The sequence below is a fragment of the Peromyscus californicus genome, unplaced genomic scaffold (genome assembly GCF_007827085.1).
Source record: "Peromyscus californicus insignis strain IS unplaced genomic scaffold, ASM782708v3 Scaffold_9__1_contigs__length_137607984, whole genome shotgun sequence".
Taxonomy (NCBI): domain Eukaryota; kingdom Metazoa; phylum Chordata; class Mammalia; order Rodentia; family Cricetidae; genus Peromyscus; species Peromyscus californicus.
The window spans coordinates 123,503,079-123,559,846 of NW_026294617.1; the positions used below are offsets into that span (position 1 = coordinate 123,503,079).

Sequence of the window (56,768 nt, forward strand, 5' to 3'; positions counted from 1 at the left end):
TGTCCTACACCGCTATCCCACTCCTTGTCAGGGAATTATCCGAATAAAGACTCCGTAATAAAGAAACCGGTCCTCATGAACTTGTCGATTCCTAGGCCAAGGGACTGCAATGCATTTATCCCTAGCACACAGTACGGGCATTTAACATGCCAGAATAGAAGTGGCCAAAGAAATGGGACAAGCCAGGCCTTGGTGGCACCTGTTTGGAATCCCAGCACCCAGGAGGCCCAGGCAGAAGGATGGCTCTGGGTTCGAGGCGAGTCCGGGCCACATAGCAAGCTCAAGAGAAATGCAACGAACGTCTGCAGGGGTCAAACACTACGCTTGGAGAGGTCTGGGCATGGATGGGGGCAGGAAGGGCGGCGGAGGGCAGGGCAGGCGGGCGGGCGGCGCGACCGGGGGCGGGGTGGACAACGGGCGGCCTCGTGGCAGGCTCCCCGGGAGACTTCCCTTTATAAGGGCGTCTGCTCCGCCTGCCTCCTGCAGACACCCGCAGGCGGAGCGGGGTGTCGGGACCGTGGGGATCTGGGGGATCGAGGCAGTGCGGGAGTCTCGTACGTCGGTGGCGATCGTGCCATGCCCGGAGGCGAGGAGGCGCTGGACCTGCCTGCGTGGAACCGCGCCCCAGACCGGGCTTGGGACCCCCACCACAGGTCTGTACTCCCCTGGGGCGCCACGTCTTGTGATCTCCTGGATTCGAGCGTCACATCCTTCCGGGACTGCTCCAGCCGCGGTGTCCCTGCGCGCACACCTGGCCCCGTTCCGCCTCCTGCCTCGGGCTCTCCTCGGCCACGTAAAGTCCTTCGCGACACCGGCGGAGCAGCGCCCTGGGTTGCCCAGCTCTAGAGGAAGGCAGCGGCCACGGGTGGGGAAGCAGGGGTGTGACGGGAGAACAGGGCCACGCGTAGCGACCGGGGCTCACACAGCCGCCTTCCTGCGGGACCCCGGGGCTGCAATCAGAGCGCTGGATGGAAGGGTAAGAGGCTTTGGATCCCCCCAGGCTTCCATTTGGGGGCTGCTGTCCGGCGGGGCGGGAAATGAACACGCAGTGGATCAGTTTTCCAACTCCCACTAGTCCCCCTGAGCCCTGGAAAGTTCCGAAGTGGGAGGGAGAGCTGGCCCTGCAACCTGACGGTTTTCCCAGGTAAAGGACTCGGAGAGAGGCCAGATGTTTTCTGGTTAAAGTCCTGGTGAGGCTTTTTTTGGAGACAGGACTCTGAAAGATCCTGGTTGGCTCTACCGGAGCGCTCTTGCTACCTTGGGCAGGCCCACGCTAACTGCTTGCACTTAGTTAAATAAGGCCGGGTTTTACCTTCCGGAACAAACAGGCCTTTTCTTAGGTGGGAGGGTTACGATGTGGTCAACCCGGGTTTCCCTAGCTCTATGAAAAAGCGTTCAGTCAAGCCCGATGGCTCTGCCAAGCGGCCCCTCCTAGGTGCTTAAACTTCTGCAGCAGCGCAGTTGAGCTGAGACATGAGGACAAAGTGGCCTTTGGCTCCTGGTTTCTACTCTTAAAACAAATAGTGGTGGGCTGTTAAAGTTTTCTAAGGCAGCCAGGAGCCGCTCCTCCTTCCCAGCAGGGTGCTCTCCAGGCCAGCAAGGAAAACTGAATCAGAAGGGAATTTGCTTGGTCTATGATGACTACCCAGTGGGTAATTTTCTGCAAGGGTAGCATAGATTTCCCAGATCTTTGAAAGACCAAGTTTGAATTATACAACATTGGTGGCGCTGGAGAGGCGATTCCCTGCAAGTTCAGGGACGGGGTTGGCACCTCAACAACCTGGTAAAAATGCCTGGCGCCTGTAATCCTAACGCAGGAAGGGCAGGAGACAGGAGGGCCCTCAGCGTGCTCTGGCCAGCCAGTCTCCCCTAATTTCGGAGCTCCATACCAATGGGAGACCCTGTCTCAAAAGAAGTCTGTGTTGTTCCTGAGGATTCCTCACAAGGTTGTCCCCACATGCACAACACGTGCACACTTACATGAATATACACGCATCCATGAAAAAATGGTGCAACTTTGACAACTGTAACGAGTTGTGAATGTCACATCAAAATGACTAATGCCACGCAATCTGCAAACTACCTCTCTGAAAGTAGAGGAGTTCATTTTATTTTTTTTTATTTTTATTTATTTATTTATTTTTTTGAGATAGGGTTTCTCTGTGTAGCTTTGCCCCTTTCCTGGAACTCACTCTGTAGACCAGGCTGGCCTCAAATTCACAGAGATCCACCTGGGTCTGCCTCCCAGAGTGCTGGGATTAAAGGCATGCGCCACCCTTGCCTGGCCTGAGTTTCTTTTTAATAGGCCACATGGGTGGAAGTTGTGGACCTACTTCTCTGTGTTATTCCTAAATGCACTGTCCTAAAAACTATGGAGCAAATGCCTCTGGATTTATGAGCTCACTGTCCTCCGTTTGGCCTGGAAAATGGCCATGCTCATATTGGGTGCGATGCATAACCTTCGGTTTTATTTTTATTTGACGTTGTTTTTCCTAGCACATTTCGTTCAGGGCTTAAATGGTTTTTGACATGTTCCATGTCTTCAGAAACTGTGTGCATTGCTAAAGGACACAGACTTGGAAGTTCATGGAAACTGCGTTTGAAGGCTTGTAGATGTGAAATATACCATGGGAAGGTGCCTGGCTGTCCAATACTGGTGGAAGATCAGACAGTGTTGCTGTAAACTGAGAACAGAAGGGAGGTGATGCAAGAGGTGGAAAATTGCCTGTGGATATCAGGATGCAAATTCTGTTACTTTGTGTATAAGGGGCGAAGAACACAGCTCTGTCTGGAAGTGGGCTGTGGACTCTGCACTGTTAGGTGCTGCTCCCAGTATCCACGCCATTCTAAGTCAACAGCACACAGCTGGGTCAATGTGATAGGCTTTCCTTGTAGAGTCTGACTTCTGCTAAGATTTTCGCTCATCTGCCTCTTTAAATCCCAAGAGATGTAAACACCTGTCCACCTGGACTTTCCCCCGGGGCACGCCCTTTCCACTCAACCTTCCTCAAGGCTCTACAGCCAGGATCTGTTTAAAAAGCACCTTTAATGTAACCTCCCATAGTGAGGCTTTCACATTCTCCTCTGTCAAGGAGGATGGTTTTTATAAAAAATGTAACAACATCGAAGTCCGCCAACAAAGGGAGAAGACTTGGAACACATTTGGAGCTGAGCACCGGGGGATGCAGAACTGAAAGTCAGGGACACACACATTTAGAAGCAAATCTCTTTGCCCAGTGGCTCTCTGTGGGTGGCATGAAACCTAAATTAAGACTGGTTTTGAAACTTGGTGGGAAAAACAAGCCGGCAGCCAGGTGTCTTCTTGTAGTTAAGGTTTGTGGGTAAAAACAGCTGCTGAAGAAAACCAAAACTAAAGTGAGCCATCTTCAGTGGCGCCTTGGAGTTAAGTTCCGAATATCACTTCTGAGGAGTGAAACCATGCTTTAGAGCATCCCCTTTGTCTCATATGGAGAAAAGTAACTTCATTCCCAGGAGTAGTTTCTTTTCTTAAATATATATTTTTTGTTTGTGTGTCTGTGTGTATGCTGTGTGTGTAAGTTTCCATGGGAGCCAGAAAGGGCTTCTTGTCCCTTGGAGCTGGAGTAACAGGTGATTGTGAGCTGTCTGAAGGGAACGCCAGGATCCATGCTCAGATCCTCTGGAACAGCAGCAGCAAGCGCTTTTAACCTTGGAGCCGCTGCTCCAGCTCCAGACACTTCAAAGAGCAGAATATAGCATTCTGTTCAGTGTGGATGGTGTCGATCTGTGGTCGCTTGCTTCTGCAGCCACTTCCCCTCCAAAGTCTTTTCTGACCTGTATGCACAGAACCCCTGTTCTGTTTTGAGCCTGGTCCCCGGCTCCCTGGTCCCCGGCTCCCTGGTTCCAGGCTCTTTCTCCCTGATGAGGGCAGACTTCTTTGTAGGCACAGGTGTCCAATTTCTCTCTTAAATGGCTAACTTCATTTCTTCTCTTTCAAAAGTTATCTTTATTTTTTTCTTTCTTTGAAGTATGCCTTCATGATTTCAGCTAAAAATTTCGGCTGGGTAGTAATTAGTAACTCAAGAGGCCAAAGATTCTGCTGGTGCCTGTAGCTTGTTCCATCCCTCTGATCTTTCAGCTTTCACCCCAATATTTGGCTCCGCTTACCAATTAGTGTTACAGTCGATGTTCTAATTCTTGAAGACGCATGGTTCAAATGATGGACTTTAAGAAGAAAATCCTGTTACCCATTCCACACTTCCAGGAGATGTGGCCCACCAAGAAACTCACAGGCTTGGCAAGCAGGACGTTGGTATCAGACACTTGTTGAAGACTTGAGGAGATGAAGGGTTAGTTGGGGCACGCCATCACTGCAGCCGTGGTCCTCAGCTGTCAGAGCCTGTACTCCTGAGAAGAGGCCACTCCCTCTTCTTCGGGCCCCAGGGGCCGATTCTTCACTGTTTTCAGAAGGAGTGTGACTTGCTGAGAACCAGCACTTTGAACATGCGTGACTCTACTTCTGCATTCCTGGTAGTCTGAGGCGATGAAGAGGAAGGCACGGATGGTTTCACAGGAACTCAGTGGCACAGCGTTCTTCAGGGAAATCCTGAACATTCTGCGTGTTCGTCTTCGGTTAAGAGCAATAGTGGGCGATGGAAAGCCCCTTCAGGCTTCCTTCAGGGCCCATCCCGGGACCCGAGTGACCACGTGGTTTATCTTTCCAGAGATACACTGAGAAGGGAACCAGAGTCTACTTTTTTTTTTTTTTTTAAATAACCTTGACTTTGGCAACAGTTACCTTCTCTTAGAAGACTAGGAATTCACAAGGAAACTAGTTCATAATAGGAAATGGAGTGAAAAGAATCAGGTGGGAGTTGTCAGGGGTGGGTCAAAGTCTTCATCTGCTGGACTGACCATCTGACACTTGTCCTGGGGCCCTGGGCCACCACTGTGGGACCCCACAGTTACCCTTTCAGACTTTAACCTTCCTCTACCCTCTCCTCCCACTCACCACACATGAAATAAGGGAAGGGAATGCCTGGTCTCCTGATGCACACTGCACGCCTTACTTTGACCGTAATTGAAGTCACTTTAACTTGTGGTAGTAACTAGATAATTCTCATGTTAATCACCAACACTGGAGAAAATAGAGAAAACATGAGGGAAATTAAGATCTTCTGTGAAACACTTCCCAGAGGCCTTGTGGGTGGGCAATGCTTATTCATTTTTTGTTTGCTAGCTCTAGATTTTTTTTTTAGCTCTATATTTTAAAAAGTTGAAATATGGAAACAAACACTGATATTTTCAGAAATAATGAGATTATACTATATTTATATTATGATTAAAATGTAACAATGTAACAGGCATTTACTGACTCATACACAGTCTCCAGGCTGGTTGCAGTGATTATTTTTATAATCATCTTAATAAATAGCAATTACAAAATTTGCAGAAAAATACATAAAACATTGGTTCCTTGATCATACAAACACTCATAGATAATTAACAGAGTGACTTTTTAGTACTTACATTTCTCCCAATACAGTTTCCCCTGGATTTGATACAGAAGAGTTAAGCTGGATTTGTGCCAACCTGATTGCTATTTGATTTTAGGGAGTAAATGCCCACCTGATTTCCGGATCCTTTGCCTGTAGCTGTACTGGGCTGTCTTTTTCTTATTAATAGTTTGGGCTGTTAGTAACCCAGTACCTGTTAGTAACAGTGCTAAGCTTTTGGCTACTTCAGTATCTTGCAGGCCTTCTTTAAGTCTGCCTTCTGACTCTGCTTGTGTGTGTGTCTGTTCCTGTGTGTGTGTGTGTGTGTGTGTGTGTGTGTGTGTGTGTTTGCATGTATGTGGATGCACAGGGGTGTGTAGGCCTGAAGATGACATCCGTGCCTTCCTCAGTCACTCTGTGCTTTTCGTTTTGAGAGGCAAAGCCTCTCACTGAAGCTGGAGCAGTCCTGTTAGTCAATTTATCTAATGGACTAATTTATCCCAGGGGCCCCTGCTGGGATTACAGATGGACTCACACCTGCCTGACTTGTGCACGCTTCTGGGGTCTGAACCCTGACTCTCCCACTTGCTCAGGGAACACTTTATTCCACCCCCCAGCCATCCTCCAGCCCACTGTCTTTTGACTCTTTGAAGTGTTAAACTTGGAGGCCGCGTTGTTCTGCCAGGCTTTTCCACGCCTTCTGAGCTTGGCTGTTCTTAGAAAGACACACTAAATTATTTTTCTAAATTCTGTATCTGATTTATCCACTGATTTTATTTTTTAATGCAGACATTTCTTTGTTCTTTTTGTTGTTGTTTTCCTTTTTTGTGTTCTGTTTCTGGAAGGACTCTTTGGCCCAAAGAGCAGATCACCATGGCAGTAATTTATCTAGCTGATTCTTAAAAAAAAAAAGAAAGAAGAAAGAACACCCCCCCCAAAATACCCCAAAACAGGATTAGTGAGTGAAATAAAGCAGCATTTCTATCAGCAGATTGGGCACCTAACCACCTAGAGCCTTCTACTCATCTTGGCTAAGCATGGCTTTGTTATTTCAGTCAGTGGTTCTTTCTAACATTCCCCTTTCTGTTGTTGCCTAGTTAATGTAACTGTTGCTGTGCTTTGATTTTAAAGGACACTGCTGAAACATTTATGTAGCCAGAGTAGTCGCCTCATTCATTGATTTATTTCATTTCTTCCAAGCGATACTCACTGAATACCTGCTGTGTGTTAGGTAGTCTGCGGTACGCTGCCAGGTACAGTGGAGCAGGGCTTAGGGAAGCTCTTATAGGAAAGCCAGTTGTGATACTGAACCAGAGGAAAAGAAAGGTTACAACAAGAAATAGAGAGGCCGCACGCAGTAATGTGGGCATGAGCAGCTGAGCCTCTCTAACTGGGCTGAGACAGGAGGATCTCTAGTTCAAGACATGCCTAGGTAACAGGGTGAGTTTAAGGCTCCTGTGGACAACTTAGTGAGACCCTGTATCAAATAGAAAGTAAGAAAGGGTTGGGAGTCTAGCCTGTGGCTGAGCACTTGCTTACCGTGTTTAAGGTGGAGGGTCCAGTGCCCAGTCCTGCAAGGAAAACCCCCAATGGCCTCTGTTAAAAGGTCACATCTGAGCTGAGAAACTCCCAAGGACAGGAAGGATCCAGACATGCACAGAGCCGGGAAACAGCAAGTGCAGACCCCCAAGTGGGGGGATGTTCCAGAGCCAGGAGTGGCTCTAGGGGCAGTGAGGAGGCAGAATGGAGTGTGGGAAGACGTGGGATGGGATCTCACAAGCAATGCCAGAAAGAGGTAGGAGGCTCAGTGCTTATTCTGAGAGGAGCAGAAAGTTCCAGGGGTGTTGTTGTCAGCTGGAAAATGATGCCTGACTTAGGAAATGAGCTGAAATCAATTTAAAGGTAACTAAGTCGCTCTTAAGCATCCCCTCTAGCTGTGATGTGGGGCACTGGGAAGCCATGCCTGTGATCAAATGAGGGAGAAGATGCTTAGAGCAGTGAGGGGCTATGGGAGGAGCAGAGCTGAGAGCACTAGGGATGCAGATTTGATGTGAGGGTGGATGCTTCTCAGTGGTATAACTTGGGAATCTAACTGAGATCCCGATTCCCACTTCAGACCTCATGGCAACTTTGGCCCAAATGTCTAGGAGCTAGGGCCCAGTTGGCTCTACTGTGTGGCTGGCAAGGAACCATAGAAGCGTCTAGATGAAAGTCCACGGGTGGCTGCACTGAGTAGGCAGGGAGAGGATAGGTTTGGGGATTCTAGACATGTGGGTGGAGTTTCCAGAAAGGCGTGGGTAAGAAACAAGAGGGTGGGGGGCAGAGGAATGGAAAGCCCTCAAGTGAACAGTGTTTGAAGGCCCAGGATTGGATGAGCTCTTCTAGAATACAGGGCAGATGATAGAAGAGCTGCTGGACCATGCCCTGGCATTTAAAGGTCAGACAGAAGAGAAGCCAGTGAGGGAGAACGAGGGGGCTGGGTGAGGTGGGAAGGAAGCCGAAGACGTGAAATGTTCCAGAAGTTGAGAGAAAGGCTGTGCCAGAAAGAGGGCATTTAGCTGTTGAATGCTGCTTAGCCACCACACCCAGAAATGTTGGGGGATCTGTGGGCTGTTTACTCTGAAAAGTTTTATGGAGCAAGAGAAAAGGGAACCAGCTGATGGGTTCTGTTCACCTGACTGTGACAGAACACCCAACAGAAGCGGCTTCAGGGAAGGAGGGCTGGCTTCTGCTCACAGTTGTAGGTTACAGTCCATCACGGCGGGGAAGTCAAGGCCGCAGGAGCATGAGGCAGATGGTCACATGCATCAGTCAGGAAGCAGAGAGAGATGAACGCTGGTGCTCAGCTCACTTTCTCCTTTTTATTCAGCTGGGACCTCAGCCCAGGGAACAGTGACAGCCACATTCAGGGTGGGTCTTTCCCACCTCAATGAATTCCTCACAGACATGCTCAGAGGTTCCTCTCCTGGGTGACTCTAGATCCTGAGGCCTGTGGTTTCCTTCCTTCTTATTCTGATCACACGAAAACATAGAAGTCTCCTGAATTTATGCATTAGGTGCTTTGCCAAGATGCCATGTATTTTCCAATGAAGTCATATTAGACCTTCCTTAGCATGTGTTCTCCATTCCTGATCATTCTACAGGCCATTCATTAGTCCTTAAGAAATACTAACTCGGGTGTCAAGAAGGAATAACAGGCAGAGGTCTCAGTAGAAAGCAGGGTTTTTTTTTTTTTAATTGGGGCCAGTCTTGAGCTCAGGGTACTTAACTTGCTTCCTTGGTAGCATGAGGAGGTAGCAACAGGCCACTCCACAAGGAGGCCAGCCATTAGAATCATCTGTCATTTTGTCAGGCAGAGTAAGGGTCACCTAAGGGGAAGTTCAAAACCATAGCAGCCTGGAGTGGTCACAAATTTGCCAGCAGGATGCCATCATCGTACCTGGTGTGCACATTTTTCAGAAGCAAAGGTCAAGGGCCTTCGTCTTAGTCCCACAGTGAAATTTGGGGTTATGATCCCAATACAGTATAGCATTATTGGTAATTGCTTTTTAAAATGTCAGGCTTCCACATATTGGTTCAATAAAGCTCGAGTTGCCCTTAGTCATGTGGTAACCCTAAGCCTGGCCACCATGCGGTCCTGATTACTTAGGAGGGTAGGCTTTCTTATGAGCCAGCACAGAGGTGGCCTGCTTCCCTTTTCTTCCCACCACCTGACCAGCCTCAGGCTTCATCTTATATCCACATTCTCTAGCATTTGTTCAACTCATGGTCTGACCAAGTATCTGCTCTATTCCATATTTTAGTTTAACGCTTATGGATACTGTGTTTTCCCCAAACTTGGGTAATTTGGTCTTCGACAGTGTTATTTAGTAAGTTTATAAAACTTCCGGGGCTAGGAATATGGTTCAGTCAGGAAAGGGCTCGCTATACAAGCGTAGGACCTGAGCTCAAGCCTTAGAATCTACAAAAGCCAGGTATGGGGGCTCCAGCCTATGATCCTAGTGTTGGCGGGACAGACACAGGAAGATCCTTAGGACTCTCTGGCCAGCTTGTCTAGTCTACTCTATGAGTTCCAGCTTCAGGGAGAGGCGATTTCTTCTTCTTCTTCTTCTTCTTCTTCTTCTTCTTCTTCTTCTTCTTCTTCTTCTTCTTCTTCTTCATCACCATTGTCATCATCACCATCATCATCATCATCATCACTATCACCATCACTTTCGTCATCATAGTGAGGGAGATACCTGATGTCAACCTCTGGCTTCCACATGTGCATGCCTATGTGCGCACACACATAAATGTATACACATATGTGTACACACAGTCTGGATCATGCATTTCCTTTGACTTAGTTAAACTAATCATTTATAAGTGCTGTAATTGTTGTGATCGGTTTCTTGCCGTTTCAGTGTGTGGCTACTGTAGTTAATAGGCTGGCATCATTAGATCTGCACAAGTTCCTATTCCTTAGGCAGCGTCAGAGCCGTTCTTACCTCCCCTCAAGGTTTTTGTCCTTTTTCTGAACTTGTTGCTGTTTGTTAGCCTTGCTGCTGAGACTGGCAGCATTTCTGCTGCCTTCTGACCTGGTTCGTGCTTCTGACGTAATGAATGCAGTTTTCAAGCCCCTCGTACTCATCTCCCAGCTGGTATTCCCCACCAGAGGGTGCTGGGAACGTGCCTGTCAAATGAATGGATGATTTTGTCCTGACACATTGCCCACTTTTCTTTTACTTTTGAGTTTTTCTGTCTCTTTGCTTCACACCCCTCTACTGTGGTTACAGCAACGCCCGTGCCTTCACAATACCCTCACCTGCCAGGCAGCCGGGCAAAACTATGAACTGGGAAGAGGGGACCAAGAAAGACTATCCGGGAAAGTCGTATTAACTCACATTTAAACTTTTTTTCCTTTGAGATACTAGAATTTTTTAACCCAAATATCATTTACTTTTCTCCAAAATTTAGATGCTTTAAAATCTAAGTCAAATTCATCTTGAATATTCATTATGTCAACTAACTTTTTTTTTCTGTATTTCTGTCATTCTACCAACTGGTCCCACCCCACTGATTCTTCACTGTGTTTTGTAGATTGACTGGCTCTGGGGATGGGGGTGCCTTTGAACATGTTTAATCCTCCCCAGTACTAGAAACATGGTAACACCTAGTGAGTTAAGGAACAGGTCTGGAAGGACACAGTAGTTTAGATAAGTTACGCTGAGTTTCACTTTCATATTTTGCTACCTCTTGTTACGTTGGTACTTCAAAACTTTGTTGCTTTTGCTATCTGTTTCTGGTTTGCCTGAGGCTTCTGATTGTGTGTGTGTGTGTGTGTGTGTGTGTGTGTGTGTGTGTGTGTGTGTGTGTACTATGTCTTGGGCATGCCTCTGGTCTCTGCTCCCCTGGAAATGAGAGTAAAGCATCACCATGACTGGCACTTTTCCTGTCGGCTCTAGGACGTCAGACTCATTTCCTGCTCACAAGGCAAGCACAGCACTTTAGCAGCTGTACCATCTCCGCAGCTCTGAAGCCTTCTTACTGGAGGATCTTTGGGTAACTGGGCTCTAAAGCACCTTTATGAGGACGTTGTTCTCAGGCTCAGAGAAGATGATACTGGGTCCCTCCACCTTCCCAGTCAAGTGCTTTTGTAGTTTTGACACCTGTGTGCTATCAGCATGATAGGGTTCTCCTTGCTTTCTGAACCCTTAACCTCACAGTCAGAACTTGTCTGGAATCGTGGGGACACTGTGGTTCAATCCTTGCTCATCCACTTGAAAATAATGTGCTCCCAAGTCTCTCCTGCTGGAGCTTGAGCACATGACCTTCAAAGAACCTACTCATCCCCATGTCCTGTCCCAAGCACCCAGTCCACAGAGGAAGTCACTATTCAGTCAGTCAGGCTGACTAAGGAGCTGCCTATAGCATGCTCAAGGCAAACACATTCGTAAAGTTTTTCTTGAGATAGCCTCTAGCTCAGGCTGGCCTACAAGTCCTTAAAATCTTCTTGTCTCAGCTTGTGGAGTGCTGAGCTTATGGACATGACCACCACGTCCAGCTTCATCATTTGAAATGAGACTCAAGTAGTAGCTGATTTCTCACTATTTAAAAAAACAAAAGGTATTTTGTTTATTAAAGTTTATCTTTTAGATATTTTACCCATGCTGTATGGCATTCAAGGCTGATTTCTTTTCCTTTTAACTTTATTTTTATGTGTATGGGTGTTTTACTTGCATATAGCTCTGTGCACTGTATGTGTGCAGTACCTGCAGAGGCTAGGGGAGGGCATTGGATCCCCTAAGGCTGAAGACAGACAGTAGTTAGCCACCATGTGGGTGCTGGGAATTGAACCCGGGCCCTCTGGAAGAGCAGTCAGTGCTGTTAACCACTGAGCCATCTCTCCAGCCTCAGCAAGGCTCTTTTCTAAGGTGTGTCCAGTCCTCACACACACGCAGTGGTGCATGCTCAGTTTCTGCTGCGTTCTAAGCCATTTTGTTACTTGATTGTCATTGGTCTGGTTCTGTTTAATTAGGTGCTGGGTATACCCTACAAATTACATGTTAGATTCTTGCGTCCCTGAGGCTCATCCAGTGCAAATCCCAGGACACAGCTTGGAATCCCCAGACTCAAGAAACCCAACACTTTGAAGTACCCTAGTCACCTAGGTTTGAGTCCTACTGGCCTGGTTTATGGCTAGCATGTCTGGGGATGAGGTTGCTTTTTCAGTTCTTCTTTCTTTAGAAATATGGTATGGAGTCAGTCTGGTCTTCAGGGTAGCCTTAGGAGTGGTTTCTCAGTCTACTTCCTCAGAGGGAAGTGCTTTGAGGCACGCATCTGCACGAGAGGAGAATCTGCTGCCAGCTCAAGGTGGGATCTGGCCTGAGCTCTGGTTTCTTGGTCCCCTTTCTGGAAACCACACACTCACAAAGTCCCAGAGTGTCTGAGTAGCAGCTGGCAACAACTGTAGACACATGGTGAGATTGCCCCAGGAGCTGTCTACTGTTAGACCCTCGAGTCTGTGCAGTTCTTCCCCATCCACCTTCAAACGCATGGACCTTCTGTAGGGACTTTTTCTCCATCTCTTTCTCTGCACTGGCTGGCTTTGTGTCAACTGGACACAAACTAGGGTCATTAGAGAGGAAGAAGCCTCTGTGACATGAATCTTAAAAGGTCTTTTAATAAAAATCCAGAGCCAGATATTGGGGTGAAGCTGAAAGATCAGAGAAGCAGAGCGAGTCACAGCCAACCTCACCTCGCCAACTCCTCAGCCGATCCTGTTTCCTCAGACTTGTAGCTTCTGAGTCCTCACCTGAAAAGTTCTCAGCTGAGCTGCTTTAGTTCCTGTTTCCTTGCACTTTATATACCTTTCTCCGCCCAGCCTTTTCACTTCCTGGGATTAAAGACTTGTGTACTTCCTGATACTGGGATTAAAGGTGTGTGCCACCACTGCCTGGCTCTGTTTCCAGTGTGGCCTTGAACTCACAGAGATCCAGGTGGCTCTCTGCCTCCTGAGTGGTAAGATTAAGGGTGTGTGCCATCACTGTCTGGCCTCTATGTCTAATCTAGTGGCTGGCTCTGTCCTCCGATCCTCGGGCAAGCTTTATTGGGGTACACAATATATCACAACAAGCCTCAGTTGAGGAAATGCCTTCATGAGATCCAGCTGTAGGGCATTTTCTCAATTAGTGATCAATGGGGGAGGGCCCAGGCCATGGTGGGTGCTGCCATCCCTGGGCTGATGGTCCTAGGTTCTATAAGAAAGCAGGCTGAGGAAGCCAGGAAAAGCAAGCCAGTAAGCAGCTTTACTCCATGGCCTCTGCATCAGCTCCTGCCTCCATGTTCCTGACGTGTTTGAATTCTTGTCTGGACTTCCTTCAGTGGAACAGCAATGTGGAAGTATAAGCTGAATAAACCCTTTCCTCCCCAGTTTGCTTTATGGTCGTGGTGTTTCCTCACAGCAACAGAAACCCTAACTAAGACACACTCCCTCTCATCTTCTTTCTTCACTTTTCTTTTTCCCTCCCTCCCTCCCTCCCTCCCTCCCTCCCTCCTTCCCTCCCTCCCTCCTTCCTTCCCTCTTTCTTTCTCCTTCCTTCATTTCTTACCTCCTTTTTTATTATTATTTCTGGCAGGATGGTTCTTGCTAACCTAGTGTACCAATCTTAGATATGAGATTTTAAAAAAGAAAGAGAAAAAAAATATCAATTTAGAAACAGAAAACCAGGGCCAGTAAGATGGCTGAGTGGGCAAAGGCACTTGCTGTGGAAGACTGGTGACCTTAGTTCAATCCCACAATAAGGCAGAAGGAGAGAACTGCTCCATTGGGTTGTCCTCTGACATCCCAAGCACACCATGCCCTGCCCTACTATGCTTTTCAGCTTCTTTTAAAGTTGTTAGTCGAAGCAGATGACCCAGATTATAGATGTATTGGATGTTGTTTAAGTAGTCTCTATAAGAAGATCTCCAGGAATAACCCTCAGTTCCAAAAGCTTACCAAGAAATCTGTAATTTGAGCAATCTTGACCCCACAGCTCTTACTCATGAAGACACTCCCTGCTCAAATGACCCAAGCCTCCAGGACTTAAGCTTGATCTGAAAGTCTTAAGATAGATAGCTTCAGAAACAGTTGGATTCGGGAACTCTGGTATTGTGAGATACTTGTTTACACTGTGTGAAGATGTATCACTGTGATTGGTTTAATAAAGAGCTGAGTCGTCAATAGCCAAGCAGGAGAGAAGAGGTGGAGCTTCAGGGGAAAGAGAGGAACTCGGGATGAATCTAGGCATGTGTGAGAGACACCAGCAAGACATGGAGCAAGTCAGACATACAAAATGGAGACGAGGTAAAAAGCCAAGTGGCAGAATGTAGATGAATAGAAACAGGTTAATTTTGGTTGTAAGAGCTAGTTGGGAACAAGCCTAAGCTAAAGGCTAAGCTTTCAGAATTCATAGTAAGTCTCCATGTCATTATTTGGGGATGGTGGCCAAAAAGAAAGTCCTTCTACACTCTGGCATCATTATTAAACTTGGTGTCTGTCTCCTCTGACTTCCTGGGAGAGCTCCAGCCTCCAGAAGCACTTCCCTAAGGTGGTAAGCTTCTGCTCACACACTTTCTTCTAGCTCTTCAGGAGAAACTGTGTACTAAGATCTAGGGAGTGACAGGTAAAGCTTTAAATCCTGAAAATGGGCATTTGGAGTGAGATGGGTGGTTATGTGCAAAGGCAGGTGACAAATGCTGTGGGATGTTCTGTATGGCAAATGTGTTGCTGATTGGTCAATAAATAAAACACTGATTGGCCATTGGCTAGGCAGGAAGTGTAGGCGGGACAAGGAGGAGAATAAAGCTGGGAAGTGGAAGGCTGAGTCAGAGAGAGACACTGCCAGCCGCCATGATGACAAACAGCATGTGAAGATGCCGGTAAGCCACGAGCCATGTGGCAAGGTATAGATTAATGGAAATGGATTAATTTAAGCTGTAAGAACAGTTAGCAAGAAGCCTGCCACGGCCACACAGTTTGTAACCAATATAAGTCTCTGTGTTTATTTGGTCAGGTCTGAGAGACTGTGGGACTGGCAGGTGAGAGAGATTTGCCTAGACTGTGGGCCAGGCAGGAAAACTCAAGCTACAAATGGCGCCCAACGTGGGGCAAGAGTTTCCACCTAAAAACTGAGAAAAAAGATTCTAAAACGGACCTAAAAACAGCTTCCTAATTGTCTCTCTCAAATGAGTGGCAGCTGCCGGTTTGAGCTACTGGTGGGTTCTAGTGTGCGCGCTTGACCTGCAGTATGGCAGAATGAGGCCTCTGCAAATGGCACATTAAGCTGCATGGTGGATTTAGACTTTGCTAGTACAAAATAAAAAAAAGGTTTCTGGGCTTCACGCTGCTTGGCTAAAAGCATAGAGACCCACGATAGCTCCCAGACCTGGTGGAAAAACGTGCCACCCGCCATGTTGGGAAGCTGAGGTGGGCGGAGCCAGCAGCCACAGCTGCTGCAGTTTAAGGCAATAGATTCACAATAAGAGATTCAGATGTAATAGTTTACAATGTGTGTAAAATATACATAGGCTTGAAAGAGACAAAGAAGGTGATATATACAGTTATATAAACAAATACATAGTTTAAAAAATAAAGCCTTTAAAGAGACAGTAAAATTAATATAAAAAATAAGCCACGTGAAGATGAGTATCACACAGAGAATCTGGATTGTGTTGTGTTTGGGATTTTTAACTGCAGAAAAACATTTGATCGTAAAAGATGTTGAGTTAAACCAGTATGTATATTTTAAAGATACCTTGACTTCAAAATTTGGATATAAGGATATGTTGCTTTGGAAAGGAGACTCTGCTTTTGTTCCCACAGAAAGCCAGAGGCTATGGATTTGTTCCAGATTAAGATACATCAGGTTTGACCATCCAAGACCCCCTGAAAGGTCTCTGATGACACTATGACCCAGATGATCCAACATCCAGAATGGTTTCAAGGCAACTGGCTCAGACGATACAGCCTCACGGACTATTCCATAATCCTAAAATTTTCTTTGTGTTCCCATAAGATACAGCGCCCCCCTCCAGCAGGAAGTAGTAAGAGATGCTACGCCCAAATTCCCAAATTATATGCAATTTTACTTTGTTAAGGTTAAAACCTTGCTTTTTGAAAAAAAAAAGGGGGGGGGGAAGTGCTGTGGGATGTTCTGTATGGCAAATGTGTTGCTGATTAGTCAATAAATAAAACACTGATTGGCCATTGGCCAGGCAGGAGGTATAGGCGGGACAAGGAGGAGAATAAAGCTGGGAAGTAGAAGGCTGAGTCAGAGAGAGACACTGCCAGCCGCCATCAGGACAAGGAAGATGTAAAGTACCGGTAAGCCACGAGCCATGTGGCAAGGTATAGATTAATGGAAATGGATTAATTTAAGCTGTAAGAACAGTTAACAAGAAGCCTGCCACGGCCATACAGTTTGTAACCAATATAAGTCTCTGTGTTTACTTGGTCAGGTCTGAGAGGCTGTGGGACTGGCAGGTGAGAGAGATTTGCCCAGACTGTGGGCCAGGCAGGAAAACTCAAGCTACAGACAAAAGAGTGGAACCCTCTTTCGGATTTCTAGGGACAAGAGGTTCTCTGGTCTGAGAGTTCTGTGTCTGTGGAACCAGGTGAAGTATGTGAACAGGAGGTGTAGGCCAGGAGTACTGTGAGAAACAGGCTGTTCCGGGGTATTTAAAAACTGTCTTCTGTGGCAGAAGTGCGATGGCATCGCTTGAGTCTGAGGTGAAGGAAGAATGTCTGAGGGAAGACCTGCAGTTCTACTTCATGAGCCCCTGTGAGAAATACCGAGCCAGACGCCAGATCCCATGGAAGCTGGGCTTGCAGATTCTGAAGATAGTCATGGTAACAACACAGGTAACCCACACAATTACTCCTTCCTTCCCCCGAGATCAAATCGTTTCCAAGTGTCCTGTACTTGATGGTTGGTCTGCAAGACTCACACTGAAGTTCATGAAACTAAAATTAAGTCGCCTCCGGAGGGCAGAGGGCGGGCTGAAGTTTCAGTTCAGGTGATCTGGTTTCAGTAGGAGTTCATGAGGCCATCTCTCCACAGGAGCTGTAAAAAAACAGATAAAAGGATCCATGTAGAAAGGAGTTTCTTAATCTTCTCCCCCCTAATGCATGTGAGGTGCACAGGCTGTAAGGGAGTTCTCAGGAATCCTTCTTACTTTATTTAATATGTTTATGAAATTCTTCAGACATAGGAAATGCTCATTTTTTCTTTAACCAGTAGCATTGTGCCCCATGTACAAGCTAACTAGCAGGCACAATCAGAATGTCTGAGCACCACATTTGGACCTTGACTTAAGGTCGTATTGCAGGTAAGTTTATCACCAGAACTGAAATGGCTGTCAGAGTTATCTTCTAGCTCTGTGAAGCTGTGGCATTGACCTCATCTGTGGTGACTTCTCTGTAGTCGACTACATTTGAACACACATGTCTGGAAAAAACAAAGAAAAGAGTGCTGATTGGAGTCTTTAGCTCTACTGTACATAATCTGCTGGTACCATCAATCCAAGTGTATAAGGATGATTTTTCTTAAATATAATATGAAGAGTACAAGGAATGCCTCCCTTTGGAAATGAGAGGGCCTCCGCTGTAAGTATGGTTGCCACTTTACTGAGTTTGTAAAGGGGCCCTCAAGTTGTGTGATGGGCTGTCCCAGCTCATTCAGAAAAGCAAGTCACGGGGCTGGAGAAATGGCTCTGAGGTTAAGAGCACTGGCTTCCAGAGACCTGAGTTCAATTCCCAGCACACACATGGTGACTCCTAACCATCTGTAACTCCAGACCTAGAGGATCTGATATCATCTTCTGGATTCCATAGACACCAGTCATCATGTGGTGTACAGACTTACATTCAGGTGAAACATTCATATACATTAATATAACAAAAGTAATTAAAAAGGAAAGACAAGCAGTCGCTTCAGAAGATGTCGCGTCTGCCTCGACCAGCAAGGAAGACACGACGCCAGGCTCTTCTCCAAGCAGTTTATTCAGGAACCTTGAGACAATCTTCTGACCCCAGGGAAAGCCATCTTCTCACTCTCACTCTCACTCTCACTCTCACTCTCACTCTCACTCTCACTCTCACTCTCACTCTCACTCTCACTCTCACTCTCACTCTGATCTCCTATCTCCTCCAATCTCCCTCGGGAAAGCCAGCCCACGCCCTTTATAGCCACTGGGCAATCAACCCCGTAGTGCCACGTGGCCACGTGGACAATGCCGCTAGGGTCAGACATACGCAAGCAAGCCAGATTAGGTCCAGGTGTGCGGAAGCAAGCCAGATCCTAGCCTTAGCCAAATAAGGAGCACCTGCCATCGGGAAGGCAGAAGCCGGACGCCGCGCCATCTTTGAGGCACGGCCGTGCACGGCTCTCTACAAGAAGAAGCAAGACTAGTCTGCAGGGATGCAGTCAAAAGGACAACACATCTCTTGCTCTTTTCCACCCTTAGTTTTCAGGTTTTAGTTTGGTGACCTATAAATTAGGATCTTATTGTTCCTTAAAAGGCAAAGAATGATTTAGTTAACTATTTGCCAGTTTTCTATCTTGCTTCAACTTTGATGTTTTAATCTAGTACTGTCACTAAAATTGTCACTTCCATAGGCCTGAAAAATCATTGCCATCTTTAACCTAATGTCCTGATACTATTGAATCCATTGACTTTCCTCTTCAAAATGTTACCCACTCAGGCTTTTCCCAGTCTCACTGTTTTCTTTCTGGCTTATCTCTTATCTATGATTTAGATTTGTTTTAATTTTTATCTACGTATTTGTGAGCATACACGCATGAGTGCAGTACCTGCAGAGACCAGAGAGGGCATCAGATCTCCTGGAGCAGGAGTTAAACCCGGTTGTGAGTTGCCCAGTGTGGGCGCTGTGAACCAAATTCTGGCCCTCTGCAAACGCAGGCAGTGCTCCCAGCCATTGAGCCACCTTGCCATCCACGCTTGTCTCCAATTTCAAACAAAAGAAACACCTCATTTGCAGGGCTCTGGGTTGAGACACACTGTAGGCAGCTACCCTGCTGCTGTTAGCTCACAGGCTAACGTTTGCCACTGCCAGACATGAGGAGGCTCTCACAGGTGCTAGCTGGGTTCATCCTTTCTGCACCCCTGTGAAGTGGGCTCAGTTAGAACCCCCCTTTCATGGATGAGGAAACTGGAACAAAAGGGTTAACTGATTTGCTCACAGCCCTTGCATGGGTGCCATGCAGAGCTGGGACTTGAGCCCAGTCACTCTCTGGAGGCTGCGCTCCTGTTCTGATCTGCCATCTTCTTCTGGATGCAGGCTTTTTTATTCTAGGTTTGCAGGTGGGGAGACAGGACCATTCTGCTTCAAAGTCCATCTTGAACAAGTACCTGTCTCTTCAATGCTGTTGTCATATTATTTTTATTTCATCATTTTGCATGTATGAGTGTTTCATTTGTGTGCCACATGCGTGCAGGGTCTAGAAGAAGGCGTCGGATGCGCTGGGGCTGGAGTTGCAGAAGTTGGAAGCTGCCATGTGGTACATATGGGATGGAGCCCTGGTCCTCTGGTAGGGCAGCCAGGGCTCTTAGCCACTGAACTGCAACTCCAGCCCAGTCGTACTGCTTTTTCTTAGAGAAGCTTCCACTTCACTCTTCTCCTGCTCAGGAATTCTGCTGTGTGTGAGTGTACATGGATGTCAGAGGGCAGTCTTGAATGTCATTCCTCAGGGGTCTGAGACAGGGTCTCTTATAGGCCTGGGGCTTTAGCAAGCTTGCTAGGGTAGCTGGCCATTAAGCCAGGGGAATTTCCCTGTTTCTTCCATCTTGCTATCACAGGGATTCCATACACATCCTGCTATGCCCAGCATTTTACATAGGTTCTGGGGACTGAACCAAGACCACCATACTTGAAAGGCAAACATTTTACAGGCCACTGCTCAGGAACTTCTGAAAAACACTTCTTTTCCCAGAAGACACCTGTGAATTTACAGCCCAGAATTCACAGATTCCCAAAGCCTTCTTCACCCTCTGTCCAGTGAGGTTTCATCTTCTGCTTCCGGTCCAGCCAGACCAATCTGATGTTTCTTGCGTATGTGAGTACTTCCCTGCCCACAGTGGTTCTGTCCCTCTTCACTTCTCGGGTGTGACTTGAAGACCCATTTCCCCCTGTCTAATGCCAGCCTCTGTAACATCCCTCCCCCCTGTCTAATGTCAGCCTCTGTAACGTCCCTCCCCCCTGTCTAATGCCAGCCTCTGTAACATCCCTCACTACGCTCTGTTGTCTGCATCACTTACTTTTCTTTTAATAATAAACTAATTCTGGGAACTAATAACTTACTTTTTGTGTGGATTTCTGTTTCTCCACTAATATAATCTTACAAATTACAATCTGTTCTGTCACAGTCTTATTCCTGTGTGGCCTCATTCTATCTAGTTGTAGATGGCCTGGTCACTTACATCAAATCCCACCTTTCCTTCCTCCTCACCCCCTATCTCTTCCCAATCCACTGAGTCTGAAGAGACAAGAGGCATGTAGTTGGGGTTTCAGAATAGGAAACTTTTTAGAAAGAAGGAAAGAGAGATGAAGCTAACTCTGTGTTCTGTAACGATTTATGACCTCAGGGAAGGTGTCTGCATTCTTTCCTGAGTTCTGATCTTTCCATCCCACGTCCCTTATACCAATCAGAGTGTCATCTTGCTTTCACTGGGTACAGTATGTTTTCTCCACAGATTTCATAATGAAGCCTTTGATCCCCAAGCTTTGCCAGACTACATTCAATGAGTATTTGTGTGTGTGTGTGTGTGTGTGTGTGTGTGTGTGTGTGTGTGTGTGTGTGGTATGTGGTGTGTGTGTATGTGTGGTGTGTGTGTGGTATGTGGTGTGTGTGTATGTGTGGTGTGTGTGTGGTATGTGGTGTGTGTGTATGTGTGGTGTGTGTGTGGGGGGAGGTGTGTGTGATGTGTGTGCGTGGTGTGTGTGTTTGTGTGTGGTGTATGTGGTGTGTATGTGTGTGGTGTGTGATGTGTGTGTGTGTGTGGTGTATGTGTGTGTGGTTTGTGTGTGTGTGTGGTGTGTGGTGTGTGTGATGTGTGTGCGTGTGTTTGTGTGTGGTGTATGTGTGTGGTTTGTGCGGTGTGTGGTGTGCGGTGTGTGGTGTGTGTGGTATGTGTGTGGTGTGTGTGTGATGTGTATGTGTGGTATGTGTGTGTGTGTGTGTGTGTGTGTGTGTGTGTGTTTTGTGTGTCTTATCCACAGCAAACCTTGACATCTAGTTTGTAGATGTAATTCTGAACGGTCTTATTAAATAAGAAACACAGAGCCAAATGCAGAGTTAAAAGCCCAAGAGGTCAGAGCAGTAGTGAAGAGCTGAGACTAAAACCACCGTTCTACCTCTGGCTGCCACTGCTGTCCTTCCCCTGAGAAAGAGACCCACTTCCTGTGTGTCTTTTTATTGACTTTCTGTTCTGCCTTCTCGTTGGTTGTAAACCCAACCACATGACCTCCTCGTCACTGCCTGTCTATACAGACCTCCAGGTCTCTATGGTTGGTATTGAGATTAAAGGAGTGTGTCTCCATGCTGGTGGTGTGTAGCAGAAATCTTAGAAGGTCTTATTAATAAAATCAAACCTGTGCCAGGTATTGGGGTGAACTGGAAGATCAGAGAACCAGAACAAGCCACAGCTAACCTCACCTGGCCAACTTCTCAGCTGATCTTGTTTCCTCAGACTGGAAACCTCTGTGTCCTCATTCCAATGGCTCTCAGCTGAACTGCTGCTCGAAATCCTGAACGCTTAACCAGGAAAATGCTTAACCAGCCAAAATGCTTCTAGTTTCTGGTCTTCATGCCTTATATATCTTTCTGTTTTTGCCATCACTTCCTGGGATTAAAGGCTCACTTCTTGGGATTAAAGGCGTGTGTCACCATGCCTGGCTGTTTCCAATGTGGCCTTGAACTCACAGAGATCCAGAGGGATTTCTACCTCTGAAATGCTAGGAATAAAGGTGTGAGTGCCACCATTTTCTAGCCTTTGTATCTAGTGGCTGTTCTGTCTCGGACCCCAGATAAGTTTATTAGGGTGTACAATATTTTGGGGAATACAATACCACCACAGTGGTGTCCTTGAACACACAGAGATCTGCCTGTCATGTGATTGGGATTAAGGGCATGTACTACCACTGCCAGACTTCTGCTAAATGGCTTATTATTAGCTCTGACCTCCAGGCACTTTTATTTATTAACATACAAATAAAATCACATTTCAGCACAAATAAAATATCACCATACTAGTTAGTGGGATGGGATGCAGTTTCTTGCTACTACTTACTTTTTGAAAATAGAGTCATTTAGTCGACACCATTCTCTCTTGCTCCTGCTGCACAGACAGGGTTGGTTCTGTCAAGGCCAGAGACTATGCCATTTCCCTCTCCTGATCATCTTTCCTAAGAGTTTTGGCGATTTTAGCCCTTGCCTGATGACGCTGGACTGCGCATAGAGATGTTGGTTTGTTCTAGGAACAAGAGAATTGGGAAATGTCCCTGTCCTTCATCCCATGCAGAGGAGGTTCCAGGCAGAGATCACAGTGCCACTGTCTCTTCATCTCAGAATCGTGTGGATGGCTCTAAGTTTAACTAAGGCAGTGGCTTTAAATATCAGCACATTGTATCCCTCATTCTTGCCAGCTTGTCAGTTCCTGCTCAAACACTCTGTGTTCCTTCAACTTCACTTTGAGGGGGGCCTAACACCCCTGTGTTAGGGTCAGGTGGCAATGTTTGCCCTAAGAGTGTGACAGCGTGGTTGAGAGGACAAACAGGCCTTAGTGTTGGGCAGAACAGTGTTCAGACCCTTGGACACTTTCCAGATGTTCTTGCCTGAGTATGTGGCTGACTTCAGGTTGTACACATGTACAATACGTGCTACCTTCATCGCTGGACTCCACTGATGTGACAGCTGGGTACCATTCCCTTTCTGATTCAGTGGTGCTATGAAAACAAGCAAACAATCAAACAGAGCCTCTTCTGTAGCTAGAGTTTTCCTGCCTGGCCCACAGTCAGGACAAATCTGTCACCTGCCAGTCCCACAGCCGCTCAGACCCAACCAAGTAAACACAGAGACTTATATTGGTTACAAACTGTATGGCCGTGGCAGGCTTCTTGCTAACTGTTCTTATATCTTAAATTAATCCATTTCTATAAATCTATACCTTGCCACATGGCTCGTGGCTTACTGGCATCTTCACATGCTGCTTGTCATGGCGGAGGCTGGCAGCCTCTCCCTCACTCAGCCTTCCACTTCCCAGAATTCTCCTCTCTGTTAGTCCCACCTATACTTCCTGCCTGGCCACTGGCCAATCAGTGTTTTATTTGTACAGAAAGATATCCACAGCACTCTTCCTCACAGAGTCTAGTTTAATGGGGGAATTATATGAAGAGCCATTACACAATTTTTTAATCACAATGCTTGATATTCTGTGATGAGTTATTATTCAGCGCCATGTACAGCCTCACTCTCAGTCTATCCCAGCTTGAGATGATGGAAGGAGTTTCATTCAAGGGGCTACTGCCCAGGCTGTCGGGAGGTGGCTGGCCTCTTCTAAGTCTTTCAAACAGTCTTGTGTGTTGCTTCTCTAGTTTATTTTCTTAGCTTTCAAAAAACCAGCTGACCGTTACTGACATGCCTTGCAGGAGACATCGGTATTGACAGACGTCACTTATCTGGAGAACTTGGCTTGAGGTTGCTTGATTTTCAGCACAGTTGGAACAGACGTGGTATCTTAACTGATGTTTTTTCTTAGAATAGCTGTGTTTCTAGTAATTGCTTAATCATTGGTATTTGAGGAATGTGACATGATGACATTAAAGAGATTAAAGAGTGCCACCTGTATACATTCTCAAGCAATGGTTGCTTTTATAATTCTGAAAAGCTAGCACAAAGTCCATTTTCAGTAGAAAGACATTGTTTGTGGGACATAATAAAGAGCTTTGGAGATAAGCTAGGCTTCCATTCCAGAGAGGTGGCTGGGGGCCATTTCCTGAAGGCTAATCCAGTTAATATCAATGTAAAGTGTAGCCTGGTGATAACAAGGGCTGGTTTTAGTGGGACAAGATCATGCACATGGAGCTGCTAGTACGAGGGCTGGCCTATGGCTGTAGCAGGAACCTTTAAAGGTCTTATTAATAAAGACAAACCTGAAGCCAGGTACTGGGGTGAACGCTGGAAGATCAGAGAGACAGAACCTGCCACATCCAACCTCACCTCAACAACTTTTCAGCCAATCCTGTTTTCTCAAACTGGAAGCCTCTGAGTCCTCATCTGGAATGAATCTCAGCTGAACTGCTGCTAAAAGCCTAAAAGCTTAACCAGGCTCTAGTTCCTGGTCCTCACACCTTACATACTTTTCTGCTTCCTGCCATCACTTCCTGGGATTAAAGGCGTGTGTCACCATGCCTGGCTGTTTCCAGTGTGGCTTTGAACTCACAGAGATCTGGATGGATCTCTGCCTCTGGAATGCTAGGATTAAAGGCATGAGTGCTACCATTTTCTGGCCTCTATGTTTATCTAGTGGCTGTTCTGTTCTCTGACCCCAGATAAGTTTATTAGGGTGCACAATATTTTGGGGAACACAATATCACCACATATGGCAGTTGTTGAAAACATGGTGACAATTGTCTTTAATTATTCAGTCTTTAAAAACAAGCAAAATACATTCCCATATTCAGCACTAATTGGATTCAGTGTGTTCAAAAAGGGGACAGAGTATTAGCTGGAAACATGACCCAGAGTGAAGCACCTGTGTTTAACTAATGACCAGGGTTCAGATTCCAAGTACCCATGTAAAGGCAGATAGGCAGAGTGGCCTGTGAGCCCTCTGCTGTGGGAAGTAGAGCAAGGGTTCCTCAGATCAAGCTGGCTAGCTAGACAAACTAAACTGGTAAGCTCTGGGTTCAAGTGAGAGATGCTACCCCAATATGTAAGGTGGAGAATGATCAAGGAAGACTCCCCATGTCAACCTCCAGGTCTCCACACACATGTGAACATGTATACGAACATGTGCACCCATGAAGACATACTAAAAACCCAACCAGACAAAGTACAAAAACTAAGACTAAACCCCTGGGAAGTCCTTATGCCAGTTTCAATTGTCCCAATGGCTGAGCTGTTTGATTTGTGCATCGTTGTGTATATACGGCATCCCGAGTCACACAGGGTATTACAGAACTGTCAGGGTCACCCAGTCCACTTTCCTGAGCTCATAGGTGAGAAGCAGGTCAAGGCTCCATGACGATTTCGTTGGGTGAGCACTCAGAGAAACATTCTAGAGTCTTGATTTATAAGACAGCTTAGGGAAGTGGGAAGGGTGTGCAAGCTAAGCTGGCTGTAGTCTGACTACCACAATGGCCTGTGTGTGTGTGTGGGGGGGTGGAGCTTTGAGAGTGTGCTGTGTGTGACAGAGTGGGGATGAAGGCATGCATTGCAGGTGTGCGTGCGTGTGTGTGTGTGTGTGTGTGTGTGTAGCTTTGAATGAGAGTGTGCTGTGTGTGACAGAGTGCATGGATGAAGGCATGCATTGCAGGTGTGTGTGTGTGTGTATGTGTGTGTGTGTGTGTGTGTATGTGTGTGTATGTGTGTGTGTATGTGTGTGTGTATGTGTGTGTGTATGTGTGTGTGTATGTGTGTGTGTATGTGTGTGTGTGTATGTGTGTGTGTATGTGTGTGTGTGTGTGTGTAGCTTTGAATGAGAGTGTGCTATGTGTGACAGAGTGCAGGGCTGAAGGCATGCATTGCAGGCGTGTGCACATATGCACAGTGTGTGTGGAGGGGATCATGCCTGTGTGATAGGGTGTGCATAGGCATAACATTATGTGCAGCTTCCTGGCTTCTTATAAACCTTTGGTGTTAGCTGTGTGTCCTGTGTGTGGAGTGTAAGAAGAAACTTTTGCTCTCAATGAAGAGAGACTCTGAGTAGTTAACTGTATGTCACTAAATAGATGATTGGGGAGGGGGATGTTGAGACAGGGTCTCATTATATAACCTGGCTGGCCTTGAACTCGTGGCAACCCTTCTTCCTCTGCTTCCCGAATGTTGGTATTGCAGGCATGGTCGCTATGCCCACCAGAAAGTGATTTCTAAGGGAGCAGACATCCCAAAGGACAGAAAACATCCGGTAGCAAAGTCCTGGGTGTGGTGTCATCTGTCTTTTCTGAGTCATGTGTTCTTCCCTGCTTGATGAGACAGAGAAGCATATGACCGTTCTGTCTCTCAAAAGACACTTCTGTCAGGTTAAGGAACCTCAGAAGAAGTCTTAGGAGGGACAGAGGGGGAGAAGCCTTAATGCTTCTTCAGCTCAAGGTCCTTACGTGTCCCAGCATCCTTTGAGATGTTTTCTAAGTCTTAGCACAGCCTTATACTAAGGGTTGCTGATGTGGTGCGATAAGGTGATTGTCTTGCAGGATTTGTGTTTTTAACATTGATGTTCTCAATGTGTAAACTAAGGAATGGATTTTTCTTCAGATACTGAGTATTGTGGAATATTATTTTAGCTGTGTAAATGTGTGTTACATTTGTTTTTTCTGCTTTTGTAACGATGCATTACATTTGTTTGATTAATGTGGAGCCAAGTGGCTGAGTCAGCAACTTGCTGACAGGAAGTGGTAAGGAGGAATTAAGTGTAGTGAGGGTTCTTTAGTGGGGGCTGAGCAGAAGGACGGCCCTTTTTTGGAGGGAGACACAAGCTAGGAGAGAAGGTTATCTACTTGCTATTCAGCCTCTCTGAGCTAGCAGAATTTCACCTCAAACTTTGAATCCCGAGTTCTATAGAAGGATAGAGATCTAGATAAAGGTCCCTTTAGTGTCTGTGATAGCCAGTGCCTGAGGGAATGGAATTCCTGCCTGGCTGCAGCCTGTGCAGCCAAACCGCTGCTGGTAGCTGCAGAGTTGCAGTTGCTGATTGGGACAACAGTTGCTTAAGGTGCAGCCACTGTATTGAATGCAAAACATTTGGTGCCCAAAGTGGGGCACCAAAATGTAGGGTTTTTTTTCTTTTTTTTTAACTCTTGGGGGCCCGCCACCCAGCTCCCTAATAAATACACGGAGACTTACTTTTACTTGTGAATGCCCTGTCTTTGCTTGGCTTGTTTCTAGCCGGCTTTTCTAACTTAAATTATTCCATTTCTCTTTATACTTTTCTCTTAGCTTTTTACCTTTCTTTATTCTATATATCTCTCTTTCTTACTCTGTGGCTGGCTGTGTGGTTGGGTGGCTGACCCCTGGTGTTCTCCTCTCTCTCTTCTCTCACTCCTCATTCTTCCTTTGAGCCTAGATTTCTCCTTCTATTTATTCTCTCTGCCTAGCAGCCCCAGCTATCCTTCTCCTGCCTAGCAATTGGCTGTTCAGCTCTTTATTAGACCTATCAGGTGTTTTAGACAGAGTAACACAGCTTTACAGAGTTAAACAAATGCAACATAAAAGAATGCAACACATCTTTGCATCATTAAACAAGTATTCCACAGCATAAACGAGTGTAACACATCTTAAACTAATATTCCACAACAGCTTAGAGGTGAAAATTGATAAGAATCAGAAGCCATTTTCTTTCCCTGGTAAATGGTAAAAGCCACATTCCTGTGTTTTCTTTGTAGCTTGTTCGGTTTGGCTTAGGTAACCAGTTGGTGGTGGCTTTCAAAGAAGATAACACTGTTGCTTTTAAGCACCTGTTTTTGAAAGGATTTTCTGGAAGTGATGAAGATGACTACAGCTGTAGCATATACACTCAAGAGGACGTCTATGAGAGTATCTATTTTGCTATAAAGCAGGCAAGTGTTTTAAATGACCTACTTTTAAAGACTATATTGATACATGGCTGTGTTGTCTTAGCAAACTAACAAATATTATTATCTCATGTAAATTTTGCATGGCTTGCCAAGATCTTTACTACTACTTCAGATGCTAATAATAGAACTTACCCATTTAATTTTTTTCTCTAGGTTTTAATCTTTTTAGTTTATTGATTCAGAACCACTATTTTGGGGAGATTATCCCGGAACAAAGAGTTAAGAGATTATAAAATCAGGTTTGGTGCAGGTTTGAAACCCAATCTGAGAGTGTATAGTGGTCTCAAATTTGATGTGATAGCATTAATATTCTTAGATAACTATTAAGAATATGGGATATGATACAATGTGAGATTGGTAGGTCTGAAGAAAGCATTTAGGGGTAGTGTTTTGTTTTTGTTTTTTCCCTTTCATTAATTCAATAAATATTTGAGTCCTTGGTATTTGGCAAGTACTACACACTGATGCTGTAGCAGTGAATAGAACAGATAAAATTGTGGCTAGAGTTTTCCTGCCTGGCCCACAGTCAGGACAAATCTGTCACCTGCCAGTCCCACAGCCACTCAGACCCAACCAAGTAAACACAGAGACTTATATTGCTTACAAACTGTATGGCCATGGCAGGCTTCTTGCTAACTGTTCTTATATCTTAAATTAATCCATTTCTATAAATCTATACCTTGCCACGTGGCTCGTGGCTTACCGGCATCTTCACATGCTGCTTGTCATGGCGGCGACTGGCAGTGTCTCCCTCCGCCTTCCTGTTCTCTCAATTCTCCTCTCTGTTAGTCCCACCTATACTTCCTGCCTGGCCATTGGCCAATCAGTGTTTTATTTATTGACCAATCAGAGCACATACAGACCATCCCACAGTGTAAAATCCTGGCCTTTTCTAGAAGGCAGAGCTAGACAAATGAAGAGAAATGAAATATATAGTATCAAAGGCTGGCTCCTTAGTGGCAAAGTACCCAAAACATGCTACTAAGCACAGCTGAGTTTCTTGCTGGCAGCGATAAGGAAGAAATTCCTTTGACCATTCTCAGTGGTGCCTTGGGTGGGGTGGGAGTCCTTTTATGTGGAGGGATCTTGATTAAAATTGGGTGAAGACCCTGTTGCAATTGTTTAACAATTGGTGGACACAGCATGTGAAGGCAGGGGAGAAGTCACAGGGTCTTGGAACTGTAAGACTAAATTTTTAATTGTTAGCCAAGTTAATAAGGTTTTATTTTGTTTATTTTTAGACAGGATCTCACTATGTATCCCTGGCTGGCCTGGAACTTGCTACATAGACCATGCTGGCCTCAAACTCATAGAGATGCACTTTTGCCTCCTGAGTGCTGGGATTAAAGGCCTCCGTGCTCAGCTTTTTAAAAAGAATATTCTTGAAATAATTAGTAGTTGTTTGCAACATTCCTGTAACATTGTAGATATTCCATAGTGAAGTCATAGCAATGAAGTTGTTGGCTAGTGAAGCCCTCTTAGTGAAGGCAGGCAATCGCAGGATTGTGCTAATGTAAGTGTTAGCTGTGTTAGTGGAAGCTCTGACATGGATTGGTTCAGGTCCCCAGTGAAGCAATGAGAGAGATGGGGAATTTGGGTATGAGATGGATGTTGCAGTTTTCTGCAGTTTTGAATTTTTACTTATTTTTATTATTTTGACTAACATATAATTGTGTTATAATGATGAGGTACAAAGTGAGGTTTGGGTATCTGTTTGCAATTTTCATTAGCTGAGTGAATGAATACCTCGTTGTAGTGGTGATATTTGATCAAGCAGTGAACTGAGCAGATAGAGACGGAGTTCCAGGAGAGGGAACTAAAAGATCAGAGGCAGAAGAACGTCTGTCAAGCTCTGGCAAAGGCCTGGAGGCCAGTGGGCTTTACAGGGTAGAGCCAAGGGACCTCAGTATGAGATAAAGTCTGAGAGATGCGTAAGACTTGGTTTTGGCTGGGAGGAAGTTGGGAGTGTTCACCAGGATATGGCTTTGGTGTAGAGTTCGATGAGGTGGGGTGTCCCTGTTCAGCTGAAGAAAATGACTTTGTGCTGTGTCGAACTGGACACTGCTCCCCCCAAAAGCATTGTATAAGTAATAAAATCTGCTAAAACTGCATTCCATATGGCATGGCTTGTGGTTTTTAAGAACTTGTGTGTCTATTTAACTATAATTTCACTGTTGTTTTTTTTTTTTTTTTTAGTATCATCATCTAAAGAACATTTCCCTGGCAACCCTTGGTTATGGAGAAAATGAAGACAACAGAACTGGCTTGAAATTCTGTAAGCAGCATTACAAGACAGGAGCCATGTTTTCTTCGAACGAGACCCTGAATATTGACAGTGACATTGAGACAGGTAACAGCAGTGACCATTTCCTCGTGTGACTGTGTCCTTTTCTGTGATGAGCAAAATGGCTCCCATGTGCTAACACCTCAGTGGAGCCCGGGGGAGCCCGGGGGAGCCCGGTGGAGCCCAGTGGAGCTCTGTGGAGCCCGGTGGAGCAGGCTGTCTCTGGCACAGGCTGTCACTTTCACGGTTGCCTCCAAAGGCTTTGACTCAGGAAACCACGTTTCTGGAATGGGAAGGGAGCACTGTTTTGGTCTATCTCTTTGATACATCTTAAAATTCTGAAGTATGTGCTCTTAACCACTTACCCTTCTGCTTCCACTTCCCAAGTGTTGGGACCAGGGGTGTGCACCACCATACCTGCTCTATTGTTTATAAAATATGCAGTGTTCTTCAAAGGTGAATTGAGGTTAAGGATTATTATTCCTTCTCTTGGGCGATCATTTAACAAAATCTTCTTACCTAACCGTGCAGTCACTTTGTGCCATTCTGTTAAGAATGTAAAAGAATGTGTGAGCATACAGTGTGTGCTTTAAGACTTTGGAGGTTTTGCTATTCAGTCAACAGACCCAAGGTACGCACCATTTGTTTCCTGTCATAGGATTGCCAAAGCTAACCCGTTTTAAGTACCTGACAGTTCAGGAGGAGGGATCCTGGTAGCAGGGTGGGCTTTAGTTAAATGATGACATCTCACAGCCCATTTAGCCATATTAATAAGATCAGGTTATTCTGATCTTGAGGTATTTTGGTAACACAGGAGGACCCCACCCCCAGGGTAGGGATTTTACCTGTTTCCCTGAGTTGACCGTTCCATATGTGAGCAAATGTGCACTAGCCTCTGGATCCTGAAAGAAGTCAGTGGCTCACACTGGCCCATGCAGTGTCTGGCTTCCAGGCTGCTCTCAGAGTCCATGTTGGGGTCAGTTGCTTGGTAACTTAGCCACCACCACAGGTATGTTCCTGGTCTTCCTGCGCTGTGGCTTTTGCTCACCTGAGACCTGTTGGTGGCTACATGGCTTTTCCTAGGGAGATGTGAACAAATGTGTATTTGCTGCATATAGGTACCAATGACAGACCAAAGAGCTGATTCTACCCAACAGTAACTAGTGAACTGAGCAGTTGGTTGGGGCTATGTACAGGAGTATGGGTGACTCAAAGGCAGTTGCTTCCTGTGGAAAGCCTGCATAGCACAGGTGATTACTTTCAAAGGCTGCATCCCACGGGTCCCTCTTCCACTAAGAGATCACTTGACCCAGCAAATGTTCCCTGCTTTTGTGACTTTGGAGAGGGCTCCATGGATCTTGTAACTTTCAGTGTTTCCCGAGCCCTGTAAGTCTCCTTAGCTTTCTGAGTCTTAGCAGCCTCCACCCTCAATGTCCACATCCTTCAAAGAGGGAATACTCAAGGCCAGAGAGAACAGCTACCCAACTGGCAGTCAGGGCTCACTGCAGTCCCTTATGTGGGAGCTCAGCCAAGCCTAACCATGCAGGTGATTCCTCTAACTGACCTGGGAGCACATCACAGCTGGGGCTGAAAGGTGGTCCTGGCACCCTCAGCTAGCTCCCACTTTCCTTTTGAAACTGTGTGACTCAAATGGGACATATTACACAACAGTGTCCCAGCGACCTATACGCCATGTTGTGCTTTTTTCCACCCCCCCCCCCCCCCCCCCCCCGATTGAGTTTTCTGGGAAAATGTTTAAACAAATGTGGCCAAAGTCAATAACAATGGCTAGGGAAGATGGACAGGGCTAAAAAGCAAGTTTTATTTATTTCCCAACAATTAGACAGTGGTGGCATTGTTACTTTCTTTTCTATAAGTATATGGAATATTTTAGAGTAAATGGAGAGAGGTAGACTATTAATGTGACTTTAAGAGAGATTGCCTAAGTGTACCACTGCCTGCTCTGATCTTATTAATTATAACTTGTCAAAGAGAACCTGTAAATGTTTTGAAAAGGTATAAAGATTTTTAAAAATATTTGATACTTAATTTTCTTGTATCCACTAGAGAAAGTCTGCTAATGGGATAAATGTGGGTTGATTTTTCACGTTGCTGGAAGCCTCCAGGTGGTGGGTTGACCCCCTTGGGAAGTGGTTGCAGGTGAAGGAAAAGGCTCGGTAGATGCTGTCCTGTCTTAGCTACTCACAAATGTGGCATTTCCTTTGCTGCATAGGAAATCGTCCTTCAGGTTTCAGACACAGACCGTTGCCTGTGTGACCGGCCGCCCGGTGGGCTGAAGTGCAAGCTGCGAAACTGCCTGTGGATCTAGTTGACTTTAGTTTTGTTTATTCTGATGGGCAGGACTCCCTGCTCAAAAAATGTAGCTTTACCACTCTGCCTTACTAAGGGACAGTTGTGAATCCGTAAATAAAATCCTTTAACAATTAAGTGGCCATCATTTTAATACAGCTTAAGTGGCCCTTATCCAGTATGCTTGGAACCAGGAATGTTTCAGATTTCAGATTTGGGATGAGGGGATCTCTCTCTCTCTCTCTCTCTCTCTCTCTCTCTCTCTCTCTCTCTCTCTCTCTCTCTGTGTGTGTGTGTGTGTGTGTATGTGTATCCCATATATATGGGGTTTATTAGAATGGCTTACAGGCTGTGGTCCAGCTAGTCCAACAATGACTGTATACCAATAGAAAGCAGTTGTTCAGCCCATGAGTCTAGATGTCTCAACTGGTCTTCAGTATATGCAGGAATCCTGAAGAAGAAGGCTCTGAAGCTAATGGGGCAAGCAGGCAGAGAGAGAGAGAGAGAGAGAGAGAGAGAGAGAGAGAGAGAGAGAGAGAGAGAGAGAGAGAGAGAGAGAGAGAGTTCTTCTTCCATGTCCTTTATATAGGCTGCTACCAGAAGGTGTGGTTCAGATTAAAGATGGACCTTCCCACCTCAAAAGATCCGAATTAAAAGTGGATCTTCCAACTTGGAGTGATTTAATTAAGAAAAAGTCTCTAACAGGTGTATGCTCAGCTGCTTGGGTTTTAGTCAGGCTGACATCCAAGAATAGCCATCTCACTAGTACAAAATATATCTTGGGGACGGGACCCAACTCTAGACATGAAGTTTGTTTCATTTACATCCTCTACAAACATCCAGAAGATAATTTCATATAATACTGTTAGTGTCTCTGCATTTTGACTGTTCTTCATCCTATAAGGGCATGTGTAGAATTTTCTCCTCAAGACATCAGGTCATTGCTTAAGAAGTTTAAAATTTTGGGAGCATTTTAAAGATTTGGAATTTTTAGATCAGAGATGATCACTCTATGTAATTTTTATTTTAATGCAATTTTTTAGTTTATTAAGATTTTTAAATATACATTTGTGTGTGTGTGTGTGTGTGTGTGTGTGTGTGTGTGTGTGTGTGTGTGCACCTGTGTCATGGTGTGTGTGTGGAGGTCAGGGGACAAACTGTGGTCTGTTCTCTCCTTTTCCATGCGGACTTAAGAGATTGAACACAGGTCATCAGACTTGGCAGCAAGTACCTTTATCCAATGAATGAGTCATCTCATTATTCCTAGTTCTGTTTTTCTTTCCAAATGTCCTTAGCATAAGACATGATGACTGTTTTACCATGTCCCCAGCTCTTTAAAGACAAGTCTAACCTGTGACACTCTGAGGAGTTCACCATTTTCTGGAAAATCCTATAAGGGGGAGCCATCTGAATGATCATGCTGTTGTTCTAAATATCTGCTAATCCTGCTGGAGTTCTGATGTTTTCCTTGGGGCTTTTCCCTTCCGTTTTAGGAAACTGGTTTTGCTACTCGCAAGCTCTTGGTGGCTTCAGGAGCACCGACTGTGGTGTGAAGTCAGCCATATTTCAGAGCGTTCTGAATATATAGTGAGCTAACATGTAGCTTTGGAATTACAAAGCAACAGAAAATTTGAACAACCAAGCAGACTTTCATAAGGCAAATTTTACACATAGTATAAAATTAGCTTACAAACTTCTATCATGTTTCTTTGAATATAAGATTCTACTAATTTAAAGGAAAATGCACATTATTTATCAATGTATACTTAATGTCCTATGTATTATGTCTGAGGCTAGCCCACCAGGTAAGCTGGCCACGTAGGCAGTTGTTAATATTTAACACATGGAAGAATTATTCTCTAAGTAGTTCAAGGAAAAGCCAAGGAGCTTTCTCCAATGTGTGAGATCACCCTATGCACGTTTGCCTCATTAGCAGGCTTCCTCTACTGTATGCAAGAAAAGGGTATCTAAACCAAGAAGACAGGTCAGCCTCGGCAGAACTCAGGATGTGGAGGCAAGAACGCGTGTGTTTATATATTGATGGACAGCAGATAATTGTGCAGCCATATCTTTAGGGTTTCTTCAGCTGTGACGTCATCATCGCTGCCTGTCTCTCACATTTGCTTTGAGGAGTAAAGAGAACAATTCATTAACCAGAGAGCACACACGGCCGCAGCACGTTGCCTGTAGTACACTGCTTCACGGAACTGTCTGTTCAGTTCTGTGCCCTAGTGTTTGGCCCAGGGTGGCACACTTTTATTAAGCACAAATATGTCCCACATGTCAGGGGTGTGTTTTGGGTGCCAGCTACTCTGGAGGCTGTGAGGGTTTAACAGGGCACAGCAGAGTTACACTCTTGCTCAGTGACCTCGTATCTTGAACTCACAGAGATCCTCCTGCCTCCACCTCTGGAAAGCTGGGGTTAAAGGCATTTGCCACCCATCCTCTGCAGACCACTAGATTTTCAAAGAGAAGAATGTCCTCCACCAGGCATTTTTGTTCCATCACACCTGGTTGAGGTTGTACATCCGGGGAAGGAACATTACACCAGGGATGCATCCTTCCCAGTGCATTGCAGCAGGAGGTACCTGAAGCCTGCTTCTTCCTGAGACTGCCCATGTTAACGTGGCCCCTGACTGAAAGTGGCACCTGCCAGCTTCTCTGCCGAAGTGTTACTCTGCTCCATGCTGTGCTTAGCTTTGTGAGACGTTCAAAGGGTCCTGCTTCTTCTCATCACATGACTGCTGTCCTCATTTCAGCATCAGGTTAGAAGTGACCATTCCTTGTCTGTCTGTCGCTCTAGACTGCCTTCACCTAGACCTCCAGGGGCTCGACAAGGAACCCGAGGACTGGGAACAGACCTCTTTCTTCAGGCTGGATTTTTACCGGTAAGCACAACATCAAGCCTCAGATCCCAGGAGAGGAGGCCTGGGAGGTGGACAGTGGTAACTGACATTGACAGTTCTGCCCTTTACTGTATTTTATTCAGGCTTGTGCAAGTCGATATCTCCTTTGCCCTCAGAGGAATTGACCTACAGGCAATTCATTCCCGAGAGGTACCAGACTGTTACAGCTTTCAGAATACGGCAAGTGTCTGTGTTTTACGGCAGTCCCCGTCTGTTTTGTTCCCTGTGGATTTTGTAGAAGAAAATAAACCCTGCAGCCTACAGACATTAGATGCTGCTGCATTAGAGCAGCTTTAATGATGGTGTGGTCTCATCTAGAGACTGTTTCATGTGAAGATGGAGCCAGCCCTTTCCAACTCCCTAAAGCTGTATTCCTGGGCTGGGAAGGTGACTCTGTGTAAACCATGAGGACCCGAGTTCAGATCCCTGGCACCCACAGAAACCCTTCACCCCTTTACACTGTAGTTTTCAACACTAACAGAAAATTGGAGAGGAATTCTCCTAGTTAGCTTCAGCTGTCAGCTCGACACAGCCCACTGCGATCTGAGAGAGCATCTGCTGGAGGATCACCCAGGTTGGACTGGCCAGTTAGCACCTGGGTGGAGCATTTTCTTGGCTGCCGATTGATGCAGGAGAGCTCATCCCACTGTGGGCACTGCCATCCCCGGGCAGGTGGTCCTGGGCTGCATAAGAAAGTGGGCTGAGTAAAGGTTGTAAGCAGCCTTCCTCTGTGGTGTGTCCTTCAGTTCCCGCTGTGACCCTTTCAGTGCCGAGTGCAAGCTGCAGTTGGAGGCTGAAATATCCTCGGACTGCTTAAGGTCAGTGTTTTATCACAGTGACAGCAGCTAGACCAGAACCCACGTGTTGGGGCATTTTCATTGGTATGATCTCTGTATCTGAGTTCCATCTGGGTGCCGCTGACCTTCGTAAGCAGTTGACCTAATGACTCCCACCTCCCGTTGGACTATAACCTCTCCATTTCTGTCTCTAGATTACCTTTGACAACACAGCTCACAGTGGAAAAATCAAAGTCTATCTGAACAGTGAGGCCAACATAGAAGAATGTAAAGGCATGAACATATCTGGGTCTAGTAAGTGTGCTGTACAACCTGCCCTTTGTGTGTTACGGGATCGTTTAGGACTTGGAGAACCGATGTGATTGCTGTGGTTGGCGGTGGGAAGAAAGTTCCTTGAAAACAAAGCTCAAACACTAGTCTTGAGACTTCTGCCCACATCAGCAAGTGTTTATTGGTTCTCTGGAGAACTTAGCATGAGTCAGTGGCTTAGGAGATCAGCCTCTGCAGCCAGATGGCCTGGGTTTGCATTCTGGTTCTCTTGGCCATGTCTGGGGCCTTAGACCTGTCTCTTGGCCTCTGTCTTGGACTATTCTACAGAGCAAAAGCAATGACTGCATTTGTTGAGGAGTTGGTGCTCAGTGCTAAGGATGGGAGTCAGCAGAGTTACTCAGTGAGGAAAAGTCTTAGTGAGGGAGACTGCTGTGACCAGATCTCTAGTGCGTATAGGTAGGGATAGGTGCAGAAGTATGAAAGGTACTTCTGAGGAAGAAGGTAAATGATAAATTTGACCAGGGATGAGTGGGAGTCGTGACGACATGATTCTTACAGAAGGTATGTTTTGATCTAAGCCTTGGAAAACCAGACCCCAGAGCGCAGATGGCAGCTTGAATAAACATGGGGACATTTCTTCAGTCACCTCATGGTCCATATTCCTAAAACAGCCTTGAGCTTGGTGTAGCATCGCAGACCTGCAATCCCAGCACTATGGAGCTCTAGCTCTCCCCTGTGGTCAATAGGGAGAAACACATGCCACACAGACCTAAATAACTATTCTTAGAGCTGTGTCTTAAGAATCTCGGCCTCTTATATTTTTGGTTGTGAGCCTAGCCTTTAATGGCTGAGCCATCCCCAAAACAACACAGAGAAACCCTGTCTCAAAAAACCAAAAAAAAAAAAAAAAAGAAAGAAAGAAAGAAGGAAAGAAACTCAACCTCATCACCAGGAAAACATGCATTTAAGATAAAGTGAAGGGTTATGAAATCATTAAAAAGCTGAGGTTTAGAAAGCAGCTTAGGAGATGGCTTATGCCCCCTCTTTCATTCAAAGCTGTGTGGTGGCTTGAGAATCCCTCCTGAGAGACAAGAGGCGACATCTGGTGGGCTCTTTCCTAAGCGTTCTGATGCTCCTTCCCACTCACTCAGCCTCCGGGCTGCTTGCTTCTCTTGTCATTGCCCACATTCACCCACATCTCCTCAAAGCAAAACCAGGCAATGCCCCCTTTCATCTGCTTCCTGATACCCCTTCCCCAAGTGTGTTTCTGGTCTCCATCAATTTGAGTTTCTAACGAGTCACATGAGGCTTGGGAATTGGTGGGCAGGGCTTCCCACTGATGGGGGATGTGAGAGTATTTACTTATTGCTGGGTGGGAGTTAACACGTGTTTTGGACAGTCCTGAGCCAGTGTCCCACAGCAGACAGCAGAAGGGTGTCTATATACATCAGGTGTTCGGCAGGGTGGGGGGAGTCGGGTGTGGGACTTCCCTGGTCAGAGTGCCAGTGTGTATTTCTGAACCAGTGTTTTCCAAACTCAGGTTTGGAAGCTGTGTCTACAAGGGAAAATAGTTTCAGTGAAGTAAGAAATCAGTGACTGCTGGATGTTGCCAACACTTGGGAGGCTGAGGCTGAGGCAGGAGAATTTCTATGAGTTCACACTCAGCACCAGTTATTGTATTAGTTACTTTTCTATTGCTGTGATAAAACACCATGAGCAAGGTGAGTTGGTGTTATGACCTTCTGTAATTTTTAAAAAGGAAGAGTTATTTGAGCCTGAGTTTTAGAGGGATAAGAGTTTATCATGTCAGATAGATATGAAGTAGTAAGCTGCGGGCTCACACCTTACCCCACAACCAGGAAGCACTGGGGCGGGAAGGCGGTGGAGAGGATGGGAGGGATGCTGTGAAATGCCATCTTCTAGGTAAGTCACAGCCACTTCCAACACATTCCAACCACAGACTCACAGCAGCTGCAGAGGTGGAGGCCTTCACTGGGAATGCATGAGAACGGGCCTTCAGCAGTCAGGCATGGGTGGAGGAGGGACTCGGGGGCCCTGCCCTGCCCTGATGAGCTACTTGCTACAGACACATTCAGTGAGGAGAAAGTCACTGCTTTCCGTGGGTGCCCACTTACGACTCCACCAGGCTCCAACTCATGGTTTGAAACCAGTGGTCATAAAGATGGGTCAAACCAGACCAAAAACCATGAATCTGGGAAGGGTGTGGACAGGGATGGAAGGAGCTGAGATAATGGGGGCAGGAGGTCAGAATACATTATATACATTTATGAAATTATCAAGCAACAGAATTAATCAAGAAGAAAGAAACATTGACTCCCCAAACAAATAATCTGAGCAGGAGTGTATAAAGTGGGGTTCAGGCCGAGGGCAGGTGTACCTATTCCAGGCATGAGCTTGTGACAGGTCCCCAGGTCCCCAGGCAGGACAGAGAAGAGGAAGCCGGTGGAGTCACCGTGTGGAAGGGGAGAGCAGCGGCTACAATGTGTGACCGTGAAGTCTGGCAGCAGCTAAGCTCACAGATTGCTCTCTCTCTCTGCACGGCCTCCTCCACTGTGCATTCCTTCCAAAGCAAAGCCCAGGTCACTGCTCACTTCCTGACATTCATTCCCAGGAGTGATTTTCTTGGCATTGGCATGCAGGAAAAGCCTTTCATTTAGTGCTGTGGTGGACAGTGCACTGTGAGGCTGATGAGCAGAACAGTGGCTTCTCAGTGTGGCGTTTTCATTTGCTCTCTTATTAATAAGGCCAACTTGCTGCTGTCTCTTGGTGTGAAGCAACTTAGCCATATTAGCCCTTTCACCTCTCTTGAGTGGAGCCTAGATGGATCACCTTCTGTTGAATTCTGTCCTACATTAACTGTTCATAAAGAATTTTGATTCACATGGCCTACATTTGTAAGCTCTTGACCCTTCCCTCCAGGGTGTGTTAGCTTGTTTATGGACTTCCGAATGAATGCAGTATGGTTTGGCTTCTGATAGTTACTGTTTTAACAACAGACAAAGCAATGTTTCTTTGAATTTCCCTTCAGACTGCCATTTGCTGGGAAATTATTCTGCAGTTTGTGCAAGGTGTCCTTAACATCTGCATTCTGCCTTGCTCTGCAGTTCAGAGAAGCACTCCCTATGTCCTGGTGTTTGATGCGTTTGTCATTGTGATCTGCCTGGCATCCCTTATCCTGTGCACACGATCCATTGTCCTTGCTTTGAAGCTGAGAAAGGTGAGCATGGCTCTTCCCCCTCCTCTCTCGGCCGGCAGCCTGCGTCTGTCCAAATCAAGGGGTCTGCTGACTCTGGGCTACGCTGCCTTTCTCGATCCGTTTCCTTTACCATCCTGACCTACAGGAAGTGAGAGGAGGCCCCGGGGACTAGTGTGACAGGCTGGTTGGTAAAGTGTTTGCCACGCAAGCATAAGGATCCGAGATTGATTCCCAGCACACATATGAAAAAGCCAGACAGGACTGCATCCCAGACTGTAATCCCAGCTCTGGGGTGGCAGAAACAGGAGGCTCCTTGCAGCTCACTGGCCATTCAGTCCGAGGGAATCAGTGACTCCAGGTTCAGTGAGAGACACTGTTAAAAAAATAAGTGGGAAGTGGTTGAAGAAGGCACCTGGCTTTCATCTCTGGCCTGCACATACACACATGTGCATGTGAACATACGTGCACACATACATGTATCAAAATTTTAAAAGGAAGAAAAGGGTTTAAGTTATTTCAGGAGGTCAGATAATCATTCTGCTTGAAATTGAGCTAACAAGTACAGGTACTTGTAGTAAGCTCTCAAGCATTTAGAGGCTTCCAGAATAAAATTTTAATTTCAGAGCTGATCTGAAGAGCATGTGTGGGTTCCATCTTTTCTCTTCAAGTTAGAGTTCACTTTGACAAGAAGGCACAGCAAATGGATGATAATGAAGCATGAAATACTTTGATTTGATTTCTTAAATAGTTTATTGTACCTTTTACCTCTTTCAGTATGCATTCTCAGGAGCATGTACTTCGGCTCACTGTGTGTCTTACTCTGGCTTGAGACATGAGCGTAGGTTCCCACTGGGGTCAGGGGAAGCAGAAAGTCACTGAAATGCCATCTTCAGAGCAGGAAATAGCCCATGTTCTGTTTTCTTTGATCTTAACTTCCATGTTGGTCTTTAAATTATTTTTTGAGATTTATCTTTATATGTATGAGTGTTTTGCACACATGTGTGTCTATGCACGATGTGCATCCTACGCCTTCAGAAGCCAGGAGAGGGCATCCGTTCTCCTGGAACTGGAGTTACAGACAGTTGTGAGCTGCCATGTGGGTGCTGGGAATTGAACCCAGGTCCTCTGGAAGAACAATGAGTGCTCTTAAATGCTGAGACATCTCTCCAGCTCCTTGACTTTCACTCCGTAAATATCTGCTTCATATCTGCCTTCCAACCCTCTAGGTATTCTGAATCCAATGTTGGGATCTCTCTCTGCCAAGTGCAGGTACAGCATTGGGCACACAGTGCCCACATCTGGACTACAAGAGACTCCTGGTTCAAAGGGTTCCCATCAATCAGTTTGAATGGGGGCATGATATGCAGTGTTTGGAACACACTCTGGGTTAGCACTGTTGGTGTGCAGCACATGTACTTAGTGTTTGGGGTAATTTAACAGACGTTGAAATGCTTGTTTACATTGGCGTAGACAATGTGACTTAGTGTGTGGTGTTGTGTCTCCCCGTGAGGTAGATCTGCCATCTTGGAACTGTTCGCTCTGTCTTCTGCCTCCAGAGGGCAGTGTGATTTGTAAGAAATGCTTTTTCAATGTTTGCGGTAGAGATTTCTAAACTTCTTCCTGGAGAAGTACAAGCGACACGTGTGCGATGCTGACCAATGGGAGTTCATCAATGGATGGTATGTCCTGGTCACTATCAGCGACCTCATGACGATAATTGGATCCATATTAAAGATGGAGATCAAAGCCAAGGTAAGTGACACACCATCTAGAACCTTAGATTATCTTGGCATTGTGAGATACAGAGTCCTTCTGGAGCCCAGCTCAAACCTTGTGTTTTCTCTTCTTTCTCATCTGTGACATAGGCTGCCTCTCACTCTTCCTCAGGAAGAGTGTGCACTGTGGACAGTGGCATCTATGGCCTTCCTCCGGCCTGTGTAGTCACATCTTTAGAACGGGAATTGAAGTTTGGGAAGACTGAGGGTTTTCTTTCTTTCTTTCTTTCTTTCTTTCTTTCTTTCTTTCTTTCTTTCTTTCTTTCTTTCTTTCTTTCTTTCTTTCTTTCTTTCTTTCTTGCTTTCTTTGCTTCGTTTCTTTCTTTCTTTCTTTGTTTTGTTTCTTTCTTTCTATATTCCTTTGTATTAAATTTATCTGTCCATTTACTTGTGTAACTTGCAAAGGAAGCAGCTGGTACACAGACCAGTCACCTTTCCTGAACATGTCTGAAGAGCCAGTGGCAGGCGTGTGTGTGTGTGTGTGTGTGTGTGTGTGTGTGTGTGTGTGTGTGTGTGTGTATGTGTGTATGTGTATGTGTGTGTGTGTGTGTGTGTGTGTGTGTGTGAGAGAGAGAGAGAGAGAGAGAGAGAGAGAGAGAGAGAGAGAGAGAGAGAGAGAGACATGCTGTGTGCCCCGATAGTGGGGGGAAGGATGAGGAGTCTTGAGTGTCAACAAAGTCTGACCGGTTGTTTATGTTAGTTAATTGGTTTGCTCTCATGGTTGGACTCTGCCTCCTTTGTTCAATGGTTCTCTCCTCTGTTGTCTGTCCGTCTTACAACACTGTCCTCCTCATGGCAACAGTGCCTCCTGTCTCCATCCCAGAGACCTCTGGCTCCTCTCAGGCTGACTTCCTCTCTGGCCCGGACTGCCTCAGCTTTCTTCTTGTTTGCACTTCTGTCTTTAGTCTTGAATCCCACAGATCCAGCTGCACAGTGGCTGGGAAAAATTCCTGGAAGTACCTACCTTGCTGCAACAATCCTTTCCATGGCATCTACTTAGGATGAAGGGACCTCCCGTCAGCATGGCCCCTAAGGGTCCCCTCACGGGGCTCTGGCCCCCATCCTGGCTTTTCTGCTGCCCTTCCACCTGCCAGTTCTCAGTCCTGGGGATGTTCAGCCTCTGTCACGAGCTTGTAGACTTCTCTCCGGTCTGAGCTGCGGGTCCAGCTTTGCCCTGGGTCATGCCCATTGGAGGGCCTCTGTGAAAAGTGGCCATTGTGTCTCTCATAGAACTTAGCATATCGTATTAGAATTGTGTTTGTTGTCTGTCTCTGTAATGAAGCCTAGAACTCTTAGGAGTGGGAACTATGACAGTTAATCACACTGGAGTTTGCTTCCAACAGTGACTGGGCTGTGCTGTTTGATATTTGACAAACACCATGCTCTTTCATGCCTAGGTCAGTGATAAAAGCAAGTCCTATTTCAAAATGTTATTTGGAAAAGAAATCCGTTCACAATTAAAGTACTAAAAGAAAACAAAAACCAAACATTTGAAGATTTCCTCTGCTTCCTTCCCCTCCCCCACACTTCTTCTCTTCTTCATCATCTTCTTCATTGTTTTTGTTTGGAGGCAAGGTCTCTGTAGCCCAGGCTGGCCTAGAACTTACTATATAGTTCAGGCTGGCGTAGAATTTACTATATAGTCCAGGGAACTTGGGAGCTATGGTGATTCTCCAGCCTCAGCATCCCAAGTGCTGGGATGACAGATATGGATAGGGGACGGTCAGTTCTCATCCATGAAAGGGAGGTAAACAAGCCAAGGGGACCAGGCTGCTTACTTACCAGTGCGTTCTTTTCCTCCCTTAGAACCTCACCAACTACGATCTGTGCAGCATTTTGCTCGGGACGTCAACGCTCTTGGTCTGGGTTGGAGTCATCAGATATTTGGGCTACTTTCAAACATACAACGTAAGCTCTCAGAAGCGCTGTCGTGGTTGACACTCGTTTCTCTGCCGGGTTCTACCGGCTAGTTTCCATCCTCCAACCCAGCCACTGCTGCAACTGTTTTCCAGGTGCTCATTCTCACCATGCAGGCCTCACTGCCCAAAGTCCTCCGCTTCTGCGCCTGTGCTGGTATGATCTACCTGGGGTACACGTTCTGCGGCTGGATTGTCTTGGGACCATACCACGAGAAGGTGAGTAGCTCCAATTCCTTCTGCATCGAGGGCACGTGGAACCCTTCACCCTGAGCCTCCAGCACTTACCTCCTCCACTCCAGTGAGCACCCTGATGTCAGTACCCGAAGAACTTTCTTTTTTCTATTTCTCTGCCTTCTTTTCAGGACATTGGGGTGGCTTTAGGATATTGAAAAAGAACTCCAGGAGATGGGAAAACACACCTCTCCTAGTAGTCTGGGCCTGGCTGAGGATCTGACACATTCAATGCAAGATGTTTGCATGAGATCACTGTTAGCAAAACTGGGGGGAAAAAGTAAGGGAATTATGACGGAATCCTCCGGTGTGGAGTATTAGGCTTTACGTCCACTGAGGAGAATGGGGGGAGTAACAGCTCCACCAAGGATAAAGGCTTCATTTCTTTTGAAATGAGCTCACATCTTTGAGGGTGGCTTTGATCAGGCTTCTGGTTTTCGTCTTATTAAAGATCAGCATCTGGATTTCTATTATCTCTCTTCAGTCGGCACTGTAAGTCTAGGACAGGCTTATGTTCGGGCTTATGGTCAGGCATGATATAATCCCAGGAGCCTTGAGGAAGGAGGAGTGCTGTGAGTTCAAGGCCAGCCTGGACCACACAGTGAGTTCAGGGCTAGCCTTAGAAACAGAAGGAGGCTTTGTCTCAAAGCGGTGTTATCATTGATGGACAGAACATCATGAGAAGAAACCAGCGAGGCTTTATTCCAAACCAAACAGTAAAAAGAATCATTTCATCTGAAGGCATTTCTTCCACAATCTCCTGGCTGTTGGGACAACAGAAAAGATAACGGCCGTTACCACCTGTTTGCTGTGGGGTAGGTGCTAGGCACAACATTCCAGGGTCTCTCTCAGGTCACACACAACCCCTTCATGCTCCTACTGGTGTTCCCAGGCACCCAACCAGGAGAAAGGAGGCAGAGATCACAAAGGATGTCCTTCAAGTTCATGTAACAGCTCAACCCTAAGTTCTGACCTTGACATTAACCAAGATAGGTGGTTTATAAGCTCTTCAGAGAGAGTGATACACACAGCTCGGACCCTCCACCATGTGCTATTCAATCAAACCCCAGCTTGGAACATCCAGGCTACCCTCTCTGTCACTTTAATGTGTCAAAAAAGAGTCTCGACTTTTCTTACTGGAAAAAAACAGTCTAATGAACAAAGCGACAACCTCCAACTTAACGGCAAATCTTGATGATCCTATTGATTTTGCTGTTTCGTGTCACGTCTTTGAAGGTGACTCATAGGTAAAAATTGTTCTTTGATATGATAACTCTAACAGGGAGAGCTCACTGTCTTTGCAGATCCAGGAGAATTTGCATTTTTCTTTTTCTTGCTAGCCTCCTGCTCCTGGAGCGTCTCCACCTCTCTGTCACTAGAGGGCACTGTTGCACCGTGTGGAATAAATACGGAGCCTAACCTGGGTTTCATCAATCCAAAGGTCCCAAGACAGTCGGACAAGCGGTCCTATGCTCTTTGCCACTCGCTCCTTGCTCTTCTTCTGTCCCTCACCATTGTTCTGGAAGGTTCTCAGTTAATACTGTTTGAAGTTTATCGAACAGCTGCTATTCTTTGCTTTTTGTTAGGCCCGCTGTCTGAGTTCTCCTTTGCTCTGTTACCCCTCTGGTTAGCCTTCTGCCTCTGTGATAAAATGCCCAACAGATAAACTTTAAAGGAAGGAAGGTTTATTTCTAGCTCATGGCTTTAGTCCGGGGTCACTTGGTCCTGTTGCCCTGGAGCCTGTGACCAGGCAGGACACGATAGAGAAGGTCTGTTTGCAACAAGGTAGCCAAAAAGGCACGAGGGAAACCGGAAGGGCTGGGTTTCCATCCACCCCTTCAAGGCATGCCCCCAGGGGGCGCTACCTCTTAAGGGTGCCCAATGGTGCCACAGTCTGGAGATCAAACCTTTATCGCGTGGGCCTTTGGGGGACATTTTGAGATCCAAGCTACAGCATGTCATCTTGTCTCTCTGTGAGATGATACCATCCTTTATGGAGAGTAGGGACCTTAATATACCAAGCTATTTTCTGTGGTTACCCAGACAGCAAATTGTAGCGTCAGCCCAGTCTGCCCAGTGCCAAATCAGGCTTCGACCAATAATACCCCATGGTGCTCCTCTTGGTATTGGCTGATGCTCACCATTATAAAAGGACTTCCAGCTTGATCTAGGAGGCAGGCTGTACTTGTGGCTCAACTGTAGGACAAAAGCCCCTCATCAGTTGTGTTCCTTCGATACGTGTCAAGATCACCCGCTGAAAAACTGGTCCCTGGCTTTGTGAGCCTGACTCCATTCCTGTATGTTCGTCTCTGTCCTTCGAAGCGATGTGGTGAAGCTTTGGTGCTCTGGCCTAGCACTGTCCAAAGGACACAAAACGTGAGGCCACAAACGCAGCTGCTGCGCACACTTCAAAATATTCTAATATCCGCATTAAAAACAAGGAAGAGCAGGGTGGAATTGACCTTAACGACACATCCTGTTAAGCCTAGCAAAGCCCAAATCCCAGTTCTGGCGTGTAAGTGACGTAGGATGCCTCAGTGCTTCGCTCTTTTTCTTCTGTCCTCTTTGAAGTCTGGGGGTTTGGGGCCTCCCACATGTCTCATCTTAGTTATTAAATTTTTTTTTGGAGATAGGTTCTCAGGTAGCCCAGGCTAGCCTCAAACTGGCGACATAGCAGGGGATGGCCTTGAACTTCTCACCCTCCTGCCTCTACCTCCTGAGTCCTTGCATTACAGGCATGAACCACTATGCCCTGTTTATGCAGGACTACTGTTCAAATCCATGGATGCCGATGTTGGCACTCCGCCAACTGTGTGACACACCCCAACACCTCAGTTTCCCAGACTCCATGTCACGTGCTCAACAGCCACTCATGGTGGGTGGCTACAGTTTGGGGCATGTTTTTCACTGGTGCCAGATTCCCTTTCTCTCTCTCACAAAGTGAAATGATGCCGAGCATCTCTAGCATCCCTGACTGGTTAGCTGGTGACAGCTCATGCCCACCTCTAACCTGGCTGGTAGACTGGGAGAGTGAGGCGCTGAGTGTGTGCTCAGTAAATGCACAGGCCAGTGGGCAGCTGATTCTGGAATTTGGTGCTTTTCTGCCCCGTTTTGCTGCTGCTGCTTTAGATCTGAAGTTGGAAAATTTTTATTGCCCCCAGCAGCACCCCCAAACTGATCTGTTAGAATGTCCAGGTTATACCATTAGCCATTGAATCAGAGGCCCTTCGGGGTTGCTCAAACCCTAGAGCAGCTGAGCATCATGGCCAACAATCATTAGTAGTTTGAGAATCACAGCAACCTAGAGTGTGAAAGCCATTCATTATTTAAAAGAAACAAGCAAACAAAAAACTCTAAAGAGAATGTGTCAGGAAAATCCTCAGTTGATGCAACTGATTGGGAGTCAGAGTACCAGATTCCCTGGCTTCCTGTCTTCCGGTTACACATCTGATTGCGGTGATTCAACTCGAGGAACAAAAAGTGTCACATCGATGTTCATTTCCAGCGCTAATGGACTTTGGCACCATGCTCCTCGAAGACGTCTGGGCACAGAGAGCTAAAGACTGCTGACGATCTTCCAAACCTCATCTTGAATTATTAAGCACTTCTCTAATGTGGCTTTTACATTTCCTGTCTCTGGGGGACTTGTTTTTTCTTAAACTACGATGCATGAATAATCATTTTGCATTGTCCCCATTTTACAAATAAGAAGAACAAGGCATTGAAAAACCATTGCACTTTGCTGAGGCCATGGGCAAAATCCTGAAATTTCCAAGGCTTTTGGTCATGCCCAGATACTTTGCTTATTCAAAATAATCATGAGCCAGCTGAAATATTATATCTAAATATTACAAGAGATTCTTGCTACTTGCTCTTAGAGCATGCTTTAAACCATTCCCTGACATAAGCCAATGCAGGTTATATCTGCATTCCAATGGAAAGTCTTTTGGCTCACTCACAAACATCATTTATGACATAAATGTTTTGTTTCCTTCTGTGATCTCATTGAACCCACCAGGACTTCTAATGGAAATACCTATTGGCTGTTTACTGTCCACACACACACAGCTCTGTCAGGACTGAGTTCTTGGAAGGCAGAGATTGTGGCTCATTCCTCTTCAGTGCCCACCCTGGGGCCTGGAGTGTGTCAGATGCCCAGCAGGTTTGCTTCTGAGAGGCAGCTGACCTGCCTTCCAGGTTAATCTGCCTGATCAACCTGCCTAGACTGAGAATCACCTCAGAGACACACCTCTAGGCATAAACATTTGGGCATTTCCAGAAAGTTCCAGCAGAGGAGGGAGGGCTAATCCTGAATGTGAGTGGCACCATTGTAAGGGCTCAGAGCCAAGAATGAATAAAAAGGGGGAAAAAAGAACCAGGGGAGCGCCCTGACTGTTGGTTGTCCTGCTGAGATGTGAGCAAGCAGTTGCTGTAGGCTCTCACTGCCCTGCCTTCCTGCCATGATGGATTGTATATCCCCCTTCCCCAAGCCATGAGCAAGATAATCCTCCCTCTTTGCCAGGCATTTGTTCACAGTGACAAGAAAAGCAGCTAGACATGGGGGCTTGCCATTCTTAGGAGGTAGCCAATGTGCCATCTAACTAGAGACACTTCAGTACCTGACTGTGGCTGCTTTTATAAAAGCTTGTGTGTTTGGAATCTGGCCACTGAATGTGACTTTGGTTATAATCTGTCCTTGTGGTAGAAAAATGACCCAGTACACTAGTTACTTGTTGGGTTTTTGCTTTAACTTGGTGGGTTGGGATAGGTCTTATTTGTGCACTGAGGGAGAGATACACTGGTTATGAGTACATTCATGTTGAGATGGGCGTTGTGTTTATACCGGTAGTGTGTGTAGGACAACATGTATAAGATGTAGTGTTTGCTCTCCAACTGAGGTATGGAAATGCGTTTCAGAGCAGTTAGAAGACAGCCCTCCATGTTCTCTGTAGTTCTTGTGACAGTGGAGCGGGGGCTGAAACTGACGGAGCTTTCTGTCCCCAAGCAGACTTTGGGTTGGCCCTTGAGTGCTGACGTTGTTTGACGCAGAGAGGAAGGAGGAATGTATGAGATGAAGAGACGGAATTCCACCAGGGAAATGTGCTGTGGGGGGAGCTAAGCTTGGGTGTTGGTACTGACAGGCAGGAGCCAGGAGGCGACACAGAATAAGGACTCATTGGGACCGTCTGTGCTCATGTTTTCAGCTTTCATGGCCATAAGCAAGAGAAACAGCTTTAAAAGCCATCTCTATGAGATTGGGGCGTTTTGTTTGTTTGTTCTTTTTCGTCTGGATTGCAGGGGAAAGAGACTGGCACGCAAAAGCCTTCCCTAAAATTTCTGTATCAAGTCAATGTTAGCACTGACGTCAGAGTGGAAGAGGGAGGATGATTCCACCATAAAGCACACAGGCTCCAGAGGACCCAGGAGTCGGGAAGGCCGGCCAAGAGGCACAAAGTGGAACGTGCTCCATCGCTTCGGTACAGATGTTTCTTTTGGTTGGAGGTTGGAACCAATTACAGAAATAGAAGAATTTGGAAGGAGAGCCCTTTTCTTGGATAGGGTGATGGGAGGTTCATGCTGTCACCTGTAAAGTGACAGCATGTCCCTCCTCCCCCATGTGGAGACATCCCAGATGTTTATTGAGGCCTTGGGTGTTCCCAGTGCTCAGTTAATATTGGTTATTAACAGAGACCCTGACCTCTAATGTCAGAATTTGACTGAAAATTTCACAGTAACCTGTCTCATGTATTTCTGAAAACCATACTGTCTTTTGCTTGTTAAGTCATTATTACTCCATGAGTTTTTCATATTCATCTACTGTTTAAACCCCTGGCCCCTGGGACATGTTTGTTAATAGCATGCAGTTTGTTTTAGTGGAGGGGCAGAAGTTTGATGACTGGCTGTGGATTCTGGTGCTACTCTGTGTTAGTGGATCAGTGCTTAAGCTCCGTGTGCATACCTCAGCTGGACCACCTAATGTCCGAGTTCCCGCCTGGTACCTCAGATGTACCGTGTCTAAAACTGTCTGTTAAAAGCCTGCGAATGGTAGTTTCTTGTTGTGGTGACAAAATAGTTAACAAAAGAAACTAAAGGAAGGGTTTGATTTGGCTTACAGTTTGAGGGCGTATTTCATCATGGTGGGGAAGTCGTGGTGGTGAGACCATGAGGTGGCTGGTCACATTGCATTTGAAGTCAGGAAGCAGGAGAAGATGAATACGGGTGCTCAGCTCACTTTCTCCTTTTTACTCGGCCCTGGGAATATATAATATGAATTATTATATTATATTGATTATAATTATGATAAAATATTATAATATGAATTATACACACACACATACATATATATATATAAAAATGTTGCCACCTGTATAAAGGATGAATCTTCCCACTAGTCTGGAAACTCCTCAGAGACTTATCGGAGGTGTGTCTCCTAGGTGATCTTGACCCTGTCAAGTCGACAATCAATATTAACCATCACATGATTCCTGCAGGTATACTTTCTCCAGAGTCCCTTTTTCCTGGTTAGGACTCTTTGCCTCACTTGGACTCCTAATGTCACCTTTGACTGGCACCTGCCCTTGGGCTGCTCCTCTTCTGGGAGATCTCCCACCGGCCATCAGTTTTTAAATAAGCATGCATCAAATCACATCACTCCCATGGCTCAGATGGCCTTCACTCAAGTCTGCTTGTGAGCTGGATTGAGGCTGACGTAAGCCTGTCTCACTGAGGCCCTGTGCAATTCGGCACAGATGTCTTTGCTCAGGCATTGCTGTGTCTCAGCACCACAGTTCCCCATTGTCACTGAAGACAACCTTTTCCTCTGCTTACTGAGAACTAGTTCAGAACGTCACTGATCTTGTATGGCCCACCCCAGCTCTGCCACGGGGCCTTGTCTATCCTGGCTGTGGCCTGTCCACTTTTTGGAGTGGGGAGTTCGTGGAAAAGTGTTTCTCGTGTGGTTGGGAAGGCTCTGGCCACTTAGCCTTAGGCTATGGCCCTTTGGTCCTGTGTTGTCTTAAGCACTTCCATATGTAGCTGGCTGTAAGATCCAGACATCACAGTTCTACCAGGGACGAACCCAGCCACCGGCAGCTCCCTGCTCCCCACGGCGCCGTGCCGACACTCAGGAGCACCCTTGTCTTTGCCCTGCAGTTTGAAAACCTGAACATAGTAGCTGAATGCCTGTTCTCTCTGGTCAACGGTGACGACATGTTCGCCACCTTCGCTCAGATCCAGCAGAAGAGCGTCCTGGTGTGGCTGTTCAGCCGCCTCTACCTGTACTCCTTCATCAGCCTCTTCATATACATGGTCCTCAGCCTTTTCATTGCCCTCATCACCGACTCTTATCACACCATTAAGGTAAGTCACGGTCGGGATTTGCTGCCCCAAAGCACCGTAAATGCTGTATGGGTTGGAACAGAGAAAAGGTTGTAATCTTATTGAAAGATAATTTTAGTCAGGTTTTTAAAAATTTAGAAAATAAACCTTTTTTGTTCTGATGACTAATTTTAAATATATACTTGTCTTATGGTTTCTGTTGCTGTGATGAAATACCATGACCAAAAGCAAGTTGGGGAAGAAAGAGTTTATTTTATCTGGCTTACACTTCCACATCTTATTCCAGCACTGAAGGAAGTCAGGGCAGGATCCTGGAGGCAGGAGCTGATGCAGAGGCCATGGGGGAGGGGAGTGCTGATTACTGTCTTGCTCACCATGGCTTCCTCAGCCAGCTTTCTTATAGAATCCGGGACCACCAGCCCTGGTGGTACCTCCCACAATGGCTGGACCCTCCCCCATCAATCACTAACTAAGCAAATGCCCTACAGGCTTGCCTACAGTCCAGTCGTATGGAGGCGTCTTCTCAGTCGAGAGTCCCTCCTCTCAGATGACCCTAGTTTGTGTCAAGTTGACAAAAGCTGGCCAGCACAGCACTTAACGTTTTACTTGGTACCCCGAACAAGGTGGTTTGGTTTGGAGGCATGCTGGGAAAAAGAGAGGAAGGAAGAAAAGCTGAGTGTGGTGAACTCAACAACCAGACGGCTGTTGTTGGCACAGACAGATGCTCCAGCCTGCATGGCTGCCTGGGACTCAGGTTTTAGGGTAAATACCGGTGGTGGGAGGTGATGGCCACCCTGACGACTGGGTAGCCGGTGACGTGCCTCAAGCCTAGTGATAGGAACACTTGTAGTGCACACTTCGTTAAGGTAAAGAAAGCGAAGGTTCCAGCTTTCCTAAGCCATGGTGCACCCCACACCCTTTCAGACAGGGCCTGTGTGGTTGATTTATAGCTCTAAGGAAGCTCACTGTCTTAGGAGCTGTTGTCTCCACAGCAGATGGTTGTGCTAGGAAAACTCTTCAGGGCCAGTGCCTAAGCCACACAGGGTGCTGCCCTCCGCTCAGCCCTTCCCATACCAACTCAAAAGAAAGCTGGTCAGTCATCAGTGGGTGGGGACTGGAGTCAGAGTGTACGTGGTAGTTGACCCCTGCCCCAGGGTGTCTTGGGACAAAATTGCAGGCTCTTGCCCATGAAAATTCCTATCTTTGACATGATAGTGGCCTTATGTGGGGCAGGTATCAGTGTTGAGCTGGATGACCTTACTAAGCATGACTGGAAGCTAGGGGTTTTTTGTCTGTTGAGAAAAATCTACCCGTCCCACTCTGTGGTCACTTTCCATGTGCGCAGAGAATGGGGGTCATATCCCCATATCCCCATCAGATTCTGGGTGGGCAGTGTGGAGAATGAAATTTGTCTGCTGGTCTCATTACTAACACTCCAGCTTTCTGGGTCCGACTATTGCTTTCATTCTTCTTTTCAACACACCTCTTCTCCCTGCTCCCCTGGAGTGCTTTCTGGAGCTTTCCTTTCCACTATCCCATTCCCACGGCCTCCCTGGCTCAGCTGTTCTAGGACTGACAGCCTGAGCCATCCTTGCTCAAAGTCCTTCTTGGATCTGAACTAGCACTGCAGGAGTTTCATTTCATGAAGGTGGGTTTGCCTTGTTGACAAAGGGAACAATTTCTCATGCTCTGGGAAGGAGGTAACAGCATTTGTGCTTTTCAAAAGAAATACCAGCAAAATGGGTTTCCTGAAACGGATCTGCAGAAATTCCTGAAGGAACGCAGTAGCAAAGACGGGTACCCGAAAGAGCCACCAGCCTCGCTGTCCTGTGTCTGCTGTCTGAGGAGGTCAGTGTTGTGTCTATGACCGGAAGAAAGTCACTCCAAAGTTACATTGCACTCTCAAGGAAGCTTGTGGTGGGAAATAGTTGGTTTTCTTTTCTTCCTCCCCCACACAAATCTGTTTGAGAAAGACTTTTTTTTTTTTTTTTTTTGTAAAACAATGTTCTATACAACAAGGTTTGTGCAGAAAGCTCCATGACATAATTGAAACTCTTAGGGACCTATGAGAGCCTCATGAGATCAACTGTACCCAAGTCAAGACGCTGGCCTCCTAAGGGCCAAAGGAAGAGGTCTTAAAGTTTGGAGGTGGACTCCTTGGGCAGATGGGGACCTGATGGGGGAAGCTGTTGGGGTCTCTCCTAGTTAATTCTCTATTGCTGTGACAAAACACCTTGACCAAGGCAACAGAGAGAAAAAGAGTTTATTAGAGTGTACAGTTTCAGAGGTTGAAGCCATGGCCGTCATGGTGGGGAGCAGGGTGGCAGCAGGCATGGCACTGGAACAGTAGCTGAGAGCTCACATTCTGATCCACAAACACAGGGCAGAGAGAATTCTCTATTGCTGTGACAAAACACCTTGACCAAGGCAACAGAGAGAAAAAGAGTTTATTAGAGTGTACAGTTTCAGAGGTTGAAGCCATGGCCGTCATGGTGGGGAGCAGGGTGGCAGCAGGCATGGCACTGGAACAGTAGCTGAGAGCTCACATCCTGATCCACAAACACAGGGCAGAGAGAGAGAACTGGGAATGGCATGGGCTTTTGAAACCTCAAAACCCACTCTAAGTGAAACACTCCAACAAGGCCACACCCCCTAATCCTTTCCAAACAGCTCCACCAACTGGGGATTAAGTGTTCAAATGCATGAGCCTATGGCGGACATTCTCTTTCAAACCACCACAGTGTTCTTGGTTAAAAGCATGCATCAGTAGCTCTTCTGTGCTCAGCTGGGCTTTGCTAGCCATTGGGATTCTGAGAGAAAGTACATGAATCTCAGTGACCAGAGCGTGCTACACAGTTGTGTGGGGACCAGGATGGAGGTCAGATGGGGATGGTTTTCTTAAGAGCACCCATCTCTGTCTTCACCTGGGCTGGGGGTAGAAATTTTAAGGGTATATCTTACCCATGTTTTTTGAGGAGGATTCTATAATTCAAATTCCTAAGGGAAGAAGGGAGACCATGACTACTTAAGCTCACATGATGTGTGTTTCTATTATCTTGAGGCTTGCAGTGAGGTCACTGAGCACATTCAAAGAATGTCTGGTAAACAAAAAATGAGGTCTTCTGAGATGATTTCTGTAGATGTAACCAACGGTCTTATTAAATAAGAAACACAGAGCCGATTCAGAGAAGAAAGCCAAGAGGTCAGAGCTAAGAGCCTCACCCTTCCTGATTCAGGGATCCTCTTCAGCCAAGAGAGCTCTCCGAAAAGGGGACCTACTTCCTGTGTGTGTCTTTATATATTCTAGCTGTTCTGCCTTTTCATTGGTTGTAAACCCAAACATGTGACTGCCTCGTCACTGCCTGAATGTACCGCCCTCCAGGTCCTTAAAGGCGTGTGCCACCGCCGCCATGCACTTGCTATGGCTCTAATAGCTCTGACCCCCAGACAACTTTATTAACTACATACAATTAAAATCACATTTCAGTACAAGTAAAATACCACCACAGATTTCAAAATTGCATTTCATCTTCTCAGAGCATCAAATTGTTGCTGTAGATGCCAGGACACAGGAGAATGAATTTTCTTAGTTGGCAAGTGCCTCCTAAGAAATGGGAAGGCTAAGGCAGGTCTCTTGGGGTGGTCTTGTTGTCATGTAGTTATTATATTAGTGACTTTCCTTGCTTCTGTGGTAAAATTCCTGTGAGGAACAACCTAAGGAAAGAAGGATTTACTTCAGGTCAGGGTCTGAACATATAAAGCTTGGTGACCAGAGCACGCGGTAATTGGTCACATTGCACACACAGCTAAGAAGCAGGAGGAGATGAATGCTGGTGCTCAGTTGACCTTCTTCTCCCATTTTATTCACCCCAAGACCCCAGCCCATGAAATAGGACTATCCACATTCAGGGTGGTCTTCCCTTCTCAGTGAAACATTTCTAGAACTACCCGCAAAGTTGTACCCAGATGTATATGTCCCACACCTTTCTGAACCATTTACTGGCTGCAATACTGTCAGGATGAGCCTGATGGCCTCAGAGTCCTCTTCCCGGGCCTCACATGATGTGGCTTATTGGAGAGAAAGGCCTGCTTGAGCAGATACCAGTTGTCAAATGTTCTCTACTATGAAGGAGTGCCTGGCCCTTGGAGCCATCAATAAGGCTTCATTAAAGCAGAGTCCTCAGAGATGATGGCTGCTCACAGGTTGTTTCCAGAAGTGTCTAAAGCCTCAGAGCATGCACATTTCCATTCATCAGTTTTCTTCCTTTTTCACATTTTGCTCATATAAGCTGTGTGTGTCTAGAATGTAAAGCATCCCAGTCTCTTTGTAAAGATTTTGGGAAGTCCTGCTGGGGATATAGCTCAGTGTAGAACACTTGCCTAGCCTAGGTAAGGCCCTCAGTCTGATTCCCACCACTACAATATAAGTAATAAAGTTAAAATGTAAATGTCAAGCATAGCAATGCATGTATTCTGGGAGGGAGGCAGAAGGACCAGGAAATCAAGGTTATCCTAGGCTACACAGTTTGAGGCTAGCCCGAACTCCATAAGACCCTGTCTAAAACAACAATAACAACACAGGGCTACCCAAACAAAAATTCTTAAGTCATTGCTCTCGTTTTTCTTCACCCCTTTTCTGTTGCAGGAGAGGAAGTGATGACCACTTGATTCTCATTGACTGAATCCCTTCTGCTAATGTCAATCAAGTCCGGACCTCTTTCTTCTGTGGTAGTGCAGAGAGACCCCAGAGGGAGCAGAGGCTCACTACAAGATTCTTACTGAATTGTGGATCCAGAAGGAGGAGGGTTGTCTGTCAGCTGCTGACACGAAGTGACATTCCAAGTTACTTTTTATAAACATGGAGGGTAGAGGATAGGTTCCTCCTGGTAATTAATGTAATAGAAGTATGATAATGAAGTTCGTCAACAGTTTGCTCATTTGTGACATCATAACATTGGGATAGAAACAATATTACCATTTCAGAGTGTGTAAGCAATATTTAAAGCCAGGTGAAGATAAATGTTTATTGCTAGAAAAAGATTTGCTTTAAAATGTGATCCTTGCCGGGCGGTGGTGGCGCACGCCTTTAATTCCAGCACTTGGGAGGCAGAGCCAGGCGGATCTCTGTGAGTTCGAGGCCAGCCTGGACTACCAAGTGAGTTCCAGGAGAGGCGCAAAGCTACACAGAGAAACCCTGTCTCGAAAAACCAAAAAAAAAAAAAAAAAATGTGATCCTTGGATTTGAAGACATTTGTTAATTTGTGGTCAGCACAGAAATATATTTGGTTTCAATACCAAGTTAGGGCTTGAAGCTGGAGCACTGGTAAGCCATGCAAGGCTCACACTCAGACATTAGCAGAAAGATGTCTAGAGAACTCAGATCTCGGCTGGTTGCCCCGGGAACTTGCTTCTTGGGCGTGCTATGCAGTGTCCGTTAGCACAGTCAGTGGGACGAAACATCTGGATGCCTCCTCAGGTGAGCTCTCCCCGGCCCGCACACACAAGACGAGTGGTGCTAAACTGGGAGCGGCCACCTGTTTCGTGAGTCGGCTCCACGTGGCGGGGATTTACCTCTGTCAAGTGAGGAAATGTGGTGCATGTTTCCTTAAATAAATTTATTTCCGGGATGCCGTCTTGCATTATTACTGTGTTACAATGCAATGTTTCTCAACAGCTACCCAGTGGGCGTTTCCTGTCACACCCCTCTCAAGCACTTTGTCTACATGAGAGATCTCTCATTTTTGAACAAGTGATGAAGGCACTATGAGGCTTGGTCCGTGGAAGCTGTTCAGTAAAGATTTGTGCTAATGGCAAGAGATGAAGATCTCCTTAAATATAGATTTATGGCCTAGCTGAGCTGTCTCAGGGGTGTGAGGTAAAATTTGAATTTGCGTCTCAGAACCACTCACATTTC

General features: G+C 46.2%; 1 protein-coding gene across 1 annotated transcript; it reads left to right on the forward strand.

The window, feature by feature from the left end:
• Window positions 1-519: 519 nt before the first annotated feature.
• On the forward strand, window positions 520-56,434 carry Mcoln2 (mucolipin TRP cation channel 2). Its single transcript, XM_052730886.1, has 14 exons — window positions 520-653; window positions 16,698-16,857; window positions 27,616-27,789; window positions 30,004-30,157; window positions 35,205-35,289; window positions 35,391-35,487; window positions 36,299-36,398; window positions 39,500-39,612; window positions 41,194-41,343; window positions 43,173-43,274; window positions 43,379-43,501; window positions 50,669-50,875; window positions 52,581-52,702; window positions 55,500-56,434. The coding sequence occupies exons 1-14, from the start codon at window positions 577-579 to the stop codon at window positions 55,534-55,536; spliced, it is 1,701 nt and encodes a 566-aa protein (XP_052586846.1). The 5' UTR covers window positions 520-576; the 3' UTR covers window positions 55,537-56,434.
• The last annotated feature ends 334 nt before the right edge of the window (window positions 56,435-56,768 follow it).

Excerpts from the sequence above, each read along its gene's own strand:
- Mcoln2 (XM_052730886.1), top strand. The coding sequence starts at position 577 with ATGCCCGGAGGCGAGGAGGCGCTGGACCTGCCTGCGTGGAACCGCGCC. Across the intron at positions 30,158-35,204 it reads TGACAGTGACATTGAGACAG|ACTGCCTTCACCTAGACCTC; the intron begins GTAACAGCAGTG and ends CTGTCGCTCTAG. Across the intron at positions 35,488-36,298 it reads GTTACAGCTTTCAGAATACG|ATTACCTTTGACAACACAGC; the intron begins GCAAGTGTCTGT and ends TTCTGTCTCTAG.